General features: G+C 45.3%; 3 protein-coding genes and 1 long non-coding RNA gene across 5 annotated transcripts; 2 read left to right on the forward strand and 2 right to left on the reverse strand.

Moving 5' to 3' along the window:
* Positions 1–8114: 8114 nt before the first annotated feature.
* LOC123093720 (uncharacterized) lies at positions 8115–9206 on the forward strand. Its single transcript, XM_044515738.1, has one exon. The coding sequence runs from the start codon at positions 8198–8200 to the stop codon at positions 8984–8986; it is 789 nt and encodes a 262-aa protein (XP_044371673.1). The 5' UTR covers positions 8115–8197; the 3' UTR covers positions 8987–9206.
* Positions 9207–10408: 1202 nt separating this feature from the next.
* Positions 10409–14692, reverse strand: LOC123093719 (uncharacterized). Of its 2 annotated transcripts, none has more exons than XM_044515735.1 (5): positions 14229–14692; positions 11522–12241; positions 11186–11374; positions 10979–11101; positions 10409–10793 (listed from the first exon to the last, which is right to left on the reverse strand). In XM_044515735.1, exons 1-5 carry the CDS (start codon positions 14532–14534, stop codon positions 10683–10685), a joined length of 1449 nt encoding a protein of 482 aa, XP_044371670.1. In that variant the 5' UTR covers positions 14535–14692; the 3' UTR covers positions 10409–10682. The 2 variants fall into 2 exon arrangements, with proteins under 2 accessions (XP_044371670.1, XP_044371671.1); XM_044515736.1 differs by lacking the exon at positions 14229–14692 and adding an exon at positions 12968–13204.
* Positions 11183–14230, forward strand: LOC123093721 (uncharacterized). The gene is made up of 5 exons (XR_006445517.1): positions 11183–11316; positions 11508–11582; positions 11741–12256; positions 12791–13312; positions 13541–14230. It is a non-coding gene; the product is annotated as an uncharacterized lncRNA (long non-coding RNA).
* An 11213-nt stretch (positions 14693–25905) lies between the features above and the next one.
* LOC123093722 (cycloartenol-C-24-methyltransferase 1) lies at positions 25906–32633 on the reverse strand. The gene is made up of 14 exons (XM_044515739.1): positions 32410–32633; positions 32184–32318; positions 31075–31141; positions 30442–30515; positions 30212–30296; positions 30027–30082; positions 29238–29292; positions 28866–28913; positions 28403–28486; positions 28103–28303; positions 27815–27940; positions 26654–26751; positions 26432–26500; positions 25906–26344 (listed from the first exon to the last, which is right to left on the reverse strand). The coding sequence occupies exons 2-13, from the start codon at positions 32264–32266 to the stop codon at positions 26443–26445; spliced, it is 1035 nt and encodes a 344-aa protein (XP_044371674.1). The 5' UTR covers positions 32267–32318; positions 32410–32633; the 3' UTR covers positions 25906–26344; positions 26432–26442.
* Between the last annotated feature and the right edge of the window lie 39155 nt (positions 32634–71788).

Here is a 71788-nt window from a genome sequence, read left to right on the forward strand (position 1 = left end):
TGGCCAAAATTTACAAAGTATTACTCGAGACAAAGCTAATACAGGAAGTAAATAGAAACGGAGGGAGTACATTCCCCGAATCCCTTTCTCCCCTCCACGTCGTGATGAGCAACACGGCGTGAGCTCTAGCCCGTTGGATTAGTTGGGATTCAGTAAAGCAAGAGAGATGTACATGAAGAGGGAGAAGGTGGGTCCGTTGAGGCTACCATTGTATTGGGTACTTGTATTTCAGACGACAGCTTCACTACCATAGATCCACGTGTAATTGTTGAGGCATCACATTGCTGCTGCCTCCATGGTACATGCCCTGATTCAGACTTTGATAGAAAGGTTGCTCTTTTACCAAAACAAAACATAAATGTGGTCTGGTGAAGCATTGCTTCCCGATGGTTCCCGAACAACATTTTCGGACTACTGGCGTACGCAGGTGAAGATAATAAGAGCTCTAGATCTGATAGTTTTTTCATTGAATTTTGTCACAGATATTGGCGTTCAGTGAAATGGGATCTAAAAGCAACACTGGATGATTCATGTAAGAGTAATATAAAAATTACTAGGTCCTCAAAACTAGTTATACCAAACAAATACAAAAATTTAGACTTATATGTCTGTTGAATGTTAGCTTTTAATTTTTTTACCAAGATTTTTCTGAATAGGTTGAGTGAGGTGGTTGGAACATTGATTTCCCATGTCTAGACTGCCATCATTAAGGGAACATACAACATGGAGGGTGTTCTCGTTTTACATGAAGCCATAGACACTATTCATACAAAAAAACAAAATGTTATGCTCTTCAAAGTGGATTTAAAGGTTTGATCCCCGTTTAATGGTTTTCATTTATCTCATTTTTGGCCGCAGGGACAATCCCGTGGAAGTGATTTTAGTGGTACTAGTACTAGATGCTCCTTAAATCCATATTATTTATCGCTACAACGAATGTATTCAGACGTATTTCGGTGCTACATATTCATTTGAGCGACAAGTAATATGGATTGAAGGGAGTTAGAAGAGAAGTGAAAACTAAGTTGTTTGGGCTTAACTTAAACCTATAACACGGATGTATCTGGACATATTTTAATGTTATATATAATTTTATTTAAGCAAAAAGTAATATGGATCAAATGATCTACGATTAGTTATTTAGAAAGACACCAAAATTTCGCCTCAAAACGTGGTGAGGTGAACGCGGTAGGTAGCCATACACCCACTTTTTCTTCTCCTCGTCCTACGTACAGGGGATGGGGTGCCATGACCTGCAAGGATTCAAAAATAGAGAAGCTCCCAACGTTCACTGACGAGCAATGCTAGACATACGGAGGCTTTACAGGACTTTTACAGGCAATGCTGAGGTGGGCTGGTTTAATTGGTAATTAGATGAGGCGGGCCCCACCTTGAAACTCAGGGGGGGAGAGATTAGTGAGGGGAGGAGGGTTGGTCTGTAAATCATTGTAAAACAAATCCGTACGTGTAGCATTTTTGTTCACTGACTGGTGACTGGCTGAGTGCGGTGTGAGCGTGCGCACGCCCCTGCGGCTGCGGTGGCAGATTGATAGGGACTGGCATGGACGGGGATGCGGTGAGGCGATGAGCTCCATGGTTTTGCAAAGCAAATTACTACCCCTCCGTTGTGTAATACAAGAGCGTTTTTTTACGCTAGTGACCATCCGTGGCTATCGCCTTCATCTGAGTGTGAAATTCTGGACGGACACATCTCCTTCACGAGTGGAGGATCATGGTCGGTGAGCATTATCGACGTGACGACCAAGGGATTTCCTTTCGACCATGAAGCTGTGTGTGTGTGGTGGTGGTGCGAGTTACCGAGTCATTTTCACCTGGTGCGGTTGCCGGCTAATTCTGCTGTCATCCACGTCTCTGTTCTTAATCGACGTGCTCATTTTCCGACAAACAAAAATATCGATTCACTATCTCTTCTTGTGCATATACTAATTCTATTATTCATGACGCAATTAAAATCTTGGCAGCTTGGGCCGTTCACCGGCCGGCCTGCCTAATCGATCTCTTCATCTTCAGTAGATCCCTAGCTAGCTAGCACATGGCAGTTTGCGTTAGGTGAGCACCTAATCATATTGCTCAAAAAAAAAAAAGGTGAGCACCTAATCATGGTTGCATACGTATACGTATGTACGATTCCAGATCTGGGGTTCAGCAACCGAATCCAGACGGGACGTGACCGTGACATAGTACATCGTTTGTAATGTTGGTGGATGGGAGAATTTTTCAGCCTAGGCCGCGCATGCATGCATGCAGTTCGTCGATCTCCGGCCAAAGCAACTGACTAGTTTAACCCGGCAATGGGGACGGACGGAAGGATAGTATTAAGTTTGAACTAGTGTATGCATCGAACTAGTGTAGTAGTGTCGAAAAATGTGAGCTCACATTATGAGACGGGGAGGATGGTAATGCTGTGCGTGTCTGTCAAAGAAGCGTGCTACCGTAGTGCACCTCGGTAATCCACCATCGTTATCTCTTGGCGCCGTCCTGCCATTTTAATTTGTAATAATCCTAGCTTAGCTAGCTCCGGTGACACAGGCCCGATGGAGGACGCCGTGATACACTCATTCAGCACTACTATTCCTGCACAACAACAGTTGGCATGAAGTGGATGGTAGGGGTCGATATACTGTTACGAGGAGTTGATTCAGAGGACGTCATTCACTTGCTTGCAGGCTCTTCAAGGGCTACTGTACTCGCCCACTCCCGTGCTGGTACGTATGGCTGGTGCTCGGTGTGGAAAGAAAACGTTGCATCCGACCCATCGGGCGACGATCGACCTCAATTCCCGGGGCGGCCTGTCCCTGTCCCTGTCCGGTCGTGCCACGTAACCGCGTGGCAGAGAGATGCCATGCATTGTTTGGGTCTCTTCTCTGAACCATGAGACTAGCCACAATGGGTAGTAGTTACTACCTCTATAGTGGGAAGCAACATATACTCCCTCCGTTCCCAAATAATTGTCTTTCTAGCCATCTCAAATGGACTACAACATACGGATGTATGTAGACATGTTTTAGAGTGTAGATCTACTCATTTTGCTCCGTATGTAGTCACTTGTTGAAATCTTTAGAAAGACAATTATTTAGGAGCGGAGGGAGTATGTGGTACTACCTCCGTACGGGTTTACAAGGCCGTTCAGCAGCACAGCCGCGTCCTATTTTTACTAGGCCGCTTCTCTCAGTTGCTGTTCAACTGATTAAAGAAAATTAATTCCTAGCCGCTGCATGCGAAGGAGGCTGGCTGCATGCACGCATTTGTCTCGGGCCTAGTACTCTGCCCGCTGCATGCGTGAAGCTAGCCAATGCAAGGGATATGCGTAGAAGCCAACAGATGCATGCAGTAATTAATAACAACGTGAATCGAGGAGTTTGCATGCGTGTTTGTTTTGCCTTGGTCCTGCGGATTCGGTCGGCCGGACTAGTAATCCCGGACGGAGGTAGTAACATGCAATACTTCATTTATTATGCTATAGACTCATCTTGCCTTGATATGTGTGATGTTACAGTAACTAGCTAAATTACTAGAACCACCTCTCTCTTCATTAACTCATTGCCACATAGACAAATTTGTTGAGTTGGACTTGAAGTTACTCTCACTGTGGCTAGTCTGAAGCAAGAGGCCGTCAAAAATTCAGAATGGGCCCACGTGTCTTGGAAGAGGAGAAAAAAGGACGTTGGCATTGGGGAACACGTTTCCACGTGATTTTCAGGTGCTTATCACGGGTTGGATTTAGATGAATTCCCACATGTTCTGAAATGAAATCTGAACGCTGCTTGCTGCCCACTGAAACGACTCGTGTACTCTCGAATCAACCGGACACTTGCGGCCTTAGTTGTGCCCTGTCATTTTCACCTGGCCAATCCTGCTGCCTGCAGTTGCCAGAGCATGCTACGACTTCCTCGATGTCTCCCTCCATCTCTCCGGGTCGATTCGAGACGGATGCAACGTTTACTCGGTTGCCAAAACAAAACAGTCAACCGTTGCCTCTGGGTGGTTTCCGAACAGTAAACCTGGGACTTGGTCCGGGCTGTGCTAGCTTGCGCGAACCAAACTCACTGGGCTTCGGGTCATTGAACCATTTCAATCCAACTCCCTCCGTTTCAAATTATTTGTCGCTGAAATGGATATATCTAGAACTAAAATACATCTAGATACATCCATACGGACGACAAGTAATTCGAAACGGAGGGAGTAGATATAAACGTTCGATGATGTGATGAGTATTTAACATGTTTTGCGTGCAGTTAATAGCAGCTCTTTTATATATGAGCACATGTGTCTGTACTACTCCCTCCGTCTAGGTGAGTGATCAAGGAGGAGGGGAAAACGAGAGACCTTAATATTTTTTTGCTAATTAATAGCATTGCATGCAATGAACTAACCACTGCATGTCATGTTTTCCATCACTCGCTGGTTCAAATGTTCTTGAGCGATGATGTACTGGATAAGGTTGGCTAGCACAGGGTCTCTCTCAATCCGCCCACCGGGGAAAGATGTTACTCCTCCGGGCGTTGCACGGCTCGGAAAGTAATAATATCCTCGTTCGCGGGTATAGGGTACTGCAGATCAAAGACGAGCAATCGCTTCGTTCGCAGCAGCTTCTATGGCCAAGTGTGGGGTCGGCATAGATTTTCCCACGAAGGAAACCTCCGTTGGATCTTGGTTGGGGTCTGCGGGAGGAATGTGTACTGCTGCCCAATATTCCGAGGTGGAAGGGGTGATTCTCGATTTGAACAGCTCGTACTGGGGTGGCTGGGTAGAACCCATGGTACTGCAGGTAAAGTCCCACAATATTTTGACAAAGCTACCCGGGGTTGCACCTGGGGTTCTCCGATAAATACTAGAGCTCGGCATGGCAAGGAACGGTTGTTAGAGTGGTGTGCTGGGTAAGGTCACAAGGTGGCCTTCTTATATAGCATCTGGGCTGATTTATTTACGGTGGTAAAAGGTAATAAATATGCCAGATCACCTCAGGAATCGGGGTCCGTGTCGGAGGTACACATATCTCATAAAGAGGCGTGTTACTGTGGTGTCGTCGGGGTCGGTTTTGGTAGTTGTGCCCGGAAAAATTTGCAACTATGTGTTGACAACCTACGCAATGCTACTATTAAAACAGGGGCACAACAACAGGCTGCGTTTATAGCAAGTCTACACGATTACAAAACGAGGTTACACTGAGACTCGGTACTACTTGTACGGCTTAGTCTACCTCGTTTACGTCTTAACGGGCATGTCTGGTGGATGTCGAGTTTTCACCACGTGTCTCACTGCCGGGATTAGTCGGAGATGGTGGAGGAACTGCAGGGTCGGGGTAGTGATGATGACCATCGCGGGGATTGTTGGCCACAATCCCACTGGAGTGTGCTCCCAAAAGGTGACGAAGCACTTCTGGGGTCATCAAGACACCTTGGCCGCTGGTTGGAGCTGACCTCAGGGTCTCGATCGGGTGTCCGAACAGCACGACTGGGTTGCTGGCGTCGGGCTCGGCTTCCCTGCTTGCCGGGGCTCGGCGAACCAGCTCTCCTCGAGCTGTGATCAGATCAATCGTGATCTGGTCGAACAGTGCCTCTAGTGCACTTACATAGCGCACTAGGTGCAACAATGCGGGATCCATCTCGTGATCTCCGTTGGCAACTTGGTGTGGTCTACCATACCCTTCACGCTTGGGGTAGTAGTACAATGAGCGTCAGTAGTCTCAAGTCATTAAAAGCATGCACACCCCTCATCTCTTATTGGTTGATATGTTAAGAAACAAGAAACGAAGTAGAAATTAATGCACCGTGCCTAAGTGTTTTAGGATTATTTGGTTTCTGTAAGATGACTTACACACCTAGACGGAGAAAGTAATGTTGAGGGAAAAATATCAAAGTGCATTGCACACGTACACATTTACTCCCTCCATCCTATAATATAAGACGGTTTTTGACACGAGTGTAGTGTTGAAAAAACGTCTTATATTATGGGACGGAGGAAGTACTAGCTAGGTAATTGCCACGTGTTACAATGGGGGCATACACATTCTATTGATCGTCCATCCAACGCCATGATATCTTTCATAATCAACGTGATCCTCCCATTCAATGATTGATGCTACATTCTATAATTAGGATGATCCTCCCTTTCCAATGCTTGATGATACCTTTTCACTATTAACGCGATCCTTCTTTTAAGTAAGATATTTTTCTCATAAATGATTCATAACCCAACGCTCAATGATATTTTCCATAAATTAATGTTTGGCTAATTAACATACAGTACGTAATTAACAACATGGTCAATTAATTGCATGTAGTTGTGGTCGATACCGTGCTTGGGCAAACGATAACTGAATGATTTTTTGACATTGATGTATGCGTGCGAAACAATCGAAATGACTTTTTTCTTTTGAAGATTTCGAACCCAATTAGGCCAGGACGGCGCAAGCGCACCCGAAGCACGACCCGCATCACCGGTCATGCCGCCCATTTTCTTAAATTTTAGGCCCAGCCCAGCCCGGTTTGTCATGTCGTGCTTTGGGTCGCATCGTGCCAGCCGGGAAAAGCCTGGCCCAAGTCCCATGCTTCCCGAACGGCATTTCCAGACGTTGGTGCATGAAGCCGGAAAAAGTTCAAAACAAACCTTAAACTTGTAGACAACATCTATTCAAAACCAGAATTTTGAATCACGGAAATTGGCTCTGTGAACTTATCAATCCCGGTCTATTTTGAGCCTTAGAGTGTTTAGCCTGTATTTGCTGAATTGGGCTGGCCCGTTAGTGCAGTCGCTCGCGCTCATCATGCATAGCTGCATGTTCGCTCTCTATCCTCTGGTTTTTTGTTTTTTCTTTAGATTTTCTTTGATTTTTCAACAGTTTCCTTCGGTTTTATTTTTTTCCTCCTTTATACCTTATGTTTTCGCTGTTTTTTTTTGTTTCTTCGTTATATTTTTGGTTTTCTGTTGTTTCTTTCTTGATTTTCTATGTATTTTTTATTTTCCATTTTTATTTTATTTTATTTTTGACACATGTCTACTTTTTTTCAGTGTACAATGTACGTTTTTAGCGCACACGTGTAATATTTTTCAATAAACTTTGGAAAATTTTCAAATATATTATGTATATATTTTTCAAATCCATGTTTTTAGCAATTTTGGGAAATATACATTGTACATTTCTTAATGACAATAAACATATTTTTATAGTTCACTAAAATACTTCATCCAAAAAAACTTCCATATTAACATATTTTTTATTACACTTTGGATATTTTTCAAATACAGTATGTACATTTAAAAAAATACATGTTTTCAGCACTTTTTTGAATACACGGTAAAAACATTTTCTTAATGACAATAAATCATATTTTGAAACTTCCTAAAACAACTTCCTTAAACTACATATTTTTTAATACACGGTAACATATTTTAAACTTCCCTAAAAGACTTCTTAAAAAAAACTTCCTTAAAAAACACAGTAACCTGTTCTAATTCCTTAAAAAATTTGTAAACAATTGTCCAGTTTTCCCCAAGACAAATAATTTATTAAATTCCAAAAACATTATTTAGAAAATGTGACATGATTTTTGAAAATCCGAAACAATTTTTATAGCATGTGAAAAAACTGTTCTAATTCCGAACATTTTTTGAAGCTTGAGAGTAGTATGATATCCAAATTTCCGGGGTTTAAAGTTCAGAGTTTGATTTAGTTTTCGTCTATAACTTCAAGTTTGATTTTTTGGTATGCAGCCCCTGCTGCGACCACCGACCGATCGTGCAGCACGGCATTTCACCGGCACGGGCGCGTATGGCGACCGCGTGCACCGCCAGGGAGTGCAAGCAACCGAGTCGCGGCAGATTCCCACTCCCACTCCGGCATATCCCACGCGGCCACTCGCCGGAATCAGCACCTCGCCGCCGCCGCATATCCCCCACCGCGGCGGCTATTCTTCGGAATCGGCATCTCGTCTCGGCCGGACCGGACACACCGGTCAACCTAGAAAAATCTGGCCGGCGCGACTCCACCCGACCCGACCCGACCCGACCCGACCCAACCCAACGGGCGATCGCCGCCGCGTCCACGTGGCTCCTCCCGGCAGCATCCCGGGCTCCACCTTTCCCCCCATCCCCCACGACAGGCGTTTCCGTCGCGTCCCACCCACCGCTCTCCGCCTCTCCCCCCTATGGCCTGTGCTGCCGCCGTCCACTCCCCATGCCCGCCCCGCTCATCCCCCTCGCGGCGGCCACGGCCGCCGCCACCTCGGCCGTCGGCGTAGCGCTGGGGGTGCGCCTGCTCCTCCTCCTCTCCCGCTCGCGCGCGCTCAAGCCGCTCGCCGCCACCACCTCCGCCGCCGCGGCCGCGCTCCGGGCGCCGCGGCTCCTCGCCGCCGCCTCCTCCCCGCTCGCCGCCCTCCTCGCCGCCTCCAAGGCCGCCTCCAAGTCCTACAAGGCGGCGCGCGCGCTCGACCCGGCCGCGCGCCTCCCCTCGCTGCCCTCCTCCAAGCGCGTCAAGGCCGCCTTCGCCGCCGCCTCCCTCCTCCGCCTCGCCCCGACCCTCCTCCTCCTCCCAACCGCCGCCTCCTCGCCCTCCTCCCCCACCGCCCTCTTCGCGCTCGCGCTGCTCAAGTCGGGGTACAAGCTCTCCAAGAACTCCGCCAAGGTCGTCGAGGGCTTCCTCGGCCTCCAGGTCCACAAGGGCTTCCGCAACGGCGTCGACGCGCTCGGGGTCGTTGTCAAGGTCGCCGTCATCGCCTCCGAGGTCGCCGTCTGGGTCGGCGGCCGCTTCTGGGGCGCCGACGACGATGGGCGCGGCCGCTGCGTGCGCTTCCTCGGCTTCACCAGGCCCGGCAGCCTTGTCCTAGCCGGGTCTGCAAAATCTGAAGCCCAGGTTGTGCTCTTCGACCCTGGAACTGCCGTCGAGATGGAGGACGAGGGGTGCTGGTTGGAGGAGGACCCAGACCCCTCCCTGTTGCTCTGCCTCGCGGTGCCCCTGCCTGCCTGAGACGGCCAAATTAGTGAGTTAGTTGCAATTAGCACACAACTGGTGTACATTTGCTTATATCATCAGATGTTGTATGTAGTCATGTACGCTTTTCAATTTTGATCCAATGCTTGCTTCGTACTAGCTCTCATCTGTGTCAGTTCTTCAGTTAGTCGCCACTCCTTGTGCATCACCCCTCAACCAACAAGTAAAAGTAAATAAAATCGGTGGTTTATGCTCACTCCTTGTCTCCATCATATACCTTTTCAGTTAGCTGTTACTTCTCGGGTTTTATATTGAGTTTGGGAATTTGGTATTGATGATAGTTTTGCTGATGTAGAGAATTTCAATATGGCAATGCTTCCGGTTTCACTTCTGGAGGGGAGGGTGTTTCCGTTTAACTTGAGATGTTTAAATTATTTATTATGGTCAGGTTGGAACTTTTGCTGGAACCTTAGAATGAAAGAATGAAAAATTAATGTATAAATTAGGATTTTCCCTGTTAACCAACTGCGGATTTTCTATATTGTGGGTTATTGTTGGATAACTTGAATGCAAGCTGAAACCCATCAATTGAAATGTTTATGTTTTGTTGTCAAGAAGGCAAGAACCTCTCACAACACTCTTAGCATTACTGAGTACATGATGTAAAAATAGCGCCCATTGTTCTGTGTACTTCACCTTTGAGTTCTACTACAACCCTTTTTTTTAAATAAGTACAACATGTATCTGAAATGAATTATAAGTTTATAACTGCAATGTTTGTTATTTCTTTATCTTGGGCCTGTACAATGGGCCTGGTGTTAGATAGGCTTTTGGGTTCTCTCTTGTAACCGACCCGATCTATAAGGGTTCGGCCTAGAATAGTTCAGAGTCCTCTATAGGAGGATCTCTTCTGTCCCGTTTGTTTTTCTCATTTTCTGCGGTGCTCTTGATGGATGGGCAATTATTTTTAAGATAGAGTTGCTCTCTTTTTGCCACTAACTAAAATATGGAGTTCTTGGCTTAATTGGTTATAAGCCCATTTTGCCTTTTGCTTATAATTCAAATGAACCCAACCGCATTATGTGAGTCCTGCATTTCTGCTATCCAATGGTGATGTGCATAAGCTTTCACGTACAAATGGTCTGTGATGCACTAATTGCTTATGACCAGCAATATAATATGATCATGTTAACAAATGTCTTGTGCATTTCCAGTCACATTTTCAGTATTTGATTAAATATATGATTATACTTGAAATGGCAGAAGTTTCTGAGCTGCAACTCTCATTTTAGTTACTCCTATATCATACTGGATTCTAATTTGTCAATCTTCTTGACATACGACCAGATATTACGGATTCTCTGTACTGAGTGTTATTCAGCTTTTTACATTGTCCAAAGTTGCCTTACTTCCACGCCAAGTGGGGAGACCTTACAATGGCGAATAGTTTGGGTAACTCTTGATACTGTTTATTACGACAAGGACACAATTCTATTTTTACAAATCACTGCTCTGGAGACTCTAACTAACATACTCACTGTTAAGAACGGCAAAAGGTGAGAACAGATTGATACAATACACCAAGTCTACAATAACTTGAACTAAAAGCACTTCTCCTGTGACAGAACCTGTAAAGCTGTAGCCTTATTTTACTAGGATCAAGGGGAAACTATGGATTATGGTTGCAGAACTGAAAGCAGAGCACAGACTTCAGTTTGTGCAGGTGTGGTAGTCATATCCATGATTCAATGGTACAATTATACTTATAGCTGTAGTTGTTTATCCCACTCAAATGTGCCAGAATATCGGACGAGTCAAGCATGTCTTCTCCATCTGCACCCGCCTGAGAAAATACAAGCATGAACCTTAGTTTAGAAAACTACACGATTGCATTATCTTTTATTACTGACTGCATGGAGCAATTAAAAGATGACTTGATGAGTACATGACCATATTTTATGCGTGATCATTAAATAAACTGGGCTGTTTATGGTAAGATAAGACAGTGTAATATACTAGAAGACTTACAATCTGTCCATACTGTTCATGATTTTGGGAGCTTGATCTTGTTGCTTCACAAAGTTCCTCGTTCTTTGCAAACCTTCCACGGACACGGGGCCTGCTATCTGCTAAAGTTTTTCTGCAAGCATACTGCATTTTGTTGCGTGTCATCAGAATTGAATTGGTAAGATGCCTATGCAAGCAGTGCTTTGTCTGAGACGCTCCATATTTTACCTTTATTTTTTTGCTGAAGTTCCTCTCATTCCTTTTCTTTATGTACCTGTGGATCTTTTCCTTCCTCTGTTCAGCTGAAAGACGCACAACTTTGAAGGTGGAATCTTCTATTCCTGAGATTTCTGTTGGAGGTAATGTTGGTGGGCTTCCGTTGCACCCATTTACCATGTCTTGGTTGTTCCCCCCATTCTGTTTAGAGATCAGAGAGATTTCAAATATCATTTGTAAGCTAATTTTATAGATAAGCACTTTTCTTTTACCGGCGCTGCATGGAAGTTTGGTACTATCGCAGTTAAGCAGTATGATATTACTTGATTGTTAGGTTCCGGATGTTACCTGCATCTCTGCAGTGTTGTTGTAGACCCCCTTCATGGAATCTGTATCGCTATATGTTCTGGTCAGTCCTTCACCTTCCATCATCCTCTGATACTCACTGATGTCACTCATATCTAACACCACCATACCATTGCTATTAGCACTATTACCATTGAAGAATCCTACTTTTGATGCCTCTGTGTTGTAACTTGGGATCATTGCTCCTGTTTGCTGATACAGGGCAGCATCCAGGCTCATGTACCCTCTGGCTAGTGCTGCCGTGAGGCACTCTTCATCACACCCTGGAGCAAGAGGCATCGAGAGAGGTGCAGTGCTGCTCATTTGGATCGCCAGCAAGGGTTCAGCTATACTCTGGGGAAGCTGTGATTGGCCGAATTGCTCTATGCTGGCCTCTCCATTTGCAGCTTGATAGTATCCTGGTGCTGCAAGTGTCTCGTTGATTGGGGGAATGAGCTTGGTATCAGGGCAAGCATTTTGCTCTTCCTCGAGGAGGGCTGAGAGAGTGGAGGAGTCAAAGCAGGGTAACGGGGAGAAGGGCATTTCTGGGATGTCATCGCTGTAGCTGCAGAGAGGAGGGGTGGCAGTGGAGGAGGATGAAACATCCTCAGAGGAGGCAGCAAATGGGCCGGAGGTAGAGGTCACTGCGGCAAGGAGGTTATCACCCAGACCGTTATCGCAGAAATCAAGTATGTGAGCAGCTATGGGGCTTGAGATCCCCTCCTGTAAATTTCGAAGGTGAGAAAACATGTGAGTACATTTTACCACACAAATTTCATTCTAATAAGAAATATTGTGATAACATCATTCTGTATCAGTAAAGTCATGTATGTTCTTTGAGTACTAAGGTTGACAAGCATACATGACGTTATGGCGTAAATATTGTTTATGTAGTTAACCGAGAAAGCAGTACTATTTGTAAAATAACGAAAAGAATAAAGAGAGGATCAAAGACTGTATCATATATGCCCATCTGCCCTCTTCCGGATATAGTTACTGTTCTGTTTGAAGAGAAATCATCAAAGAATATTGTGAGCAAAAGCAACTCAAAAGTGTGGACATAAAAGGTTGTGAAGATTAAGATGAAATTTTATTCTAAAAAATAAAGAATAAGAAGGAAGATCTAAGAAACAGAAACACTGGGATTTTGGTAATTATATTCTGGTACTTCCTCAGGTTCAGAATTGAAAGATTTCATCCCGATTTGGTGCTTTTGAATGCTGATTTCTGCAATGAAAGATTCCACCTAAGATTATTGTATCGTACATGCAGTTATTCACCTAAGATGGCCATTGAGTTATCACCCAAGGAACAAGCATCGACAAGGTACCAGGAAGATGACATCATGAAACATTTTCAGAGCAATTGAAAATGCTTGGTTTTTGTCCTGGAGCATGTTTCTACATACGAAAAAGAATTAAGCAAGATCTGTGTCTGAGAATCAATTACGGTGATGCAATCGTCGTCGGGGAGCATAGTCGGTCCTCAACAGCAACGACCGGATTCTCTCGGCGCTGCAAACTTGTTGGAGCAAATTCCTTGGAGCTGTTCTGTTGGTTCCCCAGAGGAGAGATGGTTCCGGACGGAGCTGTGAAAGATGTAATCGCGATACGACGAGGAAGATGGGTTATGGCCTTGCGGGAAGAGGAGGAAAGAAGAAGCCTGTTTCTCCATGCAGATGCAGAAATGACCTTTTATAGGGTGGCGTCCATGCAAATCAGACGACGGGAATTTCTGTGCTGCAGATGCTATTCTTGCGCAGGGTGTCTTATTTCTGCATCAACGGCTGGGATGGTAATATGGTCGTCTCTGATCATTTCGCATGGCGGGTTCCTGATATTAGCCATTTGACCGTACCACTCTGACCCTTGCCATGCATGCAAACCTATGTTTATAAATTTGGACGAGATACATGCATATATATATGTATGTATATTCTTTAAATAGTTGGCTTTGTACAATCTGTTATCTCGGAGATTTTACTTTATGACTGATAAATGATATTTGTATTGTCATTTGCAGATGAAATGGAAGCGCGATCGCTTAATCCTGTGATTATCTGGATTGATCTGGAAGTATCCTATTCTGTCGGTTGTGTCATGCACGGACGGATGAGTGATCAAAGATATATACCGGCGAACAAAGTGCAAGATACGCCGTGGACGTCCTGTCTATGCATAGTGGGAGCGTAGTTTGGCTACTGTCTGACATGTCATGGATTGTAGATGTGCACCTACTGCTTGGACTGTCGAAACTTTGGAAGAGGCTTTACCAGGCAAGAAAAGGACGTCAGGTCATGGCTAGAGCTGTGGGTGCCTAAAGGAAGGAACTTATTCCCATGTTTCCAATCTGGAATGCAGAATCTTCAGCAAGTGGTACTATGGCAATTCTCGAGGTACGTACGTTTGATTGCTTCGTCCTTATAAACAAGCATCAGAATTTTCAAGTAATGGATAAAAAAAAATCAAGAAGCCAAACAAGCGTTTCATCTTTCATGGTACGTAGAATATATATAATGTGCTCAATTTCATTCTATTGAGTTCTCGTTGAAGACACGTTCCGTTAGCGATGCAAAAAAATTATAAGTAAGATTTGAACGAAGCAAAGTAAGCAACGCAAGCGAGATGCATCGTCTATCTCCTTGCATATATATGGAAGCATTCAGCGGATGAGCAAATTAAGGTTGAAGAGGCCGGGCTTGTGTACTTACAATGCATAGCTGCTCGTCTGCCCGCGGCGCGTCCTCCTCGAAGAACATCTTCATCATTTGTGCGCGCTCAAGCTCCCAGCTAGCTCCCGAGCTATGAAGGGGCTGGAGATGTGGAAATCTAGTGGTGAATTGAAGATAGCTAGGGAAGTGAGAGGTGGTTGCTGCGTGTATATATAGCGGAGCCGAGGGAGGAGGAGGAGGAAGAAGAAGAAGGGTCAAAAGGGAGTCGCCTAGGTACGTGCTAGGCAGGTAGCTAGCCATGGCGACGGAGCCGGCCCCGTCATTTATAGGGGAACCGCCTCCCATATTTGGTCGGTCGGGCCAACTCAATCAACGACTAAAGCTGATATCATTAGCTTAGCTAGCTAGCGCAACTGAATTAACCATCGGAGGTTACTATTAGGTGAGTACTAGTAGCTAAACCCTGTCTCGATCATAAATAGGCCCTGAGCTCCACGGAGCTCGAACCTTTTTTTGCACTGCCAATGATTTGCGTCGTCATGGGTGCGCGCGTACGACCTTTTGGCGCTCAATGATTATCTGTCAGGATGTTAATCTACCTATGGAGACACATTTTAGTGTTTGTGTCAGGTACGTACACTCGTATCTAGACAAATAATTTTAAGATAACTAATTTCGGACAGGGTTAAATATATGATACTATCTATGTAAACAAATACTCTATAAGACGTCTTATAGATCACCAAAGAGGGAGGGAGGGAGGGGCGATGACAGCGGCGCGTCTTCGGCTCGTTTCAGTGCTTGTAGTCGTCGCTAGGTCGTCTACGGATCTGGATGAAATTTTTATTATTTCTAATGTTCGTTGTACTACCATGATTGAATACGAATAGGTCGGCGAAAAAAAAAAGACCAAAGAGGGAGTGATAATCTGGATGATGGTACGTACGTAAGTAACCAAGGCCGGGCACAGTGGGTTTGAGTTGATTATTACTGTTGTGATTACGCGTGACGGAGGGTGGGAAAGGTTGGAGTTAGCGGGTCGACAATGTAGTTCTCGCCGAATAGAATCCGGTCGAGTGGCTGTCCCCTTTGGGTCACCTCATGTCACCCTACCCATAGCCGTCTACCTACGTACCTACCTACGTAGCTACTCTAGCTAGCCAGTGTAAGCTGTAGCTCGACGACATATGTATCTTGAGGGTTAAGGATCGACGGACGAGCCTATGCCTAGCTAGCTTTCCTTTCACCGCCGGCCGCTTTTCTTCTTGTACCCACACCACGCCCGGCCACGAGCTGGTTAAAGGAAGGCGACCGTGAAACCTCGAGATCGATCGATCGATCGTACGGGCTGATCTAGGTCTCTAGCTTAGCTTAGCTAGCTCCGGCCTCTGCAGCGTGAGTGAGGAGATTTACGTACCGGATCCCAACATATCGGGCATCCATGGATCGATCGATCGGGAACTCGGTCGCGTGACAGGTGATTCCGATCAAGATCTCGCGTCGGGTCGGGGGCCGGGCCGGAGATCTTTCTATCTCACCACTGCACACCCACACCCACACCCAGAGCCAGAGGGTCCAACTTTGGTTGGGTTTGGCTCAGCGCACAAATTCTCAGCTGCTGCCAACGCCGGCGGTCACGTACCAACCTCGATCCAACGGCAGCCAAGCAGGGCCCGGTCGGCCGTGTCCCCTCATCGATCTCGTACACACTAGTGCTGTGTGCTCTACGTACCATTCGCGTGCATGCAACGGCTGGTCGACAGGTGTCGCCGCACGGACAGGGTTTGGATTCTGCTGCACGATCGTTTTGCGTTGCGTCCGTATCACAGGATTTCTACTTGGAGCCTAGACACGGCCACGGACATCTAACTAAAAACGACGGGCACCTGTTTGTTCGCCTTCGCGGTGCACACCCCGGACAGCAGCTCAGCTAGCTTTGCATGGTCAATAGCTAACTAGCTAGCTTGCTATCTAGCCTCGTGATCGTGATCGAATCAAATGTGCCAGTGGTTACCGGTTGCAAGTACGTGCAGTCCTCTCCTCTCCTTTTTTTCTTCTTCTTGTTGCGAATGCAGTACGTGCCGTCCTCAGATGGCTTTTCTTTTACATGAAATACTAGAGGCACGACTGTTTTTGTTATACATGTCTCTAGCCTTTACACAGTGGGCAACCAGTCAAGAAAGAAAATTACAATCAAGGCCAATAAATCCGCTGAGCTTGACACCAACGCATGCCGCTTGCCTCCGGCACCATCGCAGCAGCCACCAAAGGGAAATAACAGATTACCTTTTCACCCAAGCTCGTCGTGGTTTTCATCGCTAATATGCTGCTTTTCGGACCTCCAAAGTGGCTTGCTAAAGACGAAGCCATTGCTGTTGAAAGAATATGCCCGGGGCAGCACCCTGGACACGCCATCAAACTACAGGAGGAAGCCATGCATGTCAGCCGCTAACCACAAACTCAGCACACGATCCAATCCATCGTCTTTCAGATGCCGCCGATGTAGACCACTATCTGCATTCGCTCCGCGTCGGCGCTGGAGTGAACAGCTAGCGGACACAAGTCTGCTGCAGGGATGCCGCCGCGACGCCATTATCCCCGCTTGATCAGACTAGTTCCTGAATCTATCATCGACCATAGAGCAAGACACGGGGTCAAAGAAAGATCCGGAGTTTGTTTATTCTGTGTCGCTGCCGCTGAAGCCAAGTTTTGTCGAACAACCAAAACCTAAACTAACAGAACCCTAAACCTATCGACCAAGAGGTCGTCGGTGAAGGGGAGCCGTTGGAAATCTTGTCGCCCTTGCGGCGGCGGCTAGATCGCTTCTACGGGTACTCAGATGATTGAAAACGGAGAAGAAATGAGCGGGACAATGATGCACATTAGAGGACAAGCAAAAGCGGCTAGCAATAGCATTTGGGGAGTAGAGTAGAGTACATGCATGATGAAGAGGGCCCTGCAGGCAGGGTATATGGTTCTGACAGGTTAGAGCAAGGCGGGCAGCGAGGAACAAAGGAGACGGAAAGGCCGGTTGCTGGCCGGTGCACAAGTGTGTGCTGTGCTGCGCACCCACCCAGACGGAATGCAATGCCCATCAGTCCCAAAAAGAGAGAAAGAAAAGCCCCAAAGAGTTTAGGGCATTCATGTATGCGCCACGCTCCTCCAATGCCTGCCTACCTGCCTGCTTGCTGCAGAGGCAGAGGCCGCAGCAGCAGCAGCAGGAAGAATCCATCTGTCTGTCTATCCCTTCCTTCCGGCCCGTCGTAGGCCTCCACAAACTAGGCCAAATCGCTAGCTCTGCTGCCCTACCACGGCCACATGCACAGGGCGCCGAAGCTTTGTGATGGATGGATGGATCGAGGTCGCAAGTAGCGGCGGACGGAGGAGCCGAAAGGCCAATGCCGGGAGGGAGGGAGGGAGGGAGGGCGAGCGGGCTGTGATCTGCGCCGCGCTCCGGGTGTCCCCGCTTTAGCGCTACACGCCGCGACCTGGCGATTCCGGCCCCGTGGCGTGGCCGCCCGTGGGAATAATGGGTGCGGTTCCGGCCGTGCGCGCGTAGCGTACGATGCTGGGTGGGTGTCGTACCGCACATCTGGTGGGTTCCGATCCGGCCGACCATATATTCCGATCGCGCGACGCGACGCCAGATTCACTGCGGGCTCACCAGCTTTGGAGCTCGGACGGGGAAGAGCGCGTTGCGTCATGCCAGTTCCAAAGGTGAACTGTTTTGTTCGGATTTTGTCCGTTTGGAGATGTAGATGGAAGCGCCGTCTACCCGTTTTCTTGGATGCACAGGCGTGTGCCCAACTCACGGCCGCATCCTTGCTGCATCTCGTCCGGCCGGAGGCCCTATGCAACTACGCAAATAACCAAATAAATCAAACATTGCAAATAGTTTTTACGAAACGAATTGTTTCATGTCTAAATAAAAACACAATCAAATACTCCCTCTGTAAAGAAATATAAGAGCGTTTACATCACTACTTTAGTGATCTAAACACTCTTATATTTGTTTACGGAGGGAGTAGTTCTACAACCCAATTGAAATTGTCTTGAATAGAAATGACGCGATATATCTACTGGATGTCAATGTGAGTCCACATGTGCTCAAACAAGTCATACTGGAGCTGCATATGAGTATATCAATCACGCATGCATTTCACGATAAAATTGGGCAAACTGTTCAAAGGTTGCAGGTTGTTGGTACTCAAGCTCAATATTTTCACCCTAAAAATCAAACACTTGGTCATAGATGCTATCACCATGCTCATCCTCCATGATCATATTGTGCATAATCACACAAGCAGTCATCACCTCCCAAAGCTTCTGAGTGCTTCATGTCAATGCAGGTTTCAAACCATACCCCATCAAGACTGAAGCACACCAAAACCACACTCCATATCCTTCCTAGCACTCTTGCATTTGGGAGATCTCTGTCTCTTCTCTCCTTGCGGATTGCGTATTGTCTACACAAGAGTTGACCACCGAGCATAGTTACCATCGGTTAGGTAATATCCCTTGTTGTAATGGTGGCCATTGATCTCAAAGTTGACCTCTTGGGAGTGGTCTTCTAAAGCCTTGCGAACACTGGAGAACGCTGAAGCATATTGACATCATTGTGAGAACCAGTCATGCCGAATAAAGAATGCCATGTCCACAGATCTTGTGAAGCCACCTCTTCTAGTATGACAGTGGCACCTTTCACAAGCTCTCCGGTGAATAAATGAAGTTGTGAAAGAAATATTCATCCCCACTATCCATGGTACCTTGTGAGCAAAGCGTCGAACACCTTGTGGTCGTGGATGAGACGCGGCAGGAAAGAGCACCTCGAGCTCCCCTCGCAGGCAGCAAAGCAAGGTTGGCGTTGGGGGGCGCCCTGCGGCTATGCAGCGCCTGCCGGAAGTTGTCGGGGGTTGATGGGCGGCGCCGGCGGACGTAGCTTCTCTCGCACCGGCAACAAAGAATCACGAACACCGACAAAAAGCTCCTCCAAACGCGGCGTGGGCCGGTTATGGCATGTCGTGGTCATGGTTCGGACGGCCTTGCAGGAAAGCGACGCGGCCGTGAAATGGGGTACATACGGGGTGGTGGCGAGGGGCGGAAGGCGGAGGGAGGGCAGGGGAAGAGAAAAGTGGGTTGTGTCCCCGACGGGCAGGCCAGGGGACAAGGGCGTGCGTCCCGCCCGTCTGCTTCGACACAAACACGGCCCAAACTTGGGTCGGAAATAAACAGAGAGCGGAAGAAAAATAAATGTTTTTCCGTTTGCACTCACGCGTTGGGTCACGTTTTGTGTCCGTTTACTTAAAACGGACGCGGCCGGACCATTTGGGCCGTGCGTTGGAGCCGGCCTTACGGACTATGCTCCCGGCCCGGCCCGCTGCATGCATTTGTGTTGTGTGCGCCCGGTTGCACACGTGCGTTGGCGATAGTACACACATTTGTCAGCTTCGTTCACAACAAAGCCTGCAGCTGTTAAAATTCTTTCGAACTTCTCGTGCCACTGTTTGGGTGCTTGCTTGAGTCCATACAAAGACTTCAGCAACTTGCACACTTTCCCTTCCTGACCATCTATTACAAACCCATCTGGTTGTTCCATATAAATTTCCGCATCCAACTCTCCATTTAGTAAAGCAGTCTTAACATCCATTTGATGAACGAGAAGACCATGTGAGGCAGCTAGTGAAAGTAGAACTCGAATAGTGGTCAGTCGAGCCACAGGTGAGTAAGTATCAAAGAAATCTTCACCTTCCTTTTGGGTATAACCTTTAGCCACGAGCCGAGCCTTGTACTTTTCGATAGTACCATCAGGCCTAAGCTTCTTCTTGAATACCCATTTGCATCCTATAGGTTTGCATCCACAAGGACGATCAGTTATCTCTCAGGTTTCATTCGCCAAGATGGAATCCATCTCGCTACGAACCGCTTCCTTCCAGTAGTCAGCATCTTCAGATGCATAGGCCTCTGAAATAGAACGGGGAGTGTCATCTATGAGATACACAAGAAAATCATCACCAAAGGACTTTGCGGTCCTCTGTCTCTTGCTCCTAATAGGAACTTCATTGTTCTCCTTCACAGGACTTTCAAAGTGTTCCATCGAAATGGCAGGTTCGGTAATTGTAACTGGTTCCTGATTCGATGAACTAGGCATGTCCTGATTAGATGAGGTAGCCATATCCTTCATGGGAAAGATATCTTTAAAGAAAGTCGCATCATTCAACTCCATGATTGTACCGACATGCATGTCAAGTACCTCAGATTTTACAACCAAGAATCTATAGCCAATGCTATGAAAAGCATATCTCATGAAAACACAATCCACAGTCTTTGGTCCAAGCTTCCGCTTCTTTGGAATTGGAATATTTACTTTCGCCAAACAACCCCATGTTCGCAGATAAGAGAGTTTTAATCTTTTCTTCTCCCATTCCTCGAATGGAGTTATGACATGCTGTCAATATCGCCTCCCCCCATCATGCCTTGGAGAGACCCGATGTGTCTAACATGGCGTTAACCAAATCAGTTAGAGTACGGTTCTTTCTTTCGGCCACCCCATTTGACTGAGGTGAGTAGGGAGGCGTCTTCTCATGGATTATACCATGTTCCGCACAAAAAGCATCAAATTCATTGGAAAAATACTCTCCACCACGGTCGGACCTAAGCCTCTTCATTTTTCGATCAAGTTGGTTTTCCACTTCAGCTTTATAGATCTTGAAAAACCTCAAAGCCTCATCCTTAGATTTCAGAAGATACACACGGTAGTATCTAGTGGAGTAATCAATTAACGTCATGAAATATTTCTTTCCACCTTTTGTCAAAACACCATTCATTTCACATAGATCTGAATGTATAAGTTCTAGTGGTGCAAGATTTCTCGTCTTCGCAGTCATGTGAGACTTACGAGGTTGCTTAGCTTGCACGCACACTTGACACTTAGATCCCTTGACAGTGGTGAAACTAGGGATTAAGTTCAACTTCGCTAGTCGCGACATGCAACCAAAGTTAACATGACAAAGACGTGAATGCCGCACATTTGATTCACTATTGTTGCAAATATGATTAACAACTTTATTGCAAACGTCTGACAAAGATAAACGAAACAGGCCTCCTGACTCATAGCCTTTACCGACAAAGGTTCCATACTTGGATATTACAAATTTATTCGACTCAAAGACAAGCTTGTAGCCATCTCTACATAGAAGAGATCCGCTAACAAGATTTTTATTGACGGAGGGGACATAATGCACGTTCTTCAGCCGCATGATCTTCTCCGAAGTAAACTTCAGATCGACCGTGCCAACACCACGAACATAAGCACTTGAACCGTTGCCCATCAACACGGTTGAAGTCCCTGCGATCTGATAAAACGAAAACATGGAAATATCACCGCATACGTGCACATTAGCACCCGTGTCAATCAACCAATCAGGAGAATGACATACTGAAAGAGTAGTGGGAAATATACCATACCCAACATCCTTCATGTCAATGTCTCCGATGACAACATTAGCGGTCTTGCAGCCTTTCCTAGGATGACGCTTGTCATAGCGATTGGGGCAACTAGGAGCCCAATGATTAGGATCTCCACACACATGACAAGCACCTTTCTTCTTGTCACTCTTCTTCTTGAAGTTCGTGTGTTGTACAATCTTGTTCTTCCCATCAAACTTTGCTTTACCATCAAGCTTGCCCTTGTTCTTGAACTTGTGGGACTGAAAGTTTTTCTTCTGTACCAAATTGGCACTAGATCCTCCCTCAATACCTCGAGCACGTGTGTCCTTTGCTCTCGCCTTTTCTTCCACATCATGAGTACCAATGAGATCCGGGACGGAACACTCCTGTCTCTTATGCTTTAGTAAGGTAGCAAAGTTCCTCCACGAAGGAGGAAGCCTACTGATGATACCCCCGGCAACAAACTTGTCCGGTAGGATACAATTGAAGTGCTCAAGTTCTCTAGCAAATGACTGTATCTCATGAGCCTGCTCAACCACGGAGCGCTCTTCAGTCATCCTGTAATCATAGAATTGCTCCATGATGTACATCACAGTGCCGGCATTCGAGACCCCAAACTTGGCCTCGAGTGCGTCCCACATATCTTTTCCATTGTCAATTGACGCATAAGCATCAACTATGTTCTCTCCAAGAACACTCAAGAGAGCAGCCTTAAACAAAGTATCCATTTTCTGAAAAGCTTGTGCCTGTTGGGCATCTTGCTCTCCTTCAGGTTTGCCAAGAGTGGCGACATAGCAACTAATGGTTTGAAACCATAAGACTGCTCTCACGCGCCACCTCTTATAGTGAATACCCTCAAACATAGGAGGTCTCATGGAAGCAGCAAAACCATTCGAGGTAAATTGCCTATAATAAGGTTTTTGGATTGTTGGAAATATGAGCAATTTATCGAATGATTTTATTAACAGAAATACTAGATAAAACATGGCTAGTATAACAGTGATAAAATAAGTCATGTGATTTGACAAAGAGAAGGTAAACAACATGTTCATATATGAACCTGAGCTAAACACATCTAGAACAGACACTATACGAAGTTGCTTATACGACATAGAACCTAACATACGTAGGGCAGAAACTAGAGCCAAGAACGCTAGTAGGACTTCTAACAGAAAGGGGAAGAACACATACGAGACAGCAGCAGCGGAAGCGCTGGACTTGGGGTCGGTGTCCTCGCCTGCCATGTCGTCGAAGAGGTCGTGGACGTCGGGGAAGAAGTCGTCGTCGGGGAAGTAGTCGTCGGTGACCGGATCGTCCGTGATGAAGCAGCCAGTAGTCGCGTTGAGCGCTCCCCAAAAACCTTATCACCCTTCTCCCGTACAGGACTCAAAAGGTGCCGTCTCGGAGGCCTACTGTACCGACGTGCGGTGCACCTCTCTAAGAGGAGCGACCTCCCTTTTATAGGCGCAAGAGAAGGAGGCGAGAGGGCAGCAACGGAAGGTGAAACGAGACGTGGCGTGGCGAGGCGGGCGGCGGAGGAGGAGCGTGCGTGGATGTTCCTCTTGTTCTCATGCTCATACAAGTGGGAAAGGAGCCTCCCTTATAAAGAGGTCCAACTCCCTCTAAACTAGCAATGTGGGACTAAACATTAGTAGTATCCCTTGCCTTGCACAAATGGGCTAAGTGGGCCTCTAGGATTTATTAGGAATTTCTGAAATAGTTATTGGGCTGCCCAAATAGACTAAATTCCAGCAGTGGCTTCTTGGGGAGCATTGTGCCTCCAAACTGCTCCAAACGGAGATTAGCATCCGCAAGGGTGTGAACTTCGGGATACATCGTCGTCTCCCGTGCCTTGGTTATCTTTTACCCGAGCCATTTACTTATGCACTTTACTTTGTGATAGCCATATTGTTCTTTGTCATATATCTTGCCATCACATAGTTACTTATCTTGCTTAGCATAAGTTGTTGGTGCACATAAGTGAGGATAGTTGTTTTAGGTTTTGTGCTTGACAAATTAACCGCTAGGTTTATTTCGCATTTGTTTAAGTCTAAACCGTAATTATTTTAAAACGCCTATTCACCCCCCCCCCCCCCCCCCCTCTCCTCTAGGCGACATCCTCGATCTTTCACTAGCGCCGACCCAAATACAGCGCTGGACGTTTGTGTCCACCGGGCCGATCCAAACGGATAAAAAAGCGGATAAAAGCGCCGTCCGTTTAGATCGACCCGTTGGAGTTGCTCTTACCGTTCCAACGCTCGAAGTGTAGACAGAGTCTGAATTTTATGAATACGACGCAAGATGGATTTGGGAAAGAAAAGGAATGAGCGCCAAGAAGAGGATCCCACGATGCAAGACTGACATAAGACCTAGTCTCAAAGACCATTTGCCAAAGACTCGAATCATTCAGATCACCGTTGTTGCAAGATCTAGTTTTGGTTGATCCCATACAAATACGGTAGTTTGTATTCTTCACTTATTAGAGTATCTACAGCTGGGCACCTTAAATTAACCGGGCGGGCACGAGGACTACTGACCGGACAAGAGAGAAAAGTTGACCCAACTGAAGCCCTCATATCATCCTTATACACCCGGGCTATCCGTGAACCCTCATATCCATACCAAATATAGGGAGGATATGAGGGCTCGCGGACGCGTCCGATCAGTCCGCCACATAGGAGATATAGGACGCGTCCCCACCCGGACCACCTTTTCTCTTTCTTTATTCATTTTTTTCTCTCTCTTCATCTTCACCAATCACATGCACATGACCGGACATATGAGAAAGAAAATGAGGAGTGTGTTTGCGGATGGATAAATAGGGGCTCAAAACGGACACGCCCGATCACTGACCGGGCGCGTCCGCGAACGTTTGAGGGTCGAATTAAAGGTACGTGGTTGAAGATGCTTTTAGTATACATTTATATGTAGGACGTAGATTTCTTATTACTCATTCGGAGACGTGGACCAAGATTACAATTGCCTTGGACGTTATTCTTGGACAGAGATCAGGTGACATGCACGTTTGCATGTCACCGTGTGCCTTGCGGCCTCCATTCAAATTTAAACATTGCAAAAAGAAATCTGGAAAAAATCATGCATGTTCGCAGCACATATTAAGATAACCCCTAAAAAATTCAGATCAAAATTCGGAACATATATCGAGAAACAAAAAAGAAAAATCTATCATGAATAGTTCACGAATGGTTCTTTATATACTATTCACATCTGAGTTTCTCTTTTTTGTTTCTCGATGTATATTTTGAATTTTGATCTGTATTTTTTTAGGGGTTATCTTAATATGTGCTGCGAACATGCATGATTTTTTCAGATTTTTTTGCAATGTTTAATTTTAAATGGAGGCCGCAAGGCACACGATGACATGCAAACATGCATGTCACCTGATCTCTGTCTGTTATTCTTTCGGGCACCACCGCCCTGCAGTATTTTCATGTCACCTGATCTCTGTCCGTTATTCTTTCGGGCACCACCGCCCTGCTACTGCTCCTCACTGCTCACATAAGATCAGCAGCGAATAAATTATCAACACCAGACATGGCCACAAAGATCGTTGTTCTTTATCGAGAATGAATCCATCTCGACATCATGCAAAAACTCAAATAGAACCATAAATCTATTGGTCATTTTTACCTTGTTGAACAAAAACACTGATACTCTGTTATTTAACTTACTACGCTTTGTCGAAAAATTTAACTTACTACAACTTCTTCCTAAATCTGAATCACCAACTATCCAAGTATCGAATTACTCCCTCCATTGCTAAATATTTGTTTTTCTAGAAATTTCAACAAGTGACTACATATGGAACAAAATGAGTGAATATGTCTATACACATCCGTATGTGGTAGTCCATTTGAAATCTCTAAACAGATAAATATTTACGAACAGAGGGAGTAGTAGTTTGTAATAAGAATTGGTACTCCCTCCGTTTTTATTTAGTTCGTATATTAGCTTTGGTCAAAGTCAAGCTTTACAAACTTTGACCAAGTTTATAAACAAAAATATTAAGATATACAATAACAAGTCAACAACATTAGATTTATTGTTGAATGTACTTTTACAACGTATAGATTTATTATGATAAATGTCTATATTATTTTCTACAAATTTGGTCAAACTTTACGAAGTTTGACTTCAGTCAACTCTAATATGCAGAGTAAATAAAAACGGAGGGAGTATAATAAAGGGAAGATGTCTTCAAGTTCGGTAGAGGCACAACGAGAAATGGTAGTCATGTGATACAATAAAATTAAGGCAAACATACCCCTCAAATTATTATTCTTAAGGCAAACATACTTGAAAATTCCAGTACTGAGAACGATCATTCATGCGAAATTCTCGTTGCTAGGTTACAAAACTTCAGCACCACCGGATCCTACACAGTACACACACTTGTTTGGGCAAGAAATCGGAACGGCCTTATGCAAACCTTGACGGGGAAGAAAACTGCATCTAGCTTATTTATGCCACTAATCGCTTAGCACAATGGCGTCAAACAGTCAGTTAATCGACGAGGATCAAAAGCTCGCACGACAAAACAACAAAACAGAAGCTCAACATTAATTAAATACAAAACAAACAGAAACGCAACACATTTCGCTACATCTCTTCTACAGATAAGAACCGAGGATCGCCATAGCCAAACTCCTCGGTCGAGCCCGCTTCTTCAAAATGCATCTTTGCATTGCCTGGCTTCAAAGATACACACGATAAGAACTTGCGAACACATGAACTGGGAAAATATCATGATGATTTAGAGGATTAGTCTACCGGACCTGAAAGTTGCTCATTCTGAAAGAGGCTTCCGAACCACAAAGAAGTACATCGGAGTGAAGATCTCCTTCCTGTAGATCTCGCGCATGTTACAACTCATATATATACAGCATTAAAGTGGAGGGAATAAAAGGAGTGGGCTCCTGAAGTTGCACTACGACTGAAGCTCTCAGCAAATTATACTCTTCTCTTTCAGAAACGTGGTTCAGAGATGATAAACTTACTTGCCACCTTCGACAAGACCTTCCGCGGCCTTCTCTAAGAAACTAGAGACCCTCTGGCTGCCTTCCGGAGCCAGACCAACATATTCCAATACCTTGACCTGAACAATATCACAAGAGAATCTCAATCTCATGTTTACGACTTTTCGCCAACCAAGCATCAAGGCATGATGGAATCAGTTTTGGCTGTCATGACATACTACATTGGACAACATACACGATGATCCGTAGAGCGTTAACTGTCTTATGGAGTAGTTACTACCTGTATCCTTTTATGGATTAGGAACTGAATTTGATTAAGTTCCCTAGTCAAGCAACTCAGTGCATTACATGGACAGCAAATCACTTTAAGTATGTGTGTACAATATTAAGATTTTCCATAAACAAGATCGCCGTTTAAATATTGGGTAAAATATCAATTTTACCGGGTTTCAAAATCTTGATGTGTCAGATGCAAACAGCACCAATACAAATGGCAAAGGCCAAGCAGCTGGAACTACGTATTTGTGTCCATGCTAGTTATAGTTAAGAATCTAACTTTGCTGTCACTGCAAGAGGTGAAACTGAACGGTTTCCAATTTCTATGCAATTTCATACAAATTTACTGGGATGATACCTCTCATGAAAGGAATTTAAAACCACATGACAGGATCCTAATCACAAGGAGGTTTGTAGAACTGGTTAAATACTCCCTCTGTCCGGAAATACTTGTCATCAAAATGGATAAAAAGGTATGTATCTAAACGTATTTTAGTTTTAGATACATCTCTTTTTATCCATTTTGATGACAAGTATTTTCAGACGGAGGGAGTAGTTGTCAAACTATGGTCCATACAGCGCAGGAAAGTAGCACTGACAGCAGATTTTATTTAACTAGTTCATATCTTGTCCTTTTTCTCTAGGTCACAAATAGTCATACTTTCGGATGAAACTTTGTAAATGCACATTAATAGCATTATCTACATCCATGATTTATTTCATATTTTTTTGGAAACTCAGAAAATAGGGGGGGGGGGGGGGGGGAGAGGAGAGGATATGGGGTGCATGGGCAACTAGTTGGTAGTTGCACAAAATCTGCTCTCCAGAGAGAGAGAGAGAAATTAACAATTTGACTTGATTGGGCGGAACGAAATGATAGCAAAAATAAAGAATTCATTGCCTCACCATATTGCGAGTAATTATTCGTCCCACGGTAGTCAACCGGAAACTACTCAATGAAAACCGACTTGGGTCCAAGGGCAAGTACCAAGGCAACGGAGAATCTTCAGCAAGATCCTTGTCCCAAATAACCTTCATGAATACAACAACTCATATTCATTATAGATCGGATGAAACACCATGCTATTGAGAAGAAAAGAAATACTTGCAGTATTTCCTGTTGCAGGAGTGGGGATTTCCACCCAGGTAAATCCTAGGAGATTAAAGGAAAAGAGAGAGAGTGCTATGTCTTACCTCAAACCCAGCATCTTTAACAGCTTGAAGACATTGCCGAGTACTTCTGATATCTGGCAGACCATTCCCAAGCTCAATTTCATCCTTAATCCTCTTGTGGGTTGCATTGTTTGGATCATAGTGATCGGTAATGCACCACTCATATACAGCAAAACACTGCCCGGGTTTTAATACACGGTAGATCTCCTTGTAGCAGCCAACCTGTGCAACAAAAAGGTCAATTCACTTTTATAAGAGAAGACATGTTGCCTTAATGGCATAAACAGCATCGAAAGAGTTGTAGAGTGACAGAGGTCATACCGGATCAGGTGCGTGGCATGTTGCCTCGATGGCATAAACAGCATCAAAAGTGTTATCAGAGAATGGCATCTTCATGAAGTCTGCCTGTATTTAAGAACAATATGTGGGAAATATAAGTACTGTTATTTAAAATCTTTTCCATATCCAGGAACTACATACAAGCATCGATCTTATACATTTTTACACAACTAATATGTGTCTTTATCAAATAAAGATTACTTTATTAAGGAGGTTGATCACATGTTTATATGGCAGCACAACTGTTCTAAAAGTCTGACGCCTATCCCACCTAGGGGCTACCAGGTGCCACACCATCACCCGCCTAGCGTTTTTTGTAACTGTGAGCAAAGCAAATACAAAAAAAAAATTGCCTACAAAAAGAGAGTGCGAGGAGCCGAGGACAATAGCAGATAAAAAAAGCTAAACACAAAACAAAGTGATCTAGTGGGTAAGCAAACAATACCTTGACAAAATCACAAGTTGCGCCAAGTCCTACCGACCGATTAAGCGCCTGAAATACAAAGATCACTATTAACAGAAGAGTTATGTGATAAGTACACTTAATGGTGCACATTTAACTGAATTTGTTAATCGTCAACAGCAGAATAAAAGGGCAGCCCCAGTGCATGTAGCTCCCGCTTGCGCAGGGTCTGGGGAAGGGTCCGACCACTTTGAGTCTATTGTACGCAGCCTTTCCCTACATTTCTGTAAGAGGCTGTTTCCAGGACTTGAACCCGTGACCTCATGGTCACAAGGCAGCAGCTTTACCACTGCGCTAAGGCTCCCCTTCTCGTCAACAGCAGAATCAACCAAAAAATAATGAGCATTGAACAACCTTTCCCCTAGTTATCTGGTAGTCGTTGTTGTTCAATCCAGTAACTGAGGTGGAGCTGCAGATAACGGTTGCCTGATCAGTGGCTGCAAGTATAATGTACTAAACTACTGATAATGAAAGATGACAAAGCCAATAGTCCTTTTCTAACTTACAGATGCAGTTATACATCTTCCTTAGGTTACAAACATAAGAGATAATAAGTATTAGTACTACTGGTGAAATGAAAGTAAATATTGATGACTTCCTGGAAAGCGTTAAGTCAAACTTCTCTAACTTTAACTACAGTGTTGATGTATAAATAACTGAGATTGGTGAAATGGAAATAATATCATTAGACTTTTCATCAAAATATTTCATAATTATGCAAGTTTTTTTAAATTACATTTTAATATAAAAACAAAAGTCAAAGTTGCATCCTGGAGACCATTACCATATCTAAAACATCACCGATTTTGGAATGGAGGAAGCAGTTAAATTGTTGAGTGGCTGATTACCGTGATTTAACAACAAATAAATCAAGGCTGATACTAAAAATATTTTTGGTGCTATGTACACGATCATCTCAGTTTTCAACTTCTCCAAAGAAAAAGATCATGATAAATATAATTGAAAGGTAAATAATATCTAGATCTTCTCCCCAAAATCATGCTAGCACAAGTTTACAGTTCTAAGTAATAAAAACATGAATCACTTCAGATGCATTAATCGTGCATACGAGAATGTCTAAACCCGAACAGATCACAATTCACATATATGAACAGAGGTGAAATAGTGAAACAGGAATTAAACCTAAATCTCGCAATTTCTCTTAATGGCCCGCCTATTCCACAGCCGACATCCAAAACCTACAGCAAACAAGTTTAGCAAACATCAGGATATTGTATGTTCCATTATCATGTTATGCTGCAGCAAGAGCAGCTTAAAAAGGGAAAACATTCTGTCATAGGTTATTCTATCTTCATAAGAAAACTGACCTTCATCCCTGGTTTCAACTCAAGCTGTAAAGCCAGAAAGTGCTCGTGCCGTTTGATGCTTTCCCTTAAAGATTCTCCATTCCACCTGAAATGCCAAGAGAGATGGGGAATTACAGTTAGCAATGTTCTACTACATCTTTTCATATAATTTTTTTCTTTAAAAGCGAGATGATATATTTTTCATGAAAAATGAAAGATCAATCATGTATTCTTTGGATAAGAGTCCTCACCTGTGAGCAAAGTGGAAGGACTCACCCCAGCCATACTCATAGAAGCTAGTAGCAAGATCATAGTATTTATTAACCTGGTAAACATCATAGTATTAGGTTGGACACTAACATGGGCCATGGGGTGATGCAGCACAGAAAATAAATGTGAGCATTCTCAATTCATAACATTATTCATTTCATTTACCACAAAAACAAGAAAGTGACTATTCGATAATACTCCCTCCGTCCCAAATTACTTGTCTTAGATTAGATTTGTCTAGATGCGGATGTATCTAACATCAAAAAGGGACTGTAAATGGCAAAAACTAAGAAGGTGCATATGTATTTGTTACTTCAACCATCATCCGAAATTCCTGACTACTTAGAAAGGTTTTGGAGATTCCAAATCAGCTTTGAAAGAACACTGACCCTCTAATGACACTGGATTATCAGAGCTGCAGGCTAACAATTTGATTTATGTATGGTGAAGCTAATTACACTACAACAATCCATTCATGACAAAATGATCATCGCAGGCTAAAATAATAAGTTGAGTAGGGAAGCATGAAATTTACAAAGCCATTCCTCCAAAACAAATATAAAATTAATAAATGTGCTGTTTATCCATGTCCCGTATAAGATAACAATTATTACCATATCGGTGTAGTTGGATTTCCTCGATTCCTCCTTCCCTCCGTAATATCCATGATATTTCTCATACCTTGTGAAAAACAATTGTCCCAAAATTAGGAGTAGGACAAGGAAAAAATAACTCAAGAAGTGAATGAACATAAACAGAACTGTGTAGGGAATAAAGACCCCGGCTAACAAGATTACACTCGGCAGATCCTACAACGCGCGCAGAGGCAAAAACACAGACATTATGATGCCCCTTAAAAGAGTGTGCACATGTGAAAGGATGAGTTTAACATTCAGGCCTTAAAAAGCCATGACATGGTTCAGGCCTTTAAAAAAAAAGACATGGTTCAGGCCTTGAAAGAAACATGGCATGGTTCTTAGGTACAGTGCTACTACTAGGTACAGTTGGATGACTTGTAGTACTGGCACACCGAGGGGGCAGATAGCTACATCTTGAGATGTGCATTTAATCCACCAAAGACTTAAGTGTTGGAATTTAGGCCAGGAATTCCGAGCCCATCAAGAAGCGCGGAAAATTATCATCCAACCCATGTACTAGTATGGGCGCAGATCGCGAAAGGTAGATTAATGAGAGCCGCCCGCCAACTGGAAAAGGACGTGTGATGTGAGGTGAGGGAGAAGAGAAACAGAGCACGGTTTTTCTCAGAGCAGAGCATTGCAGAGCAGCTCCTGGTAATCCTACAATACAAACCAACCAAATTTGGAGCAAAATGTTTGTATTTCATATGATTTGGGGCGCAGAAATGATGGTTTGGAAACTTAAAAACGACAGGGTGAGTGTCACAGCCCAGCAGCACTGAGTGTATTGAGTAAAGGTGTGTAGCAGTTGGATCTGGTGTACTACTAGGAAAGATCTAGTCGGTATTCTGGAGTAGGTGCTAACTGTATCCCCAGTCCCCCCCTTCTCCTGATTGAAACCCAACCGAAATTCCCTCCCCGATCTGGTGACTGGCTCACTGTATCCAAGTCCGTGGCACACAGGGAGTGTCTTGTTTATTTCAAAAAGAGAAAACATCATCGAGCGCCGGGGAATATTAAAAGAAGTTTTGCTGGAATGGATCACGCCAACGGCAAGGGAGGGAGAGAGAGAGAGAGAGACGTACTCATCGACCGCGGATTTGACTTGTTCCTTGTCGATCTTCCCGCCAAGGCCCGACGCGAGATCCAGGGCTCCCGACTTGGACATGGCGGCGGCGGCGGCTGCAGCAGGGAGGGCCGGCCGGGCGGCTGCGCTGGGCCTGCCCGAAACAAAACAAGAAAATTTGCGAGGTTCAGACTCGCTGCTCCGGATCGAAATCGAGCAGGGCGGGATCGAGCGAGGCCGCCGACCTTGGTGGGGAAGAAACGGGTCCGGGGCGGAGATCTCGAAGTGTCGGGAGGAGGAGGACGGAGCTTCGGGCGGTATGGAGGAGCAGGAGGAGGATCTGCCGGAGGCGGACGGACGAGGGAGGGAGGGAGGGAGGGAGTGAGCTAGCGATTTGGCTGGCAGCGGGCGGATTACAAGTAGGCGGCCGCGAGAAACAGGACAAGCAGGGCCAGCTGAGCCACGCCGCGCCTCCATTTGGATTCAGGGCTCTGAATTTGTTTACTCACTGTACTGTGCTCTCTGATGCACATGCGCCAAGGGGTCCGGTCACTTCCTGCAGCATTTTCAAACCAACGGGTCAGATCGATCGGATCGGCCGCATCCCATCGTCCACGTCACAGATCAAGGGCGCTGTAAAAAAATTCATAAAAAATCCATAAAAATGATAGAAACTAGTATAAGTTTTGGATGCGAATGTAGGGCGAACGTTCGCTCCCCATTCCTGCATGACGAAACATACAGTCCCTGGTTTTCGGCGTCTAGAACCAAAAAGCCATGCACGAAAAAACCGAAGACTATCCCAAAGGAAACGTTCGCTCTCCTTAGCCTAAGGGCCTCTTTGATTCGCAGGAGTGCAAAAACACAGGAATAGAAAAAGCGTAGGATTGAAATGACATGCCCATTGGAGTCCTATAGAATTTGAGTTTGTTTGATTGTATCACATAAAAAATAAAGGATTTCTTTCAAGAGGTTGGAGTGGATGCTAGAATTCCTATAAATGTAGTACAAATGAATCCATAGGAAAAAATCCTATGGGATTCAATCCTGCGAATCAAACGATCAACGCAGGAAAATTTCCTAAGGATTCTAATCCTTCAAAAATCCTATGAAAATCCTCTGAATCAAACAGGCCCTAAACTTGGACCCAAAAAACCGAAGGAATATCCCAAAGGAAACCATGATTCGGTTCTAAGCCAAATCCAAAAATCTATAAAATAATTTGTGCTCCCGCCTATTATACATCAAGTGAATGGATCATCGTCAACCCGATCCTCTCCCCGCCACAAGCTGCTACTGCATCCCTCCTCGCCAACGTAAACGACCTCCTCGTTGTCGTTCCATTGCAGGGCCACACAATGCAGCGACCAGAACATGGTGGCCGGTGTTGACGATGCAACGTTGTTTCGCCCTCTATGTTATCCCATCGTAGCGCCATGCATTGGTTGGATTTGGTCGCCGGTGTATCTCTTCTTGTTCATGTCCACCCTGTTTTGTTGAGTGTAACACTCAACAAAGCCTTGCACCATTTGTCAGCGCAACACATGCGACACGTGACACCGACCGTTACCGCTCCATTTCATCCATGCCTCTAATTTGTCGAGTTTCATACCGAGTACTCGAGGAAAAAACCTGATAACACTGACTTTGCCGGGATAGCCTAGTCGCCTTTTGCCGAGTGTCCCAGTGATAAGAACTTGGCAAACAGTTTATCGAGTGTATTTCACCCATAGCCAATGATTTTATCGTACCTGCAGGTTTCACGTACATGGCCTCGATGTCAACGCGTACCTGAGCTCCAACGAGCTCCCAGATGGATCAGATTGCCGGAATCGAGAATGAATTATTTCTTTATTTGGGCCAACTAAGTTGCAACCTTGACCCATGTACTTCATACCTTACTAAGGGAGCTCCCACTCACCCTCCGGCTAAACGAAAAAAACATCCCAGATATTTATGTATTTAAATAAAAATTCAAAATTGTTCACGAATTTAAGAAATTTGGTGATTCAAAAAAATGTTCATGTTTTTAGAAAAAAATGCTAAAGAACTAAAAAAAATCATGAATTAAAAAATGTTCTATATTGAGAAAATGTTTGCCAATTTTGAAAATATTCAAGATTTTATAAAATATTCACAATAATAAAAAAAATGCCCATGAAGTAAAAAAAATTCCGTGAATTTAAAAATTGTTTGTGATTTCCAAAAATTTCATGAAAATCTACAAAAATGTCGCCGATTCAAAATTGTTCGTTAACTAGAGAAATGACCATTAATGTACAAATGTTCATGAATATAAAAATATATTCATGAATTTCAAAAAGATTACATGAATTCATTTTTTTGGAAATATTAGGAAAAGGATTCTAAACTTGAATATATTTTTGAATTTACAAAAAATTCATATTTAATAAATAAGTTTGTGAAATAAAAAAATCACGAATTAAAAAGTGAAAAAACAAATGAGAAAAAAGATTAAAAAAGCAGAAAAAATTAAAGAAAACCAGCTAGAACCTCCCCAAACTGTGGGACCCAAATAATAGAACCCTAGACCTCCCGCGGTGTTTGCTCATCGCTAGCCACATGAGCTGATGAGCTTCAATGTTGAACCATCAGCAGCGAGAAATCTAATTTTTTAAAAATCTCAAACACGATTATATTTTGAAAAAGTGTTATTTTTCAATGCAAACAATTAAAAATAACAGGGACAATTTTTGAAGGAGTGTTCGAACACTTTTCAAAAATGTGATTTTTTCTGAATAAAATTTGAGGATGGGAACATTTTTAGAAATTTCCGAACAATATTTAAAAATGTGATCCTTTTTTGAATTTATGAACAAAGTTTGAATACACAAACATTTTTAAAAATTAGTGAACTGTTTTTCAAAATCAATGGACATATTTTGAAATTAATGAACCATTTTCCAAAATTGATAAACTTATTTTGAAACCAATGAATGGTTCTTTCAAAAAATGATGAACTATTTTTTAATATAGATGAACAGTTTTGAAAAAAATGATGAAGTTTTTCCAAAGTTTGAACTTTTTTCAAGTTTGTGGGTTTTCCTATTTTTGTGAATTCTTTTTCAGGTTTTTCGTTTTTTTTGAAATAATTTACTCTGGGTATATAATATATGCTATATGCCGTAATAAAAGGGTCAAATGGTACTTATTCCTAATAACAAACATCAAGGCCAAGTTAGTCTAGTCATTAATGTGGCAGTACGTCTGCGTCACTGTGCTGAGTTCGATTCCTCATTCCGGCAACATTGCTAGTAACTTTTTCTCTTCACGTTTTCTACTTTTTCGCAAGTTGTTGGGCCGGCCCACTAGGCGGCGCGTGGTGCCGGGAGCACTACTGACGCTTAAAGCGCCGAAAAGGAGCACCCCTCGCAATAACGAGGGGGCTGGTAGGCGTCAGTCGACTGATCTTAGAAAAAGATCAGCCGGCTGGTCAGGCGTTGATTTCGGCAGCGTGTTCCTGCCCATGTCCGCTTGATTCCCTGGACAACGTCAACACAAATACAATATGCCATCATTCTAGCCACCTGTACGTGCAACACAAATTCTTGCTTCTCATGTGGCATGCAGTGGCGGAGCTTAGTGGAGATCAACCTGGGCCGTCACCCCCCCTACCCAGGAGATTTGTTCATATTATCATGAGTAAAATGCCCCTAGATTCATAGAAATGTAGCTTAAACCTGATGTTGGTTGCCCCCCCCCCAGCCCATTTGCCCCTCCTAAGATGTGTCCCAAGCTCCGCCACTGGTGGCATGCATAGCTCCGACGAGGATCATAGCTGGCCGCGACTTGCAGCCCTCTGTACCACCCGCAGTGCTCACGTTTGCAGAGCCATGTCACTGGTCATCTCACGACAACATCGGCGAGTTCATGGCTACACCACCGGCAAGCTCTGGGATTGCTGCATTAGCAATGACTTGCTACGACCATCCCTTGAAGCATCAGTGATGCTCCGACGGCCCACAATGCCCCATTACAACACTCGTGGTGCTCCTGTGCAGCACTGGCGATGCTCCGGCGGCGCTTCATTACATCACCCGCGAGGATCCGATGGCCTGACGGTGCTTTGTTGCAGCATGGACGATGCTCTGGCTGCGCTCCATTGCATCACACACAAGGTTTCCGCGGCCCGGCGATGCTTTGTTGCAGCACCGATGATGCTCCAACGGTCCGACAGTGCTTTGTTGCAGCACTGATGATGCTTCGACGACCCAGTGAGCTTTGTCGCAACACAGACGATGCTCCAGCGACCCAAGGAATGCTCCGTTGCAGCACCGGTGATGCTCCGGCAGCCCCGCGAGCTCCGTTGCAGCACCGACGATGCTCCGCTGTAGTAGCGGCGATGCTCCGCACGACCCGACAAGCACCATTGCACCACCAACGGTGCTCCGGCGGCCCGACAATGACCCATTGCAAGACTGGTAATGCTCCATTGCAGCATTGCCGATGCTCCTGTGGGTGGCGATGCTACCGTTCCACCACCGACGATTCTCCGTTGCAGCATCGACGATGCTCCAGCGGCCCGACAATGCCCCATTGCAACATTGGAGATTCTCCGTTCCAGCACCCTTAATGCTCCATTGCAACACCGACGATGCTCCATTACAACACTGACGATGCTCCGACGGCCCGACAATGCTCCATTGCAACACCAGTGAGGCTCCGTTGCGTCACCGACGATGCTCCGATGGCCTGACAACGCTCCATTGCAGCACCCGTGCGCGAGGTTCTGGTGGCCTGACGTTGCTCCGTTGCAGCACCAGTGATGGTCCATCGGCCCGATGAGCTCTGTTGCAGTGCTGATGATGCTCCAGTAGTTGCAGCACCGACAATGCTTCGGCGGCCTGCCTGTGCTCCGTTATCCCAGCATCGCTGGCCACCAACACGGCATAGCACCGAGACGACCTCGTAGCACCGTTGCTGGCTGGCCGGCTCACAACAACATTGTGGAGGTGCAACCCTCTGCTACCTCTTGAGCTTGCGTTGGTTTTCCCTTGAAGAGGAAAGGGTGATGCAGCAAAGTAGCGTAAGTATTTCTCTTAGTTTTGAGAACCAAGGTATCAATCCAGTAGGAGATGACGCACAAGTCACCGAATACCTGCACAAACAATCAAGAACTTGCAACAAACGCGGTAAAGGGGTTGTCAATCCCTTCACGATCACTCGCAAAAGTGAGATCTGATAGAGATAATAAAGTAAATATTTTTGGTATTTTCGATGTATAGATTGGAAAGTAAAGATTGCAAAATAGTAAACGAGATTCAACAATATGGAAACGAGACTTAATGTAATGGAAAAGAGATCCAGGGGCCATAGGTTTCACTAGTGGCTTCTCTCGAGATAGCATGTATTACGGTGGGTGAACAAATTACTGCCGAGCAATTGATAGAAAAGCACATACTTATGATGGCATCTAAGGCAATGATCATGAACATAGGCATCACGTCCGTGTCAAGTAGACCGACTCCTTCCTGCATCTACTACTATTACTCCACACATCGACCGCTATCTAGCATGCATCTAGAGTATTAAGTTCATAAGAACGGGGTAACGCATTAAGCAAGATGACATGATGTAGAGGGATAAACTCAAGCAATATGATATAAACCCCATCTTTTTTATCCTTGATGGCAACAATACAATACGTGTCTTGCTGCCCCTACTGTCACTGGGAAAGGACACCGCAAGATTGAACCCAAAGCTAAGCACTTCTCCCATGGCAAGAAAGATCAATCTAGTAGGCCAAACTAAACTGATAATTCGAAGAGACTTGCAAAGATATCAAATCATGCATATAAGAATTCAGAGAAGAACCAAATAATATTCATAGATAATCTTGTTCATAAATCGACAATTATTGGATCTCGGCAAACACATCGCAAAAGAATATTACATTGAATAGATCTCCAAGAACATCGAGGAGAACTTTGTATTGAGAATCCAAGAGAGAGAAGAAGCCATCTAGCTAATAACTATGGACCCGAAGGTCTGTGGTAAACTACTCACGCTTCATTGGAGAGGTAATGGTGTTGATGTAGAAGCCCTCCGTGATCGATTCCCCCTCCGGCAGGACGCCGAAAAAGGCCCCAAGATGGGATCTCACGGGTACAGAAGGTTGCGGCGGTGGAAAAGTGGTTTCGTGGCTCCCCCTGATGTTTTAGGGTATAAGAGTATATATAGGCGAAAGAACTAGGTCGGTGGAGCTACGAGGAGCCCACGAGGATGGGGGGCGCGCCTACCCCCTGGGCACGCCCTCCTGCCTCGTGGACGCCTCGTTGCGTCTCCGACTTCAACTCCAAGTCTTCTGGTTTGTTTTTGGTCCAAGAAAGATCATCGCGAAGGTTTCATTCAGTTTGGACTCCGTTTGGTATTCCTTTTCTGCAAAACTCTAAAATAGGCAAAAAAACAGAAACTGGCACTGGGCCTCGGTTAATAGGTTAGTCCCAAAAATAATATAAAAGAGCATATTAAAGCCCATTAAACATCCAAAACAGATAATATAATAGCATGGAACAATAAAAATTATAGATACGTTGGAGACGTATCAACACTACTAGGGAAAAGCCTATACACAGAATCTTACCAGCAGCGCTCCTCAAAATACGACGCTACTGCTATTTAGCAGTAGCGCGTGATAGCAAAACGCGCTGCTAAAAGGAAAATAGCAGTAGCGCGTCCACCGTAAAACACGCTACTGCTCTAATTGCCATGACCTCGCCCCCCCGCTAGTTATAGCAGTAGCGCCCTATAATGATCCGCGCTACTGCTATGGAAGTTAGCAGCAGCGCGCTTCGAAGAAAACCGCTACTACTAAGATCAACCCACAAGTTTAGTCCCACCTCGCTCCGTGAACAGGGTGTTTACCACCTTAAATATGTTATTTCTGAAACTATCACAACCAGTTGGTCTTCACTGAACTCTATGTGTAAAATTTGTGACCGCAATATGAGTCCTCTCCGGTTCCTACCGGAGAGGACTCATATTGACAATTCAGATTGTACACAAAAAGATCATTGATGGCCAATGTATTTTTGTATAGTTACACTTAGCAGTAGTGGTTTATATGCAAAGTGCTACTGCTATTCAGATTAGCTGTAGCGCGTTTTGGCAAACGCGCTACAACTATCCCTACCTTATCCCCACGCGCACGACCGACCCTCTCTCTCACTCACACTCTCACTCTCGCCCACGTGCCGATAACCGTCGTTGTGCGTCGCCGCCGCCGCCTTCGTCTGTCTGCCGCCGAGGTACTCCCCTCCTTCCGTCCCTCCTCCCTCCTCCTCGCACATCCTCCCTCCGCCTGCGGCCGCCCCTCCCTCCTCTGCCGCCGCCCTCCTCCCTCCGCCTGCGGCCGCCCCTCCTCCCTCTGCCGCCGGCAGCCCTCCTCCCACCGGCCTCGACCACACCGCCGCCACCCGAGCCCACCTAGCACCGCCGCCTCCCGATCCTGATCCCGCCCTCGCCGCCCCTAGCTACCTCTCCGTCGCCCCCCACCCCCTGCCACTAGTTAGTACTAGATTTAGTAGTAGTAGATGTTAATTTAGGGTTCATAGCTAGTACTAGATGTTGGTTAGTTAGTACTAGATTTTTAATAGTAGTGGATGTTAATTACTAGTAGTGATGGTACTAGTTAACTAGGGCAGTATGATTAATAGTAGTTGTAGTTGAACTAGTTTAGTAAGTAAATTAATAAACTAGTTGAACTAGTTGAATTAATAGAACTAATGTATTTTTAGTAAGATAATTAATATAACTAGTTGAACTACTTTATTTTTAGAAAGAACTATTTTTTTGTATTTATAGTAAGTTTATATTTAGTAAGAACTAGTTGAATTAATAAAACTAGTTGAACATGTCATATTTGTTGTTATTTTTTAGTTTAAGCAATTATTCGGGATGTATTAGTGATAACTTATACGGTTTCAGGTGACCACCGTCGTCCCCGTCACCGACCCCCTTCGACATCCCCGTCGTCATCCCAGTCACCGACCCCCTCCGACATCGAGGTGAGACCAGCCAAATATCCTTGTATATCTTGTGTTGTTGCTCAAATAGGATATGTGGTTGCCCAAGTGGCCGTTCATGTTCAGTTTACATCTCCGAGTGGCCTATGTTTTGCCGGAGTGTTGATTAATTTCCGTTCCGGCAAATTTCAGACGCTCGATATGTCCTTTTTTAGCAAAGGTCATGCCGGATTTTTTCGTGAATTCTGGCATGACTTGTGCTAGAATATGTACACGTTTAATCTTTGAATTATGAATGTAGGAAATGTCGTACTCGGACGATGACAGTCTCCCGGGGGAGTGCAGCTGGTGCCACGATGATCAAGGTATGTGCGACAGGTTCGTTGAGCTGGACGAAGATCGGCGCTTCAGCATTAAGCTCGAGGCGACCTTCAATGTTGAAACGGTACGCAACAACGACAAGTGTTTTTTTTTCCGTAATTAAGCATGACTTCAACTATTTCAACGTCTAATTTTCATATTTTACAATTCGACTAGCTTATCCCATGCCATGCAAGACGCTATGTCTTGGAGAGGATGGGTTTTGAAGACCATGAAAATTTTGAAACAAAGAAAATACACCTAAGGACCCATCATGATATGGATTTTGAAGTAAATCTGTGCAATGCTCAGAGCGTAACCCATTTTGGTTGCCAAAATTGGGAAGCACTTTGCAAAATGTATGGTTTTTATGAGGGTATGATTGTCACCATGGATCTTGGTGATCCTGACATCGAGCAAGACAATATGGACATTTGGGTCCTTGTTGATACGCTTCCGATTGTACCGCTATGTGAATTTCTCAAACATAGTTATTAACTAATTTATATTGTTTATTTCAAAATAGTTGATAGCTTATTTCCATTGGCAGCTTATTTTGATTCTTCAAAGACTGTGCGGAAGATGGTAGATAAAACCCACTACATCGATGGCACCGAATTAACGTATAAGGAGAAAAATCATCTGATCGCATTTTGTACTCTTCTTGAGAATTACAATAACTATTATCGAACTCCTCCAAATTATGGTGAATACGTGCCACTAGTGCATGTGTTGAACCACGGTAACGTCTCTGGAGATACCCTGGTAAGATTTTTAACTATTACGACATCCGTGCATCTTTTGCATACTTCTAAAACTAGTACATCATTGCTAACTACGAAGTTATTATTATGTTTCTCAACAGAAACTCCCGATGGATTGTGTGCCTCATCTGATGTCTCTGAATGGTCGCCTCTCAGTTCTGAACATACTGCCAGGTAAATCTAGGGAGCTCACCTGTGCATATCGGATTTCTAAAACCGGTGAACACATGATCATCAAAGAATGGAAGAAATGTATGGACATTCGCAAGGAGGTTCTTGGAAGTAACATTCTGTTGGGGAACGTTGCAGAAAATAAAAAATTTCCTACGGTTTCACCAAGATCAATCTATGAGTTCATCTAGCAACAAGAGAGAGGAGTGCATCTACATACCCTTGTAGATCGAGCGGAAGCGTTCAAGGGAACAGGGTTGAGGGAGTCGTACTCGTCGTGATCCAAATCACCGGAGATCCTAGCGCCGAATGGACGGCAGCTCCGCGTTCAACACACATACGGTCAAGGAGACGTCTCCTCCTTCTTGATCCAACAAGGGGGAAGGAGAGGTTGATGAAGATCCAGCAGCACGACGGCGTGGTGGTGTATGCAGCAGGGATCCCGGCAGGGCTTCGCCAAGCGTCTGCGAGAGGGAGAGGTGTAGCAAGGGGGAAGGGAGGCGCCAAGTGCATGGGTGCGGCTGACCTCCCTCCCCCCTCTTTATATAGGGCCCCTAGGGGGGCGCCGGCCCTAGGAGATGGGATCTCCTAGGGGGGGGGTGGCCAAGGGGGTGCCTTGCCCCCCAAGGCAAGTGGAGGCGTCCCCACCCTAGGGTTTCCAACCCTAGGCGCAGGGGGGCCTAAGGGGGGTGCACCAGCCACCTGGGGATGGTTACCCTCCCACTTCAGCCCATGGGGCCCTCCAGGATAGGTGGCCCCACCTGGTGGACCCTCGGGACCCTTCCGGCGGTCCCGATACAATACCGGTGACCCCCGAAACTTTCCCGATGGCCGAAACTCGACTTCCTATATATAATTCTTTACCTCCGGACCATTCCGGAACTCCTCGTGACGTCCGGGATCTCATGCGGGACTCCGAACAACTTTCGGTTTACTGCATACTCATATCTCTACAACCATAGTGTCACCAAACCTTAAGTGTGTAGACCCTACGGGTTCGGGAGACATGCATACATGACCGAGATGCCTCTCCGGTCAATAACCAACAGCAGGATCTGGATACCCATGTTGGCTCCCACATGCTCCTCGATGATCTCATTGGATGAACCACGATGTCGAGGATTCAAACAACCCCGCATACAATTCCCTTTGTCAATCGGTACGTTACTTGCCCGAGACTCGACCGTTGGTATCCCAATACCTCGTTTAATCTCGTTACCAGCAATTCACTTTACTCGTACCGTAATGCATGATCCCGTGACTAGACACTTGGTCACATTTGAGCTCATTATGATGATGCATTACCGAGTGGGCCCAGAGATACCTCTCCATCATATGGAGTGACAAATCCCAGTCTCGATTCGTGCCAACCCAACATACACTTTCGGAGATACCCGTAGTGCACCTTTATAGTCACCCAGTTACGTTGTGACGTTTGGTACATCCAAAGCACTCCTACGGTATCCAGGAGTTGCACAATCTCATGGTCTAAGGAAATGATACTTGACATTTGGAAAAGCTCTAGCTAAACGAACTACACGATCTTTGAGCTATGCTTAGGATTGGGTCTTGTCCATCACATCATTCTCCTAATGATGTGTTCCCGTTATCAATGACATCCAATGTCCATAGTCAGGAAACCATGACTATCTGTTGATCAACGAGCTAGTCAACTAGAGGCTCAGTAGGGACATGTTGTGGTCTATGTATTCACACGTGTATTACGATTTCCAGATAATACAATTATAGCATGAATAACAGACAATTATTATGAACAAAGAAATATAATCATAACCATTTTATTATTGCCTCTAGGGCATATTTCCAACAGTCTCCCACTTGCACTAGAGTTCAATAATCTAGTTACATTGTGATGAATCGAACACCCATGGAATTCTGGTGTTGATCATGTTTTGCCCTAGGGAGAGGTTTAGTCAACGGATCTGCCACATTCAGGTCCGTATGTACTTTACAAATATCTATGTCTCCATCTTGAACATTTTCACGAATGGAGTTGAAGCGACGCTTGATGTGCCTGGTCTTCTTGTGAAACCTGGGCTCCTTGGCAAGTGCAATAGCTCATGTGTTGTCACAGAAGAGTTTGATCGGCCCCGACGCATTGGGTATGACTCCTAGGCCGGTGATGAACTCCTTCACCCAGATTGCTTCATGCGCTGCCTCCGAGGCTGCCATGTACTCCGCTTCACATGTAGATCCCGCCACGACGCTTTGCTTGCAACTGCACCAGCTTACTACCCCACGATTCAGAATATACATGTATCCGGTTTGTGACTTCGAGTCATCCAGATCTGTGTCGAAGCTAGCATCGACGTAACCCTTTACGACGAGCTCTTCGTCACCTACATAGACGAGAAACATGTCCTCTGTCCTTTTCAGGTACTTCAGGATATTCTTGACCGCTGTCCAGTGTTCCTTGCCGGGGTTACTTTGGTACCTTCCTACCAAACTTACGGCAAGGTTTATATCAGGTCTGGTACACAACATGGCATACATAATAGATCCTATGGCCGAGGCATAGGGGATGACACTCATCTCTTCTTTATCTTCTGCCGTGGTCGGGCATTGAGCCGAGCTCAATCTCACACCTTGCAATACAGGCAAGAACCCTTTCTTGGACTAATCCATATTGAACTTCTTCAATATCTTATCAAGGTATGTGCTTTGTGAAAGACCTATGAGGTGTCTCGATCTATCCCTATAGATCTTGATGCCTAGTATGTAAGCAGCTTCTCCAAGGTCCTTCATTGAAAAACACTTATTCAAGTAGGCCTTAATGCTGTCCAAAAGTTCTATATCATTTCCCATCAAAAGTATGTCATCTACATATAATATGAGAAATGCTACAGAGCTCCCACTCACTTTCTTGTAAACACAGGCTTCTGCATAAGTCTGCATAAACCCGAACGCTTTGATCATCTCATCAAAGCGAATGTTCCAACTCCGAGATGCTTGCACCAACCCATAAAAGGATCGCTGGAGCTTGCATACCTTGTTAGCATTCTTAGGATCGACAAAACCTTTCGGCTGCATCATATACAGTTCTTCCTTAAGATAACCGTTAAGGAATGCAGTTTTGACGTCCATCTGCCATATCTCATAATCATAGTATGCGGCAATTGCTAACATGATTCGGACAGACTTCAGCTTTGCTACGGGAGAGAAAGTCTCATCATAGTCAACCCCTTGAACTTGCCGATAACCCTTAGCGACAAATCGAGCTTTATAGATGGTAACATTACCATCTGCGTCTGTCTTCTTCTTAAAGATCCATTTGTTTTCTATCGCTCGCCGATCATCGGGCAAGTCTGTCAAAGTCCATACTTTGTTTTCATACATGGATTCTATCTCGGATTGCATGGCTTCAAGCCATTTGTTGGAATCTGGGCCCGCCATTGCTTCTTCATAGTTTGAAGGTTCATCGTTGTCTAACAACATGATCTCCAGGACAGGGTTGCCATACCACTCTAGTGTGGAACGTGTCCTTGTGGACCTACGAAGTTCAGTAGCAACTTGATCCGAAGTACCTTGATCATCATCATTAATTTCCTCTCCAGTCGGTGTAGGCATCATAGGAACATCTTCCTGATTTGCGCTACTTACCAGTTCAAGAGGTAGTACTTCATCAAGTTCCACCTTCCTCCCACTTACTTCTCTCGAGAGAAACTCTTTCACCAAAAAGGACCCGTTCTTGGCAACAAAGATCTTGCCTTCGGATCTAAGGTAGAAGGTATACCCAATGGTTTCCTTAGGGTATCCTATGAAGACGCATTTTTCTGACTTAGGTTCGAGCTTTTCAGGTTGAAGTTTCTTGACATAAGCATCGCATCCCCAAACTTTCAGAAACGACAGCTTAGGTTTCTTCCCAAACCATAATTCATATGGTGTCGTCTCAACAGATTTAGATGGTGCCCTATTTAAAGTGAATGTAGCTGTCTCTAGAGAGTATCCCCAAAAAGATAGTGGTAAATCGGTAAGAGACATCATAGATCGCACCATATCCAATAAAGTGCGATTATGACGTTCGGACACACCGTTACGCTGAGGTGTTCCAGGCGGCGTGAGTTGTCAAACGATTCCACATTTCCTTAAGTGCGTACCAAATTCGTGACTTAAATATTCTCCTCCACGATCTGATCGTAAGAACTTTATTTTTCGGTCACGTTGATTCTCTACCTCATTCTGAAACTCCTTGAACTTTTCAAAGGTCTCAGACTTGTGTTTCATCAAGTAGACATACCCATATCTACTCAAGTCATCAGTGAGAGTGAGAACATAACGATATCCTCCGCGAGCCTCAACGCTCATTGGACCGCACACATCAGTACGTATGATTTCCAATAAGTTGGTTGCTCGCTCCATTGTTCCGGAGAACGGAGTCTTGGTCATTTTGTCCATGAGGCATGGTTCGCATGTGTCAAATGATTCATAATCGAGAGACTCTAAAAGTCCATCAGCATGGAGCTTCTTCATGCGCTTTACACCAATGTGACCAAGGCAGCAGTGCCACAAGTATGTGGGACTATCGTTATCAACTTTACATCTTTTGGTATTCACACTATGAATATGTGTAACATCACGTTCGAGATTCATTAAGAATAAACCATTGACCATCGGGGCATGACCATAAAACATATCTCTCATATAAATAGAACAACCATTATTCTCGGATTTAAATGAGTAGCCATCTCGTATTAAATGAGATCCAGATACAATGTTCATGCTTAAAGCTGGCACTAAATAACAATTATTGAGGTTTAAAATTAATCTCGTAGGTAAATGTAGAGGTAGCGTGCCGACGGCGATCACATCGACTCTGGAACCATTCCTGATGCGCATCGTCACCTCGTCCTTCGCCAGTCTCGGCTTATTCCGCAGCTCCTACTTTGAGTTACAAATATGAGCAACGGCACCAGTATCAAATACCCAGGAGCTACTACGAGCACTAGTAAGGTACACATCAATTATATGTGTATCACATATACCTTTAGTGTTGCCGGCCTTCTTGTCCGCTAAGTATTTGGGGCAGTTCCACTTCCAGTGACCCTTCCCCTTGCAATAAAAACACTCAGTCTCAGGCTTGGGTCCATTCTTTGACTTCTTCCCGGCAGCTGGCTTACCGGGCACGGAAACTTCCTTGCCGTCCTTCTTGAAGTTCTTCTTACCCTTGCCTTTCTTGAACTTAGTGGTTTTATTCACCATCAACACTTGATGTTCCTTTTTGATCTCTACCTCTGCTGATTTCAGCATTGAATATACTTCAGGAATGGTCTTTTCCATCCCCTACATATTAAAGTTCATCACAAAGCTCTTGTAGCTTGGTGGAAGCGACTGAAGGATTCTGTCAATAACCGCGTCATCCGGGAGATTAACTCCCAGCTGAGTCACGCGGTTGTGCACAGAGGTGGGCCCACCTCAATTCAAGGGTATTCACTTGAATACCCATTATTTTTGTGAAAAGATTAGGTATATATAGTCTATATACTATGTTGTATAAGGAAAAACGATACCGATACATACAGAGCATGCAAGTTAAGCTTTTCAGCCCAAAAAGTGAGGCAGCCCATTGTATATTTCTCCTCATCACCACGACATGGCCCATTGGCCCAAGTCACTCGCACACACATCCATCGCCGCGCAGAAAAACTTCCATCGATCAGAGCGAGGCACATGAACCGGCAGCGCCTCCCCTGTTCTCGAGTTCTCCAATCTCCACTCGCCGCACGTGACGCAAGCGCCCAAGCCACGAACCGCCTCCTGATCGGCACCGCATGGCGGCCAGGGTCCAGAGCTGCCGTCGCTTGATCGGCGATCATATCAGGTACGCGCGGCTGACGAATACATCCCTGAACCTGAATCCCTAATCCCTTGCCCCTGTTGGTTCTGAACTTTCTAATCTCTGTTGTAGGTGGAGGGTAGCAAGATTGGTGGAATCGATCTAATTTTAAAGCCACAACTCGAATTCAACTATCAAAGGTATAATCATTAATTAGATGTACTAATCCTTTGACCCCGAAATTGGGCTCTCCTCTCATGTTTGTGTTCTAACTGAATTTACTTGTCACTGTTGAACTAAATTCAGGCAGCTAGGCAGGGGCTCGCTTTTGATCTCATATTGTCCAGCAGGCTGCCATACAGAAGTGCAAGACTAACTGAGTAAGTTAGTTTGACCACTTGTCTTTCTTGTTTTAATATAGTGAAATTAGAGACTAGTTTGCAGTCAATTAAGAATTGTTTAGACAAGAGAATTTATAATTTTCCATTCGAGTTTGTAATGAGAGAACGTTTATAAATTTTGAATTAGTTCAAGTGAGCGTTATGTATAACGATTAGTACTCTAAAACTTGAGCAATTTTACTTTTCAGGTGTAAAACATGAAGAGTAAGAACACTACTGATTTGAGAGCTTTCCTAGAAAGAGTTGCTGCAAAAAGAAAACAACCTGAACCAATGAGTGCTACCCCATCTTCCAATGAAAGTCAGATGCAGTTGGTAATTTTCGAAGGGCAAAGTGGTAGTGAGACACACACAATACCACCTGAACCTGAGAGAGCTCCTCACACAGAGGCCCCAATAGCAGAAGATGATGATGAATCTATGGCCCTAGATGAATCTGATTCTAGTGATGAGGATAGTGATGATGACATTTATAACATCGAGCCTGATCCTGGGTTGAGGGCTCCTATCTCAAGCTATGATGTTAATGACCAAGATTCAGTTAGAAGGGCCTACATTGCATTGGGACGATGTAAACCAAAGATGCAGAAGAAAGATTTTCCGCAACATGAATGCGGAGGTAAGCGTCGCTTCCAACCGGTTTGGTTTGATGAGTATAAGTGGCTTGAGTATAGTGTGGATAAAGATGCTGCATATTGCTTTTTTTGCTATTTGTTCAAAGATAGTACTAAATTTGCTGGTGGAGATAGTTTTGTTAATGGAGGGTTCAGAAATTGGAATATGAAAGCGAGATTTCGTAAGCATGCTGGTGAGGTGAATAGTGCTCATTGTGAAGCCGAAGAGAAATATAATTTGTTCATCAAACCTAAAGCATCAATCCATGTGGCCATTTCCTCACATACCACACAGTACAAGGTTGAGTATCTAGCTCGATTAAAATGGTCACTTGAGTGCATAAAATTTATTTTGCATCAGGGGTTGGCTTTTCGTGGTCATGATGAGGGAAAGGATTCTAAAAATAAAGGAAATTTCCGAGAACTTTTGCAATGGCTGGCAGGAAACTTTGAAGAAGTTAATAAGGTTGTTTTAGGAAATGCTCCACAGAATTGTCAGATGATAGATCACAAGATTCAAAAACAGATTATTGGTTCTTGTGCTCGTGAAACAACAAAATTTGTCATAGAGGAACTTGGTGATGAGTGTTTTGCAATTCTTGCTGATGAATCTAGTGATGCATACCAACAAGAACAGTTAGCTCTTTGCTTGCGATTTGTCAATAAAATAGGGGAGCCGATTGAAAGGTTTCTTGGTCTTGCTCAAGTTGCGGATACTACATCATTGACTCTTAAAGAAGCAATTCAGACCTTGCTTATGAAGTATCAATTGCCGATATCCAAGGTACGTGGGCAAGGGTATGACGGTGCTAGTAACATGAAGGGTCATGTTAATGGTTTGAAGAAACTAATTATGGAAGATTCTCCTTCTGCTTATTATGTTCATTGCTTCGCCCATCAGCTTCAACTAACCCTTGTAGTGGTTGCTAAGGAGAATAATGATTGCAAATGGTTCTTTGGGCACCTTGCATATTTGTTGAATGTTCTTGGGATGTCATGTAAAAAGATCTGCATGCTTCACGTAGCTCAGGCTGAGTATATGATTGAAGCATTGAAACTAGGTGAAATTGAAGCTGGCCAAGGTTTGAATCAAGAGATGGGCCTAGCAAGGCCCGGTGATACACGATGGGGATCTCACTACAAAATGGTAATGCATGTTATGTCTTTGTATCCTTCAATCAGGAAAGTTCTCTTTAGGCTTGGGAAAGAAAATAATTCGGCAGAGGCTTTAGGAGCTCAAACTATGTTGGAAGTATTTAAATCATTTGAGTTTGTTTTCATGCTGCACTTGATGAATGAAATATTTGGGTACACAAGTGACTTAAGCAACGCTTTGCAAAAGAGGGATCAAGATATTGTGAATGCAGTTGATCTTCTTGAGTTCACAAAGGTACAACTGCAAGTTCTAAGCGAAGATGATGGATGGAAAGAATTCCTTGAGAATGTCACTTCTTTTTTTATGAAGCACAATGTCAGATGCGTTGACATGGATGGGAAGTACAAGCCTATACAAAGAGCAAGAGCGTTCTATAAAAATGTCATGAATTACCACCGGTTCCATGCTGATATGTTTTTGGGTGTCATTGATAGGCAACTTCAAGAGCTTAATAACAGGTTTGATGAGGTAAACACGGAGCTACTTAGATGCATGGCCTCATTCAGTCCAGCCAAGTCATTTTCTTCTTTTAATATTGATGACCTAGTTAAGCTTGCTGGGTTCTATCCTCATGATTTTGACTTTGAAGAAATGCACCAACTTCCTTTTCAATTGAATCTCTATATTAGTGATGTGAGGAATGATGAAAACTTCACAAACTTGAGAAGTCTAGCAGAGTTGTCTATGATGCTTGTTAGAACAGGGAGGGCTCTTCGGTATGATATTGTTTACAAACTTCTCAAATTGGTGCTAGTCCTTCCTGTTGCAACAGCCGGTGTTGAGAGGGTCTTTTCATCAATGAACTATATAAAAAACAAGCTAAGAAGCAAGATGGGGAAAAAATACTTGAATGATTGCTTGGTCACATTCATTGAAAGGGATTTCTTCTTGCAAGTTAAGGATGAGGACATTATCACTCATTTTCAAAGCATCAAGGATCGCAAAGTTATCCTGTGATTTGTAAGTTTTTTTATTGATCCTCTATATATTTTAGATTTTGCGATGATATGTTGAACAATGTTTTTACTTCCATATGGTTAACAATACCAAATTATGATCAATTTTTGTGAATATAATATATTAAGTGGTATCTTTTATATAGTTTAGAACTAGTACAATATGCTTATGTAATTGATTATATGCCCGAAAGGAAGGCAATAGACTTCCAATTTTTTTTCCAAAATTTGAATACACAGACTTGAATTCCTGGGCCCGCCCCTAGTTGTGCAACCCAGACATTTTGAGTATGTGCTCACTGACAGAACTATTTTCCTCCATCTTACAGCTGAAGAACTTGTCGGAGACTTCATATCTCTCGACCCGGGCATGAGCTTGGAAAACCATTTTCAGCTCTTCGAACATCTCATATGCTCCGTGTTGCTCAAAACACTTTTGGAGCCCCGGTTCTAAGCTGTAAAGCATGCCGCACTGAACGAGGGAGTAATCATCAGCACCAGACTGCCAAGCGTTCATGACGTCTTGGTTCTCTGGGATGGGAGCTTCACCTAGCGGTGCTTCTAAGACATAATCTTTCTTTGCAGCTATGAGGATGATCCTCAGGTTCCGGACCCAGTCCGTATAGTTGCTGCCATCATCTTTCAGTTTGGTTTTCTCTAGGAACGCGTTGAAGTTGAGGTGGACATGAGCGTTGGCCATTTGATCTATAAGACATATTTGCAAAGGTTTTTAGACTAAGTTCATGATAATTAAGTTCATCTAATCAAATTATTTAATGAACTCCCACTCAGATTAGACATCCCTCTGGTCATCTAAGTGATACATGATCCGAGTCGACTAGGCCGTGTCCGATCATCACGTGAGACGGACTAGTCATCATCGGTGAACATCTCCATGTTGATCGTATCTTCCATACGACTCATGTTCGACCTTTCGGTCTCTTGTGTTCTGAGGCCATGTCTGTACATGCTAGGCTCGTCAAGTTAACCTAAGTGTTTTGCATGTGTAAATCTGTCTTACACCCATTGTATGTGAACGTTAGAATCTATCACACCCGATCATCACGTGGTGCTTCGAAACGACGAACTTTCGCAATGGTGCACAGTTAGGGTGAACACTTTCTTGAAATTATTATGAGGGATCATCTTATTTACTATCGTCGTTCTAAGTAAACAAGATGCATAAACATAATAAACATCACATGCAATTAAACAGTGACATGATATGGCCAATATCATATAGCTCCTTTGATCTCCATCTTCGGGGCTCCATGATCATCTTCGTCATCGGCATGACACCATGATCTCCATCATCGTGTCTCCATGAAGTTGCTCGCCAACTATTACTTCTACTACCATAGCTAACGGTTTAGCAATAAAGTAAAGTAATTACATGGCGTTAAATCATTGACACGCAGGTCATACAATAATTAAGACAACTCCTATGGCTCCTGCCGATTGTCATACTCATCGACATGCAAGTCGTGATTCCTATTACAAGAACATGATCTCATACATCACAATATATCATTCATCATTCATCACAACTTTTGGCCATATCACATCACAAATCATATGCTGCAAAAACAAGTTAGACGTCCTCTAATTGTTGTTGCATGTTTTACGTGGCTGCAATAGAGTTCTAGCAAGAACGTTTTCTTACCTACGTAAAAGCCACAACGTGATTTGTCAACTTCTATTTACCCTTCATAAGGACCCTTTTCATCGAATCCGCTCCAACTGAAGTGGGAGAGACAGACACCCGCTAGCCACCTTATGCAACTAGTGCATGTCAGTCGGTGGAACCTGTCTCACGTAAGCGTACGTGTAAGGTCGGTCCGGGCCGCTTCATCCCACAATACCGCTGAAGCAAAATAAGACTAGTAGTGGCAAGAAAGTTGACAACATCTATGCCCACAACAAAATTGTGTTCTACTCGTGCAAAGAGAACTACACATAGACCTAGCTCATGATGCCAATGTTGGGGAACATTGCAGAAAATAAAAAATTTCCTACGGTTTCACCAAGATCAATCTATGAGTTCATCTAGCAACGAGAGAGAGGAGTGCATCTACATACCCTTGTAGATCGAGCGGAAGCGTTCAAGGGAACGGGGTTGAGGGAGTCGTACTCGTCGTGATCCAAATCACCGGAGATCCTAGCGCCGAACGGACGGCACCTCCGCGTTCAACACACGTACGGTCAGGGAGATGTCTCCTCATTCTTGATCCAGCAAGGGGGAAGGAGAGGTTGATGAAGATCCAGCAGCACGACGGCGTGGTGGTGGATGCATCAGGGATCCCGGCAGGGCTTCGCCAAGCGTCTGCGAGAGGGAGAGGTGTAGCAAGGGGGAAGGGAGGTGCCAAGTGCATGGGTGCGGCTGCCCTCCCTCCCCCCTCTTTATATAGGGCCCCTAGGGGGGGGGGGCGCTGGCCCTAGGAGATGGGATCTCCTGGGGGGGCGGCGGCCAAGGGGGTGCCTTGCCCCCCAAGGCAAGTGGAGGCGCCCCCACCCTAGGGTTTCCAACCCTAGGCACAGGGGGGCCCAGGGGGGGCACCAGCCCACCTGGGGCTGGTTACCCTCCCACTTCAGCCCATGGGGCCCTCCAGGATAGGTGGCCCCACCCGATGGACCCCCGGGACCCTTCCGGTGGTCCCGGTACAATACCGGTGACCCCGAAAACTTCCCCGATGGCCGAAACTCGACTTCCTATATATAATTCTTTACCTCCGGACCATTCCAGAACTCCTCGTGACATCCGGGATCTCATCCAGGACTCCGAACAACTTTCGGTTTACTGCATACTCATATCTCTACAACCCTAGCGTCACCGAACCTTAAGTGTGTAGACCCTACAGGTTCGGTAGACATGCAGACATGACCGAGACGCCTCTCCGGTCAATAACCAACAGCGGGATCTGGATACCCATGTTGGCTCCCACATGCTCCTCAATGATCTCATCGGATGAACCACGATGTCGAGGATTCAAACAACCCCGTATACAATTCCCTTTGTTAATCGGTACGTTACTTGCCCGAGACTCGATCATCGGTATCCCAATACCTCGTTTAATCTCATTACTCACTTTACTCATACCATAATGCATGATCCCGTGACCAGACACTTGGTCACATTGAGCTCATTATGATGATGCATTACCGAGTGGGCCCAGAGATACCTCTTCGTCATACGGAGTGACAAATCCCAGTCTCAATTCGTGCCAACCCAACAGACACTTCCGGAGATACCCGTAGTGCACCTTTATGGTCACCCAGTTACGTTGTGACATTTGGTACACCCAAAGCACTCCTACGGTATCCAGGAGTTGCACAATCTCATGGTCTAAGGAAATGATACTTGACATTTGGAAAAGCTCTAGCTAAACGAACTACACGATCTTTGAGCTATGCTTATGATTGGGTCTTGTCCATCACATCATTCTCCTAATGATGTGATCTCGTTATCAATGACATCCAATGTCCATAGTCAGGAAACCATGACTATCTGTTGATCAACGAGCTAGTCAACTAGAGGCTCACTAGGGACATGTTGTGGTCTATGTATTCTCATGTGTATTACGATTTCCGGATAATACAATTATAGCATGAATAACAGACAATTATCATGAACAAAGAAATATAATAATAACCATTTTATTATTGCCTCTAGGGCATATTTCCAACACATTCAACGAAAGGCAAGAATTGGAGACATGCTAATCTCCATTCTCCATAATGGAGAGTCAGGGGCTATCTTGTTTTTTGCTATTTTACCTCAGAAAATGTAGTAGGTATTAATCGAATGTAGTAGGTCCTATGAGGTACAATATGTTTATTATGTGGTAATGTGTTAGAGTTGATAATGAGGAGTACTTGTGATTACGACTAGTGACCAATTTGCTATGTGATGTCATTGATGAAAACGATGATCTTGAGGAGGTGTTATATGACAATGATGTATTATGATGATAAGTTGTTAATGATATGATGATGACGATGATATTATTATATCATTGGGTGAAAGAACCACGGATTAGTTTCAAGTGGATGGACATCCACTTGAAACTAGTCCATGGTTCTTTCACCCCGTAATGTAATAACTCATTATGATGTAAAAACAATCTCTAAATTCCTGTTGTATGAAAACTTGTGTAAAGGTGTATGAATACAACATGAAATAAAAAAGAAATAAAATACTAAATAATAGTAGTAGCGCGGGAAAGGAGAAGCGCTACTACTAATTACCAGTAGCGCGGTTCTGAAGAAGCGCTACTACTAAGTCAATTTAGCAGTAGTGTGGATCTAGGCGCGCTATTGCTAAGGTTTAGCTGTAGCGCCTTATCAGTAGCGCTCCTTCCCGCGCTACTGATAGGCCTAAAATCCGCGCCGCTGCTAGGCTTTTCCCTAGTAGTGCAAGCATCCCCAAGCTTAATTCCTGCTCGTCCTCGAGTAGGTAAATGATAAAAACTGAATTTTTGATGTGGAATGCTACCTAACATATTTATCAATGTAATTTTCTTTATTGTGGCATGAATGTTCAGATCCAAAAGATTCAAGACAAAAGTTTAATATTGATATAAAAATAATAGTACTTCAAGTATACTAACAAAGCAATCATGTCTTCTCAAAATAACATGGCCAAAGAAAGCTATCCCTACAAAATCATATAGTCTGGTTATGCTCTATCTTCATCACACGAAGTATTTAATCATGCACAACCCCGATGACAAGCCAAGCAATTGTTTCATAATTTTGATGTTCTCAAACTTATTCAATCTTCATGCAATACATGAGCGTGAGCCATGGACATAGCACTATAGGTGGAATAGAATGGTGGTTGTGGAGAAGACAAAAGAAGGAGAAAATAGTCTCACATCAACTAGGCGTATCAACAGGCTAAGGAGATGCCCATCAATAGATATCAATGTGAGTGAGTAGGGATTGCCACGCAAAGGATGCACTAGAGCTATAAGTGTACGAAAGCTCAAAAAGAAACTAAGTGGGTGTGCATCCAACTTGCTTGCTCACAAAGACCTAGGGCATTTTGAGGAAGCCCATCATTAGAATATACAAGCCAAGTTCTATAATGAAAAATTCCCACTAGTATATGAAAGTGACAACATAGGAGACTCTCTATCATGAAGATCATGGTGCTACTTGAAGCACAAGTATGGAAAAAAGGATAGTAGCATTGCCCCTTCTCTCTTTTTCTCTCATTTTTTTATTTGGGCCTTTTCTCCCTTTTTTATGGCCTCTTTTTTTTTCTTTTTTTTCTTTTTTGTCCGGAGTCTCATCTCGACTGTGGGGAATCATAGTCTCCATCATCCTTTCCTCACTGGGACAATGCTCTAATAATGAAGATCATCACACTTTTATTTACTTACAACTCAAGAATTACAACTCAATACTTAGAACAAAATATGACTCTATGTGAATGCCTCCGGCGGTGTACCGGGATGTGCAATGATTCAAGAGTGACATGTATTAAAAATAATTATGAATGGTGGCTTTGCCACAAATACGATCTCAACTACATGATCATGCAAGGCAATATGACAATGATGGAGCGTGTCATAATAAATGGAAAGGTGAAAATTTGCATGGCAATATATCTCGGAATGGCTATGGAAATGCCATAATAGGTAGGTATGGTGGCTGTTTTGAGGAAGGTATATGGTGGGTGTATGATACCGGCAAAAGTTGCACGGTACTAGAGAGGCTAGCAATGGTAGAAGGGTGAGAGTTCGTATAATCCATGGACTCAATATTAGTCATAAAGAACTCACATACTTATTGCAAAAATCTATTAGTTATCGAAAAAAAATACTACGCGCATGCTCCTAGGGGGATAAATTGGTAGGCAAAGACCATCGCTCATTCCCGACCGTCACTCATAAGGAAGACAATCAATAAATAAATCATGCTCCAACTTCATCACATAACAGTTCACCATACGTGCATGCTACGGGAATCACAAACTTTAACACAAGTATCTCTCAAATTCACAACTACTCTACTAGCATGACTCTAATATCACCATCTTCATATCTCAAAACAATTATAAGGAATCAAACTTCTCATAGTATTCAATGCACTTTATATGAAAGTTTTTATTATACCCATCTTGGATGCCCATCATATTAGGACTAATTTTATAACCAAAGCAAATTACCATGTTGTTCTAAAAGTGTCGGGGGTTGGGTGCGACATATGCCAAAGGATGGCTTATGATGGTGGGAGCGAGTAGAACGTCGCCGGTGCCTGGAAGCGGGATGAGGCGTAGACACGAACGCCGACGCACTTTACCCAGGTTCGGGGCTCTCCTAGGAGATAACACCCCTAGTCCTGCTCTGTGGGGTCTCCGCATGATCACTAAGGCACTAGTGAGTACAATGGTGCTCCTTGAGCTGTATGCTAGAGGTAGAAGAAGCCAAGGCTTGCTCTCTTCTCCCTCTAAGTATGAGTCTAGTTCTAACAGGTTGGGAACCCCTTGCATGGGTGCCCTGGGGGGTTTATATAGGCCTACCCCCCAGGGGTACAATGGTAATCTGGCCGGTTGTAGGGCCCGGCTGTTAGTGTCTCTGGTCGCCGGCTTCTCCACCGGCTGCTGGGGCCCGCCGCCTGGTGGGCCCCACTGACTGGTCTGGTACGGAGCCGACACTATAAGAAATATGTCAACTTATGACCTTCTGTCAGTGACCCTGGAAGAATTGGTCATAGATTTATGACCATTTGAGACCAATTGGTCAAAATCTGTTCGAGGGGCTCCAAACCCTAAACCATTGCGACCATTTTGGTCAGAAAGGTCATAATTTCCTTACTCGAAATGGTCATAAAGCAAACAACGCTAGTCCGCTGCCTTATTTCTAGTTGTTAACGACCAATATAGATGGTCATAGCCTTGTAAATTGTGGTGGGTTGCTATGACTAGGCGCCACCTCATCAGTTTTGCCTATGTGTCATGTCCATGTGGCAGTTTTGCCCTAGGTTGTGAAGCAACCTATATTTCTGTAATTTCCAAAATTCCCCAAAAAATCTCATAAATTCTTTGGGTCATATCTTTGTCAAATATGTAAAAACTTTCCTTGCCTAGTTCAAAAATAATTCAAAAATATTCATTTTCCTATTCTGTTCAGAACAACAATTTGTGAAGGAAGTACCACTTTGGCATGTCCAAATAGCATCCATTTTCTACAGTGCTTTCCTATGCCCAAATAACCATCCTCCACCAAATTCCAGCTCAATCCATTCATTATTTTGAGCCGAGCTTCAACATTCGTAGTTATGTCCAGTGTGGTAGTTTGCAAAGCAAGTACCACCTAGGCTCCTCCTTTTGAGCTGAAAATTTGTGAAAACGGTCTTCTTAGTAACTGATCATCCTCAGCCAAAACTCACGCCCATTAGCCATGTACATTTCCCGTACCGCTAATCAAACACTTGGCTGCTAATTCATGTTTGAGCATCGATAGGTCTCCTCGTGAGAATCTTATGTTGTAATTTTCTTCCTAGCACCAACCTGGAGAGTGCCCAACCCACTAGACATGCCTAGGCCGCCCAGAACACATGGCAACGCCACGGTCACGCGGTGACCACGCGGCGGGCATGCGAGTTTACGCGCTCTAGAGTTGGGGCCCTCGGCCACCGCCCAAACCTCGACGTATCGCCACCAAACCATGTATTTATGATTAAATAGGTCCTTATGTAACTAGAAATGATTTTTGGAAAAAATAAATAGCAAACTATGAGGCAGCTGCAATTCAAATTTGACCCGCTTCCAACTGAATCGGTAGAAATTTGTCTTTTTCACGAGAGGTGGATCAAAAATTTTTACACCAGACCATTTTGTCAATTGTGCATTAAATATGGCCTAGTATTTTATAAAAATGATTTGGTCCAATTTTGCAACAATTATTTGGTAGTTCCTTCACAAAAAAACCTCCTTTCGGGCACTCGAAAAATGGAAAATGGTTTTTTCGTCTAACGAAAATGAAAACTTCCTTAGGCAACATTGTTTGCCATTCCAATATGCACCCTTGTGCACAATATGAGATCATTTGAACAAACTATGCCATGAATGTGGCCATAAGATTGATCATTTGGCTTGAAAGCCATGAATCTTCACACTTGATAGCTCATTTCTGAGAACACTTTTTTAAAATAATTACCGTATTACAATTTTATTATTTTTCCTGGAAACTTGTTCACATATAATGACACAATGCGAAGGTTTTCCAATTTTTTGATTTTTTTTGAATTTTTTATGCCCGTTTCAAAATGCGGTCAAAACGGCGGGAATGACCGTTCCTAGCTAGTGGTTGAATCTTGGAATTTTTTTGGTGTTTCTCTGATTAAATAGATACTTATGTACCTAGAAATGATTTTTGAAAAAAATAAATAGCAAACTATGAGGCAGCTGCAGTTCAAATTTGACCCGCTTCCAACTGAATCGGCGGGAATTTGTCTTTTTCACCAGAGGTGGATCAAAATTTTTGACACCCAACCATTTAGTCAATTGTTCATTAAATATGGCCTAGTATTTTATAAAATTTATTTGGTCCAATTTTGGAACAATTATTTTGTAGTTCCTTCACAAAAAAACCTCATTTCAGGCACTCGAAAAATGGAAAATGGTTTTTTCGTCCAACGAAAATGAAAACTTCCTTAGGCAACATTGTTTGCCATTCCAATATGCACCCTTGTGCACAATATGAGATCATTTGAACAAACTATGCCATGAATGTGGCCATAAGATTGATCATTCGGCTTGAAAGCCATGAATCTTCACACATGATAGCTCATTTCTGAGAACACTTTTTTAAAATAATTGCTGTATGACAAGTTTGTTATTTTTCCTGGGAACTTGGCCACATATAATTACACAATGCGAAGGTTTCCCAATTTTTTGATTTTTTTTGAATTTTTTATGCCCGTTTCAAAATGCGGTCAAAACGGCGGGAATGACCGTTCCTAACTAGTGGTTGAATCTTGGAATTTTCTTAGTGTTTCTATGATTAAATAGATACTTATGTACATAGAAATGATTTTTGGAAAAAATAAATAGCAAACTATGAGGCAGCTGCAGTTCAAATTTGACCCGCTTCCAGCTGAATCGGCGGGAATTTGTCTTTTTCACGAGAGGTGGATCAAAACTTTTTACACCCAACCATTTTGTCAATTGTGCATTAAATATGGCCTAGTATTTTAGAAAAATGATTTGGTCTAATTTTGCAACAATTATTTGGGAGGTCCTTCACAAAAAACCTCCTTTTGGGCACTCGAAAAATGGAAAATGGTTCTTTTGCAAAGAAAATGAAAGCTCTATTTGAAAACATTGTTTGCCATTTCAAGATGCACATCACACTTATGCAAAATATGAGATCATTTTGATATGCCATTGTTATATTTTTTATAAGAAATCAAAGTTTTGGGTCCAAAATTTTGAGATTCAAGCGCGAGATAGCTGGCCAATCAGACGCGAGGAACTGCCTTCACGCGGATCACCAAATTGGACGCAGTCTGAGCCGTCCATCGCGCACCCATCTAGCGGTGGAGCTTGTGCCGAGAAAAAAACCCTAACCCACGCACCCACCCACCCTCCCCTCGATCCCAGATCCGATCCGCCCACTCACCCTCCCCCTCCCCTCGATCCCAGATCCCACCTCGCAGCCGCCCGACTACTGCTCGCTATCCCGCCGCTCCTCCCTGCAGAGGCGTGGCGCTCCGATGATGGCGTGGGCGGAGGATGAGGCCATCAGCCCCACGTCGCCTCGGCAGGGCTACACGTCTCGGAGCGGATCGGCCGCGATGCCGCCACGCAGCCCGACCTGGAGGAGGCACTCGAGGCCTCGCGCTACGCCTCCCACCCCTACTCCTCGCACCCCGCGAAGCTGCACGAGCCCCTCTCCATCTCTCTCTCCTTCCTGGAGATGAGAGAGGCTCGGCTGCTCCTTGTAGGTTGGTGGTGAGGAGCAAGGGGGCCGAGAAGTCGGTCGCCAACGGGAAGAAGGGCAAGGCCGGCAAGGTTAGCCTCCTCCCCCTCCTCCTCTTCCACCTCGATTCACCATCCCCGCACGGCACTCATGAGTTGTCGCTCCAGATTCACGGATCGCTAGTCAGGAGTTGCGCCCCTCTCAATCGTCGCCGTCGCAGAGTTCTTTGTTCAACTTCATCTGGGTTCTAGTGATTAAATTTAACCTGCAGAGTTCTTTGTTCGCAGACAAGCAGGGTTTCTTCCTGCCAGTAGCGATGTTGGAAAAGATCGGGTTGCCGCCCAAGCCGTCGATGCGAGGGGCGACCTGGGTGCTGGATGCCTCCAACTGCCAGGGCTGTGCCACTCAGTTCTCCTTGTTTACACGGAAGGTAATCAATCTCGTGATCTCTGGCCTCGTGATGATGATGTGAAGCATAACGTACTCTGCCATAATCCAACCGGGCACAATAATCCAGTTCGTACCAATTTCAGTTGCATTTCATGGGAATCCCCTTCACTTTTGGACCACTGTTTCACACTACTTGTAATATTCAAAGAAAGCCTACTCATTACTTGGATAAATTCTCGCCTCTGCCTGTGCTGTCATGACTATGTAGAACCAAGAATTAGCAGTTTTAACAGGTTGAACTGTGGGCTTGCACCGTGTGCTTGCAAGGGGGTTAGATGAGGTGTTGACACACATCTCAGCCTATTAGTACTCGATCGGATCACAGCCCCAAAAAAGTACAGAACCACTACATGCTGCAAGCTTCACGCCTTTTAGTTCCATGCACTGCGATTATGTCGAGGAGGATGAGGTCATTCCCATGAGCTTGTGCAGAGGGGGAAAACTAAGTTGGTGCACATTCTCACTGGAACGACCTCAATGTATGTCGACTGATAATCTCTTTTAGTCCTAGCAGTGAAAGTTAATAATTGCTCTGTTTCATGCCTAATAAAAAAAGTTGTACTGCATGTTTGTTTTATGCTATCTGAATCTACATTGCCAAAGATGGTTGGACCAGGAGTTGTGTTAAACTTTGGTGTATTTAATATGTAGCATCATTGCCAAAGATGTGTATGGAGATGGTTAGTTGGCCAATGTATATGATTGTATTCACTTTGTACAGCTGCTCCACAACTTTTCTTATGTTGCAGTATCTGTGTATTCACTCTGTTGCCACTGAACATTGCAATCATTCAATTATTCTACTCTGTTTGTCTTGTTCACTCTGTTGCCACTGAATCTGTTGCTCTTCTTGTGCAAAAAAAATTAGTGCTGCTAGTCAGAATGAAGTTGCATGTAGGCAGCTCTTGTTCTAGATTTCTCTGGACTATGATTGTAATGGATGGAATGAAACTTAAATCATGACGTCTTGTTGCTCGTTTGAACTGGTGCTACCATGAGTTTTGTTGTGATTTCTGTGTCCTGATCTGGTATGGGGTTCAAATTGCAGATTGGCAAGGCCGGTGGTGAGAAGTGGAAGTCCCAAGTGATGTTGTAAGTTGCCCGTCTCCCCTCCCCCTCTCTGTTACTGCTCGATTCTGTGCTGGTCACTTCCTTCTTTCTTCAGTGTTTGCTCGGTGTCGTGATGACAATGTGATCGTACCTGTGTTGGTTTACTTGTTTCCGTGTCAGTTTGGCTAGTGCTCCACCCAGTTTTTCAGTTAGATTTCAAATTCCAGTCGCTATGCAATGGCTGATCTACTACCTGCGCTCAATTCGGTCGTATAAATCAAATATGATTACTGCTGGCTATGGAGGGGCTTTTTTCTGGAGCAATCAGTCAGTAGGAGGGGCTTTTTTCTGCTGCTTGTTTTTGCTTCAGTTGGGTACATGAATCTCTGGTTATAAGGATTTCAGAGCCACGACTTGTTCTGAATCTCTGGTTGTTTCATGATGCTAGTCCGCACTTACAATATATTTTCCTAAGGTGATGCATGCATGATTAGTACCAGTGTGAGATGTCGATTCATGTATCTGTGTTTGGTGCGACATTCATGTATCCATACATTGGGATGTTGGGATACTTGGATTCCTATTTTGTCTCTTGTAGCACCGAATGCTAGTCTTTGTTTTACTAAATTCATCAGATAGTTAACTCACTGTGAGATGTCCACTCTTGTTTTGTTAACAAACATGAACTGTTAAGTCATCTATTCCTGGCTGTTGCTTTTGTTCAGTATATATGTCTACTTTCTGATTTGTAAGCATAGGTGGTTATAGGTTGCTGTGATGAATATTTGTACAGTTGTTTGCATATTTGAAAGATACATGACATGTTCCTATTCTACATCTGTTTACATGTTCCTATTGCACTGATCATCACTATTGGTAAATGCTATTGCCTGATATAATAGAAGTATGAGCACTCAACCATTGTACAACTGTTTCCATATGTTTTTTTATAAATGATGATTGTGAAAGATGTTCACATGTTAATTTTTGTTGACTAAATTCTCTTATGCGCTTGACTTGGCTTGACCCAGAACAGCAACATCCTTGATGCGTACTGACCTTCACCTTGTTTTTTCTCTCGTAGGCTCGAAGGAGGCAGTATGCAAGGCACCTCCTGATGGATATTGCTTGCTGGCTTCTGCTTTTTGAATGCTTGTATTGCCGTAGCTTGTGCCGCTATTCCAAAAGTTATGTATTTGTGAACATAGGAGATGAGTTATTGATATGTGTTCGTCTGTCTAATGTTATGCGAGATAAAGTTGTGTGAGAAAGATTTCTATACTTGTGTTATTATTATGGGAAAGAAGTACTATTACTATACTGATTTGAGAATATTGGCTGTAAATAAAAGAGGGCTTGGCCCACTATTGGATTGTAAAAAGGCCATGTCCAGAATTTATATTGCACTCAATACTTGGGCTCTAAAAAGGCCATGGCCCAAACTATGTTGGACTTGTTTCTAAAAAGAGCAATATAACTTTCAGATTCTAAAAAGGTTGAGGCCCAAAAAAATGGATTGTAAAAGAGTGCATCTCAGAAAAAAGTCCTAATTGTTGGGCCAGGCCCATTTAGCCAATCAAAGCACAGAGGAAAAAAATATAAATGGGCTGAATTAATGGGCTCGGCCCATATAAACACCGAATTGGACCGGGCTGAATCTTGTGCCACGTAAGATTGCCACGCTGGATGCCTACGTGGCCTGGGGAGGTTGCTAGTGACCAAAACGCCACAGTAGACGTATTTTGGTCATAAACGTTTGCGACCATTCCAGAAGAAAGGTCGCTATAGTCAGTTTATGACGCCCAGCTTTTGACCTTATGTTCTTGGTCACAAAAAGGTCATAAATGGAAATTTGTGACCTTTCAGTGACCAATAGTGGTGGTCATAAGTTGACATATTTCTTGTAGTGCGACAGGTCGCCTCCGCTGCTGGCGGGTCTGGTTGGTGGCTGATCACTGTAGCCGTAATGCTAATGACGCATGCTTGGTCGGGGGAGGGCATGGCTACAGTCTCGCCGCCTGGTGGGAGATCACTGTAGCCTCACCGTGTCTCATCTGGTTAATGGTGCACGGGCCTCAAGGAAGCACCCGGCTGCCCGCCAGGAGCCGGATCCCCTTGGATCCAACTGGCCAGGCTAGGTCGCCCTCCGGGCCCTCGTTGCCTAGTAGGGCCCGCCGCCAGCAAGCCATACCAACAGGCCGTCGTGGGAGCAGGCCCCGCCTGACAAGGGTGACGTCAAGGATGGAGTGGCAATAGTGCCGCATCATGCGGAGATCTCCGCCTGTACGGGGCACTGTGGCCACGCTAAACCCGGGATATGGGGGTGATGGGCTACACTGTAGCCTCACCCTGTCTTGTCTTCTTAATAGGGCACAGACTCTAAGGGCGTCGTGGGCCGCCTGCTAGGAGCCGGCTTCTCCGGAGGCCGCCTGCTAGGAGTAGGCCCATCTTGGTGCCGTCTCCTGGTACTTGGCCATCTTCTGGCAGCCGACCGTTTGAGCCAGCCGACCACCAGAAGGCGGCGCTTCATTCTGGAGGCTTGTGGGGCGCAGCCGGCCCAATGTCTTGAAAGGTCCAGGGACTCGGGTTAGGCTACCCGTGGCCCATTACTCTGATAGTAGTCCCCAAAGCTGGTGAGGCGTCACGACTGATAAGCCGAGAAGCCTCAGCAGTTTCCTTCTCCGCCGTGCTCTTGCTAAATGCTTGGTCCGCCTCCTGGCGTGCCGGCTGCCGGGAGCCGACATGGCCAGGCGGGCTCGTTTGATAATTTTGAAACGCCAAGGCGGGAACCAGGTAGCGTGCTTGCTAAGCCTCTAGGCCCCCCGCCCCCGCAAGTATGCCACAAGGTGCTCATTAGCCCGGCTAGCCTACCAACCCATGCTCTTGATGGGACGTGACAGCGGGCTGGGCCCGCCACCGCTCGGCCTCGGCACGCGGGCGGATCCGCTGCGGCCGAGGCGGGCGGTTGCGATTCCAAGGGGAGTTACTGTGCAGTAACTTTGCAAAATAATCGCGGGGTCGTGGGGGCGTGGGCGCAGTTAATCCCACGATCCCCAGCCTCGCCCCCTTAGCTTTGTAGCCCGAGGGCTATAAGTAGGGGGAGGAGGGGGGAGCGGCGGAGCACGCGCGCCCTCCCCCCATCGCCATTTTGTCCTTCTTCTTTCCCTGCTGCCGCTGCATCTTCGTGCCCCGCCGAGGCGCCATAGCAGCTCGTCGCCGTCAAGCTCCTTCGCCCCAAGCTTCCCGCTCAACCTTGCTCGGACTCCATGGCACGCAAGAAGGGAGGGGACTGGGACGGCTCGGTGGTGATCGACGACCACCTCGCCTTCCTCCGGGGCACACGTCGAATGCCTAGCGCAAGCTTTGTCAAGGTGCGTGTGCCGCCGAAGAAGGAAATCTCGCTGCCGCCGCAAGGAAACGAGCTGGTTGTCTTCCGTTCGCACTTCCGCCGCGGCTTCGTCCTACGGGAGAGCGGATTCTTCCACTCCTTCATGGAGTTCTACCACCTCCAGCCGCATCATCTGATGCCCAACACCGTGACGCTGCTGTCAGCCTTCGTCACGGCGTGCGAGGGCTACCTCGGCATCCTCCCCACCATCAAGCTGTGGGGAGCCTTCTTCTACACCAAGCTAGGCACCTCTGCTAAGGAGAACGCAGACCAGTGCGGTGCCTTCGTCACCGTGCGCCGACCGTCGGTGAAGAACGCCTTCCCCGTCATCAAGCTGTCACAGTCGGTGAAACTGTGGCAGCAATCATATTTCTATGTGGAGAACATCGACCCGGCAACTGACTTCATCAATTTGCTGCCTTATGAAGCCGGGCCTCCGGCCGAACCTCGGGCCAACTAGGGCTCCAAGCCAAAGCCCGTGTCGGCCGACACTGCCGCCGCCATCAACCGGCTCCGAGTGCTGACGGAGGCGGAAGGACTCGTGGCGTCCGACTTGCTGATCGCCTTTGTCGAGCACCGGGTTCTCCCGCTCCAAGGCTGGCCTCATCTGATCTATCGGATGAGCGGGCACCACGACCCGAGCCGGATGTGCATGAGGGACATGCCGACTGCCGAGGTGGCCCGGATGGTGAATGAGATCACCGACCTCAAGGTGTCGAAAAAGTCCTGGCGGTTTGGCAAGCGGCCATACTCCCGCGACAACCTACCGCCTGCTGTAAGTTCTTTAGCTCTTTATTTTTAGTACTTGCCTTGGTCTTGATCTTGGTCTTGAGCGGTCAATCTTTGGGACGTAGATCTACATGTCTCCAGCGATGGCCGCCATCGTGGGGCAGGGTGGAAACTACCAGCCGGACCGGGAGGTAAGCGACGTGGACAACCCCGACTTGGGGGCGGCCGCCTTGAAGGACGACGCTATTGGCGGTGGTGATGGAGTAGGCGGCTCCGAAGAAGGGGGCGGCATCGAGACTTGGCCCGATGACGACAACGATGAAGACGAGCCACGCCCCGCAAGGGGCGCCGTCAACGCAGGCGCGAGCCTCCTTCTTAGATTCGCGAACGGCCATTCGGATGTGTTTCTTACTTCTTCGTCTTTGGTCCTTTTATTTCTTGGTGGGGGCGCGCCAGCGCACCCACTGGGTGTAGTCCTCGAGTTTCGGGCCAGCTGCTGAGCAAGCGGCTCAGAACTTTAATTTGCAAGCTTCGAGTGCTAACTTCGTCGGATATCCCTGTTGCAGGATTATCATAACCTTCGCGCAGCCACCTTCAACTCCAGCGTCCGAGAGCTGGACAAGCAGACCGCCAACTTGTCAGAAAGCCGGAGTAAGTCTTTGTTTTCTTTCTCTGCGGGGGCGCGCTGGTGCACCCGCAGGCTATAGTCCCCGAGATTCAGGCCGACTGCTGAGCAGTCGGGCCGGATCTCCCCGGCAACTGCACTTCTTCTTTGCTAATTGTTGACGTCTTTTTCTTCTTCTACTTTTGCAGAGGCCAATGCTGCCATGCAGCAGCAGCTGGGCGAAGCCAACATCGCGTTGCGTGCCAAGAAGGCAGAGTGCAGCAAGCTGGCCGAGGAGCGTGATTGGCTGGTCACGCAACTGGCGGAGCAGGCGGAGCTTCTCCAGACAGCCCAGAAGGAGGCGGAGGTGAAAGAGTCCAACCTCCTCACCGAGTTCGAGATCGAACGCTCCGCCTGGGCCGACAAGGAGGCACTGCTAACTGCCGGCTTCGGTAGTATTGAAGACATGGTTGAGGGTAAGCTTCTTATTTTTTCTTTCTTTGAGCTGTTGGCCTCTGATCAGGCCGACTGCTAGCTTCTGACTTCTGGCTTCTTTGCTCTCTGCCCGAGCAAACTTCTTCCCAGGCCACTCTGTTGCCGCAAACTAGGCCATTGAGGCTTATCACGAGGAGCGGAGGGCGGAAGGTCCACAGATCGCTGCCGATGCTCCCCAAACCCTTAGCGAGCAACTTCTCAGCATCCAAGCCCGCCTTCGGTCGGCTCATCGAATGCTGCGTCGTCTTCAACGTGTCGAGGCCCAGGTGATCTCCGCCCTCTGGCCAGGCGTGCCGGCTCCGCGCACTCCCAGCCGGACTGCCGACTGGATGGAGGTGGCGGCCGACCGTCTGGAGGCTTGGAAGGGTTCCTCGGCCCGAGCTGGAGCGTGCCGGGCTCTGGAGTTCCTCAAGGTGTGGTACCCTGGGCTAGATCTAGCCCAGTTGACCACGTATTGGCAAGAGGCTCAGGAAGAGCTGGTGGCGGTGGAGGATGATCTTGTCAAACGGGCGGCGATGATCGCCGACTACACCAACACCAGCATCTTCATCTTGGAGCTGGTTGATAATGGTGCCGAAGCGCCACTGGAGTGGTTCGGGCTGAACCCGGAGGATGGCGAGGACTTGGCTGAGGTGATCGACTCCAGCGACGAGGGAGAGGACGAGGAGGACGAGGAAAGCGGAGAAGATGCGCCAGAGGTTGGAGTGGACAACCAGCCTCAACTTGACCGTACCTCGAGCAACGAGCCGCGCTCAAGCGCGCCGATTGCTGCTGGAGGCGACCAAGCGAGGACCGACCAGCCGTCCGCTCCACCAACCGGCACCACCAACTCCGCCGTACAGCCGGACCCCTCTGTTGCTGTAACATCCTGGATTTTGGCCCTTTTCTTTTTCTTTTGATTTATTTGGTTTTTGCTCTGTTTTTCTTTTGGAGTGGTTCTATGGCCTTGCCACCTGGGAAATCATCCTCATTCCCCCTCCCAAGTGGCTCATCATTCTCAAAACCTTGCCAAGATCATGTCCCTTCACTCCTTGACCTAACCCAATATTCTTTTATTGGGAATATTCCTTTTTCATTAAAGGAATAACCCTATCTGCCCTAGGTTGTGAAGCAACCTATATTTCTGTCCATCCAAAAATCCCCAAATAATTCTCATAATTCCTTTGGGTCATATATAGCTCAAATATGCCCAAACATTTTCACAGCCTATGACCTCAGCGGCAGTGTTAAAGAATATCACAGCCTATTACCACAGATGGGTATATTGACCACACGAGAAAAATCAAAAGCCGAATAATCAGCTCAGACCCGGTGTACTCACCGACGGAATCAAGTACATGGTCAGTCTGTCAGGAAAAGCAATTATCCGTCAGCCCCCTGTCAGGCCAGTGTCAGGATGTAAATATTTGAAGTATGGCACAACTATAACTCCATACACCATTATATCGCTCCCGACAGAAGGCAGTCAAATCTCTAGTATATGCCACATGCTCGAGCCAAAGGAAATAAATCAAGATAAATCAGTGCCACCTGTGAGCAGTCAGATCCCGTCAGAAGATGGCCATGATTCTCAGCATTTACTGAACCCAGAAGGCCTGCATTTATTTGAAGCAACCCCATGGAGGAAGTAAAAAGGTTTTCATGACCAAAGGAAAAATTTAGACCCAGATCCATTGGATATCACCGCAAATATGAAAAAAATTCCCGTTAACAAAAAGATTTGGTATATGAGCAAAGACCTGTCAGAATTTGGGAAAGGTGAACCACCCCAGAGCAAGGTAAATTCATCATCTAAAATTCTTGTGGGAATAGTAAATAAAGGAAAAATGATACCCGAGTTGGAAACGGTGTCCTCAAGTCATACTTATTCCCTGAGCAATCGAATCTCGAGGATGAGATTTCTTTAAGGGGGTAAGAGTTGTAACAGCCTGGATTTTGGCCCTTTTCTTTTTCTTTTGATTTATTTGGTTTTTGCTCTGTTTTTCTTTTGGAGTGGTTCTGTGGCCTTGCCACTTGGGAAATCATCCTCATTACCCCTCCCAAGTGGTTCATCATTCTCAAAACCTTGCCAAGATCATGTCCCTTCACTCCTTGACCTAACCCAATATTCTTTTATTGGGAATATTCCTTTTTCATTAAAGGAATAACCCTATCTGCCCTAGGTTGTGAAGCAACCTATATTTCTGTCCATCCAAAAATCTCCAAATAATTCTCATAATTCCTTTGGGTCATATATAGCTCAAATATGCCCAAACATTTCCTTGGCCAGTTCAAAAATAATTCCCCTATATTCCTTTTTCTATTCGGCCCTAAATGGCACTTTGTGAAGGAAGTGTCATTTATATTTTTCCTAGTGGTTCCCAACCTTTTTGGGCATGATTATATGTCCAAATAATTGCCTCATGCACAAGTTCAAATTTATTTGCCTAGCCAATCTTCCTCAGTGAATTTTCAAAGTTTCTGTCAAACAAAAAGCTTTGTGAAGGAAGTACTAGCTAGGAGTACCCAAATGAGTTGAACTTTTGCACACTCCTTAATGTGCTCATATTAAACCCCTCCAACCATTTGTAGCCCCATCCAATTATCTATGTGAGCACATGAGCAAATATTTGATTCTAGCAATATTTTCAGGTTGTGAAGCAAGTGTATTTTATATTGCTTCAAAAATCCTGATAAATTACCAGATCATTCTTATACCAATAAAACATCTCTCCGCCCAATTTGGCATCATTTCTTCAAGCCATTTGACCACCAAAATTATTTCAAGTTTCTGGACAGAAATGATGTTTGTGAAGCAAGTGCTATTTTGGCTTGTCCATTTGGCATGAGCTTTTGCAGCATCTTCATATGTCCAAATGATCAAGCCTTGCCCAATTTGAGCTCAGGTTGATACACCATTTGAGTGCATCATCTTAATCTAGTTTCTGACCAGATTATGTGGTTGTTAAGCAACTACATTAAATCTTTATCCAAATCTCCTCAAAATTACCAGGATGAAAGTCCTTTCCTCAACCTCGCAGACAACTCCATTGCTCCCAAAACCCTTCCTGTTGATCACCAGTGCTCACCCAAGTTTACTGCAGTAAACTTCAGAGGGTGATTTCTATCTGAACAGAGCCTTTTTCACCAAGTTACCACCGTAGTTGAGACCTACCCTGTAGAGACTTACCACTAGACATCATTTGGCAACCCTTGGCACCTTCTCCTCTCTAGATCACGCGGTCACCACCTCTCTGGCATGCCATGGACGCGAGCTGGATGGCTTCTAGCTCGGGCCCCTCCTCTGCTCGGTGTCTCAGCGAGCACGGGCGTGTCCATTGGGTCGGCCTCATCATCGCCGTTCCCATGGACCCCTCTCCCCCTCCGGCAGCTTCCTCGCCGATGCTCGCCGACGTGCGCCCACGAGCGGGTTGTGCCGTCTTATCTCGGTTCGTTCCTAGCTGCTTCCCCCTGCGTCCCTCGACCTCTTCTACCCCACGAGCTTCTGCCTTGTGCCTCCCTCATCGCCTGCTTCCGAGCTCGAGCACGTGAGCACGTGTCCGCCGCGCCAGACACACGTCCACGACGGTGCCAGCTCGACATCCCTCGCCCCGCCTATAAATGGCTACCCCGAGCCCTCTCGAGCTCACCTCTCGCCTCACCACTCCCCCAGGAGCCCGCCCAGCCTCTCCAATGAGCCTCTGGAGCTCTCCCCGACCACCATTGCTGCCATGGCCGCCGGCCTCCTTTACCTAAATTTGCACGAACCGAGCCCTCCCATTCCTCATAGCCACTACTAGAGCACCACCTAGTCCCCGGTGGTCCTCCCCATCTACTTCGTTCGTCGCCGGAGCCCACATCGCCGCATGCCCCATCTTGGCCAAAGACCGCGACCGTGGTTGCTCCCTGTTGTCGCCGCTTCAGCGCTCCCCGACGTAGGTGCAGCCCCTGGATGGGTGCGGGCCTCTATCCCAAGGCCACTGGTGGCTTCGTCCTCGCCGGATACGGCCGGCCTGTCGCCGGTGACGTGTGCTCCCCTGCCTCTGTTCTGCTTCGTCGGGAGAAGGAGAGAGGAAGAAGAGAAGGGAGGAGAGAGAGAAGTGGATAAGGTGGGACCCACCTGTCAGCCACACAGGAGCCGGCCCCGTGTTGACTTGTCCACGCTGACGTGGATAAGTGGAAGCGTAATCCCTAGAATAGGCTTTCCGTTTTTCTGTTTTGGCCCAATCTGTAAATGTTTTCTTTACAGATAGGTCCCTGGCAAAAAAACACCCCATAACTTTTTAACCGTAGCTCCAAATCAGGTGCTTCCAAAGCCCACTTCTTTGTTTCGTCAAGCCGTTATGTTGGTTTCATTTTCACTATGGTTTGACACTGTGAAAATGACCATTTTGCCCCTGCCCTTAACCAGCCCCCTCCGAGAGACTATGTTTTCCGGCGATTCGTTCCGTGAGTTTCTTGCACTTTCTCCCAGTGATTTCTTCCACCCAGGCAAGCCAAAATACCCACTTGCATGATAGTCATGCAGTAGCCATGGTTTTAAACTTGAATCTTTATTAAATGTTTGCTTGTTGAAAAGATGGTTATCATTGTTTCGGTGATGTTTAGAGTTGCATGTTCACTTTTGCGCTATGTTGTCTTGTACTCTGTTATCATGTTTTCCTGCTAGTATTTCCTTTCATATGTTTATGCTTGCTAGTAGTACATGTTGATGTTGGTGATGGTCTTTGGTGCATGACTGCCGTCTGTCCCGAGTACCATTGTTATGCATGTTCCATTGCATCCAGTTGGTTAAATGCT

This window comes from Triticum aestivum, chromosome 4B (genome assembly GCF_018294505.1).
Source record: "Triticum aestivum cultivar Chinese Spring chromosome 4B, IWGSC CS RefSeq v2.1, whole genome shotgun sequence".
Lineage (NCBI taxonomy): Eukaryota > Viridiplantae > Streptophyta > Magnoliopsida > Poales > Poaceae > Triticum > Triticum aestivum.

Coding starts and splice junctions, on each gene's coding strand:
- LOC123093719 (XM_044515735.1), bottom strand. CDS start 14,534: ATGGGAGGCGGTTCCCCTATAAATGACGGGGCCGGCTCCGTCGCCATG. Junction 11,375..11,521: donor ACAACACTGCAGAGATGCAG/GTAACATCCGGA, acceptor ATCTCTAAACAG/AATGGGGGGAACAACCAAGA. Junction 10,794..10,978: donor ATGAACAGTATGGACAGATT/GTAAGTCTTCTA, acceptor GTATTTTCTCAG/GCGGGTGCAGATGGAGAAGA.
- LOC123093722 (XM_044515739.1), bottom strand. CDS start 32,266: ATGTCCAAGTCGGGAGCCCTGGATCTCGCGTCGGGCCTTGGCGGGAAG. Junction 27,941..28,102: donor TTAAAGATGCTGGGTTTGAG/GTAAGACATAGC, acceptor GTATTCATGAAG/GTTATTTGGGACAAGGATCT. Junction 26,752..27,814: donor GAATAATTACTCGCAATATG/GTGAGGCAATGA, acceptor GATATTGTTCAG/GTCAAGGTATTGGAATATGT.
- LOC123093720 (XM_044515738.1), top strand. CDS start 8,198: ATGCCCGCCCCGCTCATCCCCCTCGCGGCGGCCACGGCCGCCGCCACC.